The 68914-nt window shown below is 37.2% G+C and overlaps 8 protein-coding genes and 4 pseudogenes across 15 annotated transcripts in view; 10 read left to right on the top strand and 2 right to left on the bottom strand.

Moving 5' to 3' along the window:
* The window catches only part of LOC132178838 (LEAF RUST 10 DISEASE-RESISTANCE LOCUS RECEPTOR-LIKE PROTEIN KINASE-like 1.1), a 17220-nt gene extending 14022 nt beyond the window's left edge, over positions 1-3198 (top strand). For 4 of the 5 annotated variants that reach the window (XM_059591405.2, XM_059591413.2, XM_088514009.1 and 1 more), the window contains exons 2-4: positions 1046-1078; positions 1472-1729; positions 1889-3198. In XM_059591405.2, the coding sequence (XP_059447388.2) occupies positions 1046-1078; positions 1472-1729; positions 1889-2856 (1259 nt within the window). In that variant the 3' untranslated portion in view covers positions 2857-3198. Of the gene's footprint in view, positions 683-1045; positions 1079-1471; positions 1730-1888 lie in introns of all 5 variants that reach the window. The other variant, XM_059591421.2, reaches the window with a different exon arrangement.
* Positions 3199-6809: 3611 nt separating this feature from the next.
* Positions 6810-47185, bottom strand: LOC132185029 (nicotinamide adenine dinucleotide transporter 2, mitochondrial). 2 transcript variants are annotated; one of them, XM_088514011.1, is made up of 9 exons: positions 46648-47185; positions 46437-46520; positions 45779-45885; positions 45089-45140; positions 8941-9053; positions 7884-7978; positions 7559-7647; positions 7361-7455; positions 6810-7241 (listed from the first exon to the last, which is right to left on the bottom strand). In XM_088514011.1, the coding sequence occupies exons 1-9, from the start codon at positions 46739-46741 to the stop codon at positions 7005-7007; spliced, it is 966 nt and encodes a 321-aa protein (XP_088370137.1). In that variant the 5' UTR covers positions 46742-47185; the 3' UTR covers positions 6810-7004. The 2 variants fall into 2 exon arrangements, with proteins under 2 accessions (XP_088370137.1, XP_059454831.1); XM_059598848.2 differs by lacking the exons at positions 6810-7241; positions 7361-7455; positions 7559-7647; positions 7884-7978; positions 8941-9053 and adding exons at positions 42582-43121; positions 43241-43335; positions 43439-43527; positions 43764-43858; positions 44806-44918 and having other exon boundaries at positions 46648-47182.
* Positions 11200-14587, top strand: LOC132167539 (LEAF RUST 10 DISEASE-RESISTANCE LOCUS RECEPTOR-LIKE PROTEIN KINASE-like 1.1; annotated as a pseudogene). Its single transcript, XR_015911603.1, has 4 exons — positions 11200-11996; positions 12378-12410; positions 12888-13139; positions 13298-14587. The product of XR_015911603.1 is annotated as an LEAF RUST 10 DISEASE-RESISTANCE LOCUS RECEPTOR-LIKE PROTEIN KINASE-like 1.1 (transcript).
* LOC132167541 (uncharacterized) lies at positions 16528-17309 on the top strand. Its single transcript, XM_059578545.2, has one exon. It carries the CDS (start codon positions 16701-16703, stop codon positions 17121-17123), a length of 423 nt encoding a protein of 140 aa, XP_059434528.1. The 5' UTR covers positions 16528-16700; the 3' UTR covers positions 17124-17309.
* On the bottom strand, positions 18601-19961 carry LOC132173923 (nicotinamide adenine dinucleotide transporter 2, mitochondrial-like). The gene is made up of 5 exons (XM_088513397.1): positions 19929-19961; positions 19744-19838; positions 19420-19507; positions 19221-19316; positions 18601-19101 (listed from the first exon to the last, which is right to left on the bottom strand). The coding sequence occupies exons 1-5, from the start codon at positions 19959-19961 to the stop codon at positions 18895-18897; spliced, it is 519 nt and encodes a 172-aa protein (XP_088369523.1). The 3' UTR covers positions 18601-18894.
* On the top strand, positions 20676-23760 carry LOC132173123 (LEAF RUST 10 DISEASE-RESISTANCE LOCUS RECEPTOR-LIKE PROTEIN KINASE-like 2.5). Its single transcript, XM_088513398.1, has 3 exons — positions 20676-21478; positions 21841-21872; positions 22607-23760. The coding sequence occupies exons 1-3, from the start codon at positions 20799-20801 to the stop codon at positions 23758-23760; spliced, it is 1866 nt and encodes a 621-aa protein (XP_088369524.1). The 5' UTR covers positions 20676-20798.
* Positions 24754-30922, top strand: LOC148587749 (cytochrome b561 and DOMON domain-containing protein At3g25290-like; annotated as a pseudogene).
* Positions 30997-37245, top strand: LOC132173846 (LEAF RUST 10 DISEASE-RESISTANCE LOCUS RECEPTOR-LIKE PROTEIN KINASE-like 1.1). The gene is made up of 4 exons (XM_088514010.1): positions 30997-31028; positions 35124-35159; positions 35633-35887; positions 36046-37245. The coding sequence occupies exons 1-4, from the start codon at positions 31010-31012 to the stop codon at positions 36906-36908; spliced, it is 1173 nt and encodes a 390-aa protein (XP_088370136.1). The 5' UTR covers positions 30997-31009; the 3' UTR covers positions 36909-37245.
* LOC132172671 (PR5-like receptor kinase pseudogene) lies at positions 31288-32380 on the top strand (annotated as a pseudogene).
* Positions 47186-49795: 2610 nt separating the features above from the next.
* LOC132185002 (cytochrome P450 98A2-like) lies at positions 49796-54485 on the top strand (annotated as a pseudogene).
* Positions 54486-60722: 6237 nt separating this feature from the next.
* LOC132185012 (Protein phosphatase 2C family protein) lies at positions 60723-66180 on the top strand. 2 transcript variants are annotated; one of them, XM_059598832.2, is made up of 10 exons: positions 60723-61143; positions 61292-61360; positions 61729-62194; positions 62590-62761; positions 62877-63030; positions 63106-63169; positions 63325-63432; positions 63558-63683; positions 63838-64067; positions 65774-66180. In XM_059598832.2, exons 3-10 carry the CDS (start codon positions 61976-61978, stop codon positions 65991-65993), a joined length of 1293 nt encoding a protein of 430 aa, XP_059454815.2. In that variant the 5' UTR covers positions 60723-61143; positions 61292-61360; positions 61729-61975; the 3' UTR covers positions 65994-66180. The 2 variants fall into 2 exon arrangements, with proteins under 2 accessions (XP_059454815.2, XP_059454820.2); XM_059598837.2 differs by having other exon boundaries at positions 61983-62194.
* Positions 66181-67196: 1016 nt separating this feature from the next.
* LOC132184997 (LEAF RUST 10 DISEASE-RESISTANCE LOCUS RECEPTOR-LIKE PROTEIN KINASE-like 2.1) overlaps positions 67197-68914 on the top strand; it is a 3823-nt gene continuing 2105 nt past the window's right edge. Inside the window, exon 1 of the mRNA XM_059598808.2 lies at positions 67197-68054. Within this exon, the coding sequence (XP_059454791.2) occupies positions 67265-68054 (790 nt within the window). The 5' untranslated portion in view covers positions 67197-67264. The remainder of the gene's footprint in view (positions 68055-68914) is intronic.

Below are 68914 nucleotides of genomic sequence, written 5' to 3' on the forward strand. Positions count from 1 at the left end.
CACTTCGTGCCGCTTCACTCGGCTCAAGAAGAAGCGGGATACTCATACACCCAAAGGTGTCCAGAGTTTCACTGTGGAAATCTGCGCCCCCGCCCCCTTGGCTTTCCATTCGCGAGTATGTCAAAACCAGAATGCGGTGTTTTCACAATAGAGTGTGGGACCCAGTATTCGACGATCCAACTGGAGGACGGTCGAAGACCATATCATGTTCAAAGAATCGATCAGGATAACACCATACATATCAAAGACGAATGGCTTGGGGAGCAGCTGCTGTACCCGCACCCTGCTTCTGTTGAATGCGAATCCTTACATAATCTGACTATTACCAGCTCTTCGTTCGTCTCTTTTGACTTTTTCCCCAAGCAGACCTTTTTTAAATGCAATCGCACTCTTTCTCCCCCAACAAATTTTAAAAGATTTAGTTGCGATGACCATCATATCTACTATAATGGTTCAAGCGATAGTTCTTCCACTTCTCTCTCTGGATGTTCAATTATTCAGCTCCCAAAGAATCCGAACGCAAATCTTGTGGCAGTTGATAGCCTGTTTGGACTTTTAGCCGTTGAGTTCGACCTTAAACCGCATGTCTCTGATGCATGTTACAAATGTTATCAAAGAGGAGGTCATTGTAAGCCCAAGCCCGACGACAAGGGGGAACTTGATTGTCTGGTTCCGGAGAAAGGTATAAACATAGGAATATATAACACAACAATATTTGGGGGGACGCATATACATTCATGAAAATGCATACAAATTTCTTTTTCCTTTTACGTTGTATTTATTCCTAACACATGTGCTGCTACTATTTCTGTTCCATACCATAATCTACTCCTATAAAGCGATAGCTTTAGCTGATTTGGATGGGTGTCAAAGTTAGATTATGAGTCATAGTAATAACTTTGTTGCAATGAAACCCATATGAGATACATACATTTCTTTCTTACTAACCCTGTTAGGGATTGATCAAATGCTGCTAATTTAGCTACTTCACTTCAATCTGCATTGTTTAAACTAACATCTTTTATGTTTGTATCTTCTGTTGCAGATAGTAGCAAAAAGAATCTCAAGATAGCATTAGGTCAGATACCTCTTCAATCAAATCTCTTGTTGAAAATTGATATTTACTTGTGACTGGACAGCCTATGGGATTCAAATTATTCCATATTAAAGTAAAATTATGTTACTAATCACATCTAAGTATTTTCCTCTTCACTGCGTATGGCTAGTTATCAAAGCTTTAGAGCACTAATGTTGTTATTTTCATGCCACTGCAACTTCTCCATCTGCCATGGAAACAGTTAATCATTAGGATACTATCACCAGACTTGTAAAGAAGAACTCAAATTTTCATACTTCTGTCTTGCATGCATAAGTTCTATTGTGACCTTCAATAGAAAATTTTCAGTCTCATGAATTTCCTCCATTGCTGCTTGTCAGTTGACACTTAACTCCTTCCTTTACTCTGCTTTAGGTGTCATATGTCCAGTCATCTTCTTCATAATGATATGCGTTTTATTTATTATCCGGCATCATTACAAGAAAAAATATGCTTCTTCAAACATGCTGGCAAAGAGTGCTAATTCTGATCCATCCTCAAGATCAGACCTGGAAGGGGGGAGTCTCTACTATGGAGTCCCTATTTACTCCTACAGCGAACTTGAAGAAGCGACCAATAATTTTGATACTGAAAAAGAACTTGGAGATGGAGGATTTGGAATTGTCTACTATGGTAAGATGATAAACACGATATTGCTTCACTTTCATCCTCACCTAAATTACAGTTTAAATTTTCTAAGCAAAAGCGCAAAAAAGAATAACAATATAAAATTAAAGAAAGAAATAGAGACTTGGCATGCATCTTGTTACATGAGCTAATTCTCTTAACTAGGCAAACTCCGTGATGGGCGAGAAGTTGCTGTCAAGCGCCTATACGAGCACAACTACAGACGAGTAGCACAGTTCATGAATGAAGTTGAAATCCTCACCCGCTTGCGCCACAAAAATCTAGTCTCCCTTTATGGCTGCACCTCACACCGCAGCCGTCAACTTCTTCTTGTGTATGAATATATTCCCAATGGCACTGTTGCCGACCATATTCATGGAGAACGAGCGACGCCAGGTTCACTCACATGGTCTACTCGTATGAGCATTGCTATAGAAACTGCTACTGCATTGGCTTACCTCCATGCTTCTGAAATCATACATCGCGATGTGAAGACTAACAACATTCTCCTCGACAACAATTTTTGCGTCAAAGTTGCAGATTTCGGGCTTTCTCGGCTGTTCCCCAATGATGTCAGCCATGTCTCAACAGCTCCTCAGGGAACTCCAGGCTATGTTGACCCAGAATATCATCAATGTTATCAGCTTACTGCTAAGAGTGATGTTTACAGCTTTGGGGTTGTTCTAATCGAGCTCATATCATCTCTGCCAGCGGTTGATATAGCTAGGCATAGGCATGAGATTAACTTGGCTAACCTGGCCATAAGCAAGATTGAAAAATCCGCATTCCATGAGTTGATAGACCCACATCTTGGATTTGAGTCGGATAAAGAAGTTGAAAGGATGACCATTTTGGTGGCACAGTTGGCTTTTCATTGCATACAACAGGACAAGGAAACGAGACCTAGCATGGATGAGGTCTTGGAGGCTTTGAAGCAGATTCAAAGTGGTAATGATGCGCTGGAGGATCAAGAGAAGGGATTTGATGATGAAGTGATCGTGAATGTAAAGCCACCAATTTCGCCGGAATCTGATGAGGTTGGGTTGTTGAAGACTAAACAGCTGCCACCTTCACCAATTTCTGTGAACACTAATTGGACTAGTAGGTCTACTACACCTAATATCAGTAGCTAAATTTCTTCTCCATGCTGCTATGCTTTCGAGTAGGGATAAGAATATGTTTAACACTCCATCAGACGCAAATGAGTGTGCTTTGAAATTTCATTTTCTTCTCATCTACTCGTTCTGTGTTGTTCATGGAAGGCATATATTGTTGATAGGTTAAAGTTTTGTGGGAATGTACATAATATGAATGGAGTTATTAGTATCATTCATATATATATATATATATAGCAGAGATTTCGGATAATTTGTTTCACTGCTTTTTTGCACTCTACCATGTATCAAATAAGTAGTGGATTGTATGCATCATGTGTAAATACTTTACTTGTTTAGTGTTTGTTGTAATGTCCAAGTGAGCCAGTCAATGATTGGAGCTTAAAGAAACATATCTACGATTCAACAAAATCTTCAAATTTTGTCTTATCGTATTTAAACATGTTACCCATCCATCAATCTGTTCCATATCTGCTCTGGAAGCGAATTTCTTAACAACCTTATAAACAGGTTCGTCAATCAAAATCCGAAACTGTTCGCGAGTACTGCTTTCAGGTATCTCAGAAAGGTATTGCAATCATTACATTGTTGTAATGCCACCGGATTTCTTGGCGGATTTGGCTTGGAATTGCAAGCAAAAATTGACCCAACTCTGTTTTGAGAGCGCTGGATTCCACCAGAAAATTGTATAAACGATTGTGGGTTAGTTGGGAATCGGGAGGAATGGATTGAATGCCTCTTTTTCACGACCCAAACAAATAGAATTTTACTTGAAAAATGCACCCTTCAAGTTCAACCATTGAAAGCCCAGTCCTTGCTTTGAAATTGCCAAAAAAAGAAAACAAAAACCTATCACGAATCAATGAAAAAGTTGATAACCCATTCCCAACGTTAAGCATATGCATATCCCTTTCTCCCTCTTATACTCTTCTATTAGGATCAATAGTGGGAAGGATCCCCCTATATAACCCTTCCCTATGTTTGTATTTGCTTAGAAAAAAAAAAGCAATCAAACCCCTCAAAATCCTCACTAACTCTTCCCACCAAGAACTTCGGACTACTATATATTAAGCTGAAGTAGCATAATTGTTCTTAGAGTTATAATTACGCTATTCTTAAAGTTAAGTAATAATAGTAATGTCTCATAGATTTCGCACAAAAAAAGCAAAAAAACAGATGAAAAGCAGCGGTGTCAAGTGTTACACAAAATTTCCAGCCGTCGATCTCATCCTACGTATGCAAACCGAGATACAAACACTAAATTCAATCTCGATCGTCCGTTTTCTCTCCCCAAAAGTAATTTGACAAGTGGCAAAAACATCTCGGCCGATTGAGATTGTATAGAAACTTCAAAATTTTCGATTTTCAACTCGGACTGTTGAGCCTCCTTTGATCTAAAGCCTACAAGCTTTATCATGCTCAACTCATTATTACTGAGAAAAACACACTCAACTTAGAATTGTACTCCTTTGTTTTTTTCCCGCGTGTTACATTTAACTTAGTATTTCATTCCATTTCTCCAATGATAAGCCTCATGCATGTGCATCCTCTTCTTTTCCTTTCTAGTTAAAAAAATCCTGTGGAGTCTGTGGTGATGGCCGAAACATAATATTCCATCTTCTTCATCCAACAATCTTCAGGAATCTCAATTATTAACTACTTAGCCGGCCGGCAACAAAATTGTATAGCAGTACAAGTGTGACTTTGTGACCCTATAAAATATGCCATTACTCATCTTCACCTCCCTTGACCTTCATAAACCTTACTTTAAAAAAAAAAAAAAAAAAAAAAAAAATTATGGCATAATTTGGATGGTTGGAATGAAGGTCAATAATGACTTTTGAGTGCTTAGTTGGGACAAGTGATTGAGTGTCCTAGAATTTTTTTAAAATTTGAGATTCTCAAATTTATAAATTTCAATCGTCCATCTCATTTAGATGTCTAAAATAAGTCATGTTTCAACATTTAATAAGAAAGCTACTAAACCTATGTTTCCTTGAAAGTAACTTTCTCATTAAATACTGAAATATAACTTATTTTAAACGCTTAAATGAAATAAACGATTGACAATTAAGAATTTTAAAACCTCAAATTTAAAAAGAATTTTATACCTTTTCCATCCGAGCAGTCGAGAATGCCTCTTTTTTGGAACCCATACAAATGGAATTTTACTTGGAAAATGAACTCTTCAACCATCGACCGCCCAGTCCAAGCTTCGAAATTGCTGAAAAAAGAAAAGAAAAACAAAACGAAAACCAATCAGGGATTCAAGGGAAAAAGATGATAACCCATTCCTAACAATCACATCCTTTTCTCGCTCACTCCCCCACCATCATTTATTAATCCATATGAGTTTGTTGTAATTTTTATATTATTCAAGGGGCATAAATGGTGCAAAATTGATCGAACTATTTCTAATTACTCTTCAAAGGATTGTCTGCAACGTTTCTAGTTCTGCGGAAAGCTCTTCTTCTTCTTCTTCTTTTTTTTTGCTTAGATTTGTGTGTGTGTTGTTGTCCTGTTTCGTCTTCCTTTAGGGACAAAAGGTGGAGCAGCAGCCGTGGAAAGTGAAAGTTGTTTGGACTACGTACTACGATTGTGGCTCGTGGGAGACCAGAGAATCCTCTTCCTCCCTAAAAGCTTCAACCCTCCACCTCGTAAAGAGGGAAACAAAGATACGGCATCGGCATGCTCACGCAAATCCAAATTAATCTTGCACTAGCACGTACTATTGTGTATAACTTGTTCATCAAATTTTAGCTCATCAAACTCAACAAATTTGTTTGAGCACTATAACATCTAATTTTTTTTTTTAACTAAAATGACTAGCGATTGTTAAATTACCACTTTTTTCAAAGAAAAATGTTAGGAGTATTAAATTTTTTCTAAGAGAAGCGTACCTAACTGGTATATATGTAACTTATTCATTGAAGAGAAATAAAACAATTAATTAAAATAAATGTAACGGGTACCAATGAATAAGCTACACATTAATTTGATAAGCCTCGATTTCTTGGTAAAAAATTTGATACTCATAGCATTTCTCTTTTCCAAAAGCTTAAGCTGATAAGAATAAGTAATCATTTAATCTTTACTTTAACTCTTTTACTCATATGTGGGCTCAAACTCCTTTTTAATAAGTGATGTCCAACACATAAAATATTTAGTATAAATGGAGGTAATTTGACGGAGTCAAGGTTCATTCTCAAAACTTTTGACTTTGATACTTTGTTAAATCACCACCTATCCTAAAAACTTAAATTAATGTACATATACTTCGACTAACTTTTGGTGCAGGGTTAACTAGTCCAAAGAAATTGCCCTAATCCTCCTCCCAACTATGGAAATATACCATCATCTTTATTTATGGGAGGTCATTTTTCAAGGACTGAGTTGCCTATACGATGTAGGTTGTGTTATGCGAGCTCCGGCTAGTTTTTTCTTTTTTTTTTCTTTAAATCTCAATTCCGCTTGACTCGTTTGAAGCCAACTTTTCGGATCTATTGATTGGAGGTTCACTTCGAACCTAACGAATCACATTAAAGGGAATCTCCGGGGGTAAAATTGATTTGCCAGCCCTGATCATATTGGGATCTTTTGACCGTCAATTCACTGCTGACGTATTGAGGTGACATCTCAATTTCCACAGTGACAGAAAAGAAATTTCAACGGCTCAGATAAGAAATGATTTGAATGGCTTTTAATACTTTAAGCCACTTTCCAGTCCGACTTATTACCTTTACCCGAGTGAATTGAAAATATCAGGAAAGGGGGGATTAGAGGTATGTCATATTTCGGTACAAATTCATCAACTTTTTTTCTTCCATCATTCATCAAACCAAAAACACCCTCTAAAAAGCATTAACAAACGAAAATGTTTTAAAAAATTGAAGTGGTTTTTACATGCATACCTACAACACATTCAATTTAGAATTTTTAAGGCCTAGCAAGTTTATTTTTGTGTAATTTCTCTCCCTTTTTCAGCAGGACAAATTCAAGCTAATTGAGCATCTTTATTCTTGCAAAAAATTTCCCTAACGATACAGAGGACAAAAAATTAGTCAATCACTGTCTTGCTGTTAGCCGGTCTAGGTTAATTGGGTTTTATGATTTGCCGCAAATAGGTTGTCATGCTCTCCCCCAGTGCATCCGTTTTGGTGGTGGGTCTATGAATGCTTCTTGTCGGGAGGTATAACCTGCTCCAAGAACCTATGAATCATTTCATAACTGGTAAACGTAATAACAGCAGACGGAGTGGTTCTCAACAGATTAGTTGCACAACCACGGTAAAAACCAGGAAGGCCTTCCTTTTGGAACACCTTCTTAACGCAATCGATAACCCCGGTGTATCGGACTTCAGTATTTCTTGCCTGCCCTTGCTCTTGCAACCGGGAACGCACTACCTGATTGTTTGGATTTCAATACAACAGAAACAGAGCGTGAGAGAACTGGAAATGAAGAGTTTCTTGGGCAATTGGCCATACACTGCAGTTTAGCAAAAGAAGAGTCCAGCCAAATGTACCTCGTGTGGGTAAGTCATCACGGAGGCAAACACTTTTGCCACTGAAGAGGCAATAGCAACGCTCCGAGGACTCAACTTATCAACTGTTGTGTTACCTGACAATTTCAAATTTATATGATCAGCACCAACTAAATGTAGGAAAACACACAAGATTCCGGTATATGCAACCAGTCAAAGAAATAAACAAACCATCAGTACCTCTTTTTGCCATATAACTCTTGATCGTTTCATATGCAGGAAATTGAATTGCAACATGACTTATCCCAGCCAATGAAGGAAGAATGCCACTGTATCAAACCACAATATTATCATCACAACTTAAAAAACAGGGCATGACGATTTTGCTTTGTCAAATTAGCAGAATGGGTCTCAACCATTCCAATCAACTATTACTTATAACCAGCTGAAGTAAAGACTAGATAGCTGCTTGACTCGCCAAACATACTATGTTTTAAAGATTGCGAACCAGATACTAGATATGTCCAAATTTACATACTACATATTAAATTAAGGATGGACTTACCTATACAATCCCCGAATGCCTTCCTCGTGTGCAATTCTTGTCAAAGCAGAAAGCATGCTTTTGTAAGGAACCACGTCCTGCCTCATTCCCTGTGTCTGCATGAAAATGAAAAACAAATGAACATCCAGAACTACAACCACAATGACATGAAACAAAATGTGAAATGCAAGAAACCATGGGTATTACTAGCCATATCATGGCAATAGATTGAAACATCATTTTATCAAAGACAAAACATTTCCTGAACCAGGTTTTCAAGCACAGAATCATCAGGTAATATCTAAGATTTTAAGACCACTACTAAAACAATATTCTTAAAGGACAATGTTATCACCCATTTTGAGACCCCTAGGTCTTAGCTTTGGTGGAAAAAGGGCAGGACAGAGTCGCATAGGTCACAGATGGAATTCTTACCGTCCAATAGAAACAATGCTAACATCCACTTTAATCAGCCACAATTCAATAAATATGCAAAAAGAAAAATATCCATGGAAAAATTGATTTTGGGAACAGAAGGGGGTGATTTAGGGGATGAGAATATTAAATAATAGGTAACAGAAAGGAACCAAATTAAGGCAAAGGGATCACTAGCAAATCAACAAATAAACTCTGTTGCCCGTCCTACCATTTCATGCTTAATCAGCCCTTCATTCCATTATCGCAGGTTGTAAATTAAAAGGATTATAGCCAACACAATCTTGAGGGAAAAGAGAGAGAGAGAGAGAGAGAGAGAGAGAGAAAGGATCAACCATTGCAATTTGCAAGCATATCTTGAGCCAAAAAATAAGTTGGCAATGCAAACATTAAGAAAAGTGGGCGACGGTGAAATGAATCTTGCAAATTTGGCTTCGATTTTACAAATCCAATAATTATTAGTCCATCTATCAATCACCACAGGCCTCAGATGCCTATGATCCTCTATTCAAAAAGATATTGAATGACAATTCCTAGCAGCCCTCCACAGAATCTTGAGCAGGCCAATTCTGAAGAAAAAGATACTGTATTTTTATATATTTGGAGGGACTTACAAACATAAGCACGCCCAAGCCCAACTTACTTGTAGTCTGGTCTTAACAACCCACAGTGGATTTGTTAAAAGGGCAGTGGCAGCTCGAGCACTCGCAGCAGCTATCATATGTGCACCAATCGTGAGTTCATTCCCGCTATTCCCTATTAAAAGGGAAATGAAAAACACTATGCCGACTCTAAAAACTTGTTTATCACAATTTATGCAGAATTAATACTATGAAGCAATAAACAATTCAATCACCCAAAATATATAAAGTAATAAAGAGGTAGACACAGATATTTTGGTTATGAAAATGAAACCTTTTAGAAACTGATTTAAAAGTAAAACCTCTCCGAAGCAGCCAAATTCAGAAAATCACTATCAAAAGATTATCCAGAGATTACGGACACTCGGGACACTTGCAACCCTTTGCAAGACTTTAGTTCTGTAAGATCGAGAAGCCTACAACTCGTCTACTTGCTCACAATCTTCTTCAACGTGATTCACCTTTACCGGACACTTCCGATAGACTTCTTAACTATAAATTTATCAAAGGAATAACTAAAACTCTAAGAGATTCAATTTAACGCTCACTACATATGATCTCTCTTAGTACAACCTCTAACAAACTCTCTAGGGGCGAAAATTCGTGACTTTCTCTTCTATAATGATGTATATATATCAGTAAATCAAACCTTAGACCTGGGCTCACTAAAAACACGTTTTTTGGGCATAATAGGTACGGGGTGTCTGGACAGGTTAATGGGCTATCCGGACAGGGCTTTGCGGTGCAAAAATAGAGTTTCTAGAAAGCCTGTCCGGACAGCCTAGCACCGTGTCCGAACATGGCCTGCAGTGGGGAGAAAACAACATTCTAGAAATGCTGTCTAGTCTTGATCAACAGCTCTGATCGATATGCGTTTGTGGTCCGATTGAGCTTAAATTTTGCAGGGACGTTCATAACACATGAATGTACATTATGAACGGTAAAGATTGGATTCTGAGCATTCTATGTCAATATTTGAGCCCGTAAACAGTAGTCTCTGTATTTTTGGAATTGAATTAAGTCAACACAAGAACTAATAGGAAACAATGAATTGAAAAAGAAATCAACCAAACAACCCATTAAAATTCAAGTCTTCTTAACTCAAAAGTTGATCTAATGGTTTGTAGACATTGCCACATCAAACCAATTGTATGCAAGTAGAGGATGGAAGTTGAGTATCTAGCATTACCTCTTTTCTTCAAATAACGTTGTGAGTGGGGCCTCTTGTCCTAACAACTTGCTTGAGCATAGGTTTTAGAAATAATGATATAAGGAGGACTAGAATTCTTCAAATTGTGATGCGACTTTTAAAATTACCATTGAATTTGATATGGTCACTATTGAATTTCGATCTATTGGTAATTTTAAAAGACACTTCACATTTGGTAGAAGTCTAAAAGGATTATATTCCTCCTAATCCCTTGTTTTAAGGACATAGTTGACTTGTCAAATTATGACTAATGTTGATTAATGGATATAATTCTTGTTTTCTTAACATGGCGCCCATGAATACTTGAAGGTTTGTTCTGTCTCACATAGTAAATAGAAAAGCATGTAGTAGGAAGCATATGTTTTTCAAATGTTAGGAATACATGCCATATACGTGACAGTTTTAGATTGAGTTGTCCATTCCTCGTATTATAATTGAAATTGTTGCATTATTAAACCAGTTGTCTGTTTTATTTAGAGAGAGCACCCAGAAAATAAAAGAATGGCAAGTATTACTTCACCATCATTGTGTTCCGGTGTTCCCTGCTTGTCAATACGTTCTGTTTACCCCGTCTCCTACTGAAAAGCTGATTGTTTGATTAACGTAAATCAACTTGGTACCCACCACCATGTTACGACTTTTCAAAGACGCCAATGCTTTTCGTCTTTAAACTGCTTTCTGCTTTCCTTTCCACGCCACCCGAAACTTTTCCCAATGATTGTGGACCATATAACAATTTCTTTTGTTCTATTACTTGAAAGACGCGTTATACAATTATCACCACCATAGTCTAATCTTCTTTACCTTTATTCAAAGGTTCACACGAGAATTAGAGAGGCAATACATGGGTGATCACTCATGATAGATCTTTTTCGTTTTGGTTTTGAAGAGTCAAGGAGTCAAGTCTTTGTAATGCGGGTCAATAAGGAAGATGGGTAGGAAAATCCCTCTCCTCAGTACCATCTTCGGCTGTGGTATTAAAAATTTCCGAAAGCACAGGCCAATTATCACTTGCTATAATCTCAGCCTTGTATTAATTACAAGTCTTCTCTATCCAATTTCCAAGTCAACTACCGTGTTAAACTGATTAACTAAATGTTATATAGTGAAGAAACAAGGAAAGACGTTATTTCAATTTAGAGCAACAAGTTGTTGGTGGTGTTCTTTGTTTTCTCCGGTACTGAATTGAGATTTTCGGGATGGCTTCTGTCTTTCTGTTCGTTTTCTTTGTTCTCTCACACTTCGTGCTGCTTCTTTCGGCTCAAAAAGAAGAAGGGGGATTCGCCCAAAGATGTCCAGAGTTTCACTGTGGATATCTGAACGTGACTGGCTTTCCATTCACCAATATGTCAAACCCAGAATGCGGTGTTAACATAGTAGACTGTCAGGGTCCGTATCCAATGATCAAGCTGAAGGACGGTGGAAGACCATATGAATTTCTAGGCACCTTTCCGAATAACTCCACCATACGTATGTTTGACAAAGAGCTTCGGCATCGTAGATACGAATCCTTAACCAATTTGAGTTTTCCCAATTCTTCGCTCATCTCTTTTGAAATCGCCACACCTATTCTGACCTTTTTTAAATGCAAAAAAAGCGATCCCTATATTCATCCCCCTCCAAATTTTAAAACAGAGAGTTGCAGTGATGAGTATAATATCTTCTATAATGATTCAAGCGTTGGTGTTCCCAGTTCTCTTTCTAGATGTTCAATTATTCAGCTCCCAAAGAATCCGAATCCAGTTGATGATACCCTGTTTGCACTTATAACAGCTGAGTTCGACCTCCGAGTGAATGTCACTGAAAAATGTAAGCCCAACGAGCTTCATTGTGATGTTGCAAAGAAAGGTATAAAAATAGGAATAACACAGTAATATTTGGGGATACATTAATCATGAAAATGCATACAAATTTCTTTTTATTTTTCTTTTTACGTTTTATTTATTCCTAATACATGTGCTGCTAGTATGTCTGTTCCATGCTATAAGCCACTCCTATAAAGCGATAGCTTTAGCTGATTTGGATAAGTGTCAATTTTTGATTATGAGTAATAGTAATAATTAACTATGTTGCAATGAAACCCATATGAGATACATATATATGAGCGGGTTTTGACATTGCTTTTTTACTAACCCTGTTAAGGGATTCAAAGGCTGCCAATTTAGCTGCTTCACTTCATTCCTCATTTTTTTAAACTAACATCTTTTATGTTCGTCTCTTCTGTTGCAGAGAGTCACACAACGCAACTGGCGATAGGATTAGGTGAGATACCTCTTCAATCAAATTTCTTGTTGAAAATTGTTATTCACTTGTGATTGGACAGCCTATGGGAGTAAAATTATTCCATATTAAAGTAGTATTATGTTATTCATCACATCTAAGTTGCTAGTTCCAAGCCTTTTTTATTTTCTCCTCCACTGCGTGTGGCTAGTTGTCAAAGCTTTAGCTTTAGAGCACTAAATTTGTAATTTTCATGCAACGGCAAATTTTGCCGTCTGCCATCTAATGGGTCCTTTTGTCCAAGGCTATATCCTAGATGATGGCCAGGTTCAAATGCCAAAAGTGAATGATTAGGATACTATCACAACACTTGTAAAGAAGTAGTCAATTTTTCAAACTTGTGTCTTTCATGCGTAAGTTCTATTGTGTAACCTTCACTAGAAAATTTTTCGATCTCATGAATTTCCTCCATTGCTTCTTGTCAGTTGACACTTAACTCCTTCCTTTACTCTGCTTTAGGTGTCGGATGTCCAGCCATCATAATAATTTGCGCTTTCTTTATTATGCGGCATTATTATAAGACAAAATATGCTTCTTCAAACATGCTGGCAAAGAATGCTAATTCTGATCCATCCTCAAGATCAGACCTGGAAGGGGGGAGTCTCTACTTTGGAGTCCCTGTTTACTCCTACAGCGACCTTGAAGAAGCGACCAATAATTTTGATACTGAAAAAGAACTTGGAGATGGAGGCTTTGGAATTGTCTACTATGGTAAGATGATTAACACAATATTACTTCACTTTCATCCTCACCTAAATTATAGTTTAAACTTTCTAAGCAAAAGCGCAAAAAAAATAACAACATAAAATTAAAGAAAGAAACAGAGACTTGGCATGCATCTTGATACATGGGCTAATTCTCTTAATTAGGCAAACTCCGTGATGGGCGGGAAGTTGCAGTCAAGCGCCTATACGAGCACAACTACAGACAAGTAGCACAGTTCATGAATGAAGTTGAAATCCTCACCCGCTTGCGCCACAAAAATCTAGTCTCCTTTTATGGCTGCACCTCATACCGTTGCCGTCAACTTCTTCTTGTATATGAATATATTCCCAATGGCACTGTTGCCGACCATATTCATGGAGAACGAGCGACGCCGGGTTCACTCACATGGCCTACTCGTATGAGCATTGCCATAGAAACTGCTTCTGCATTGGCTTACCTCCATGCTTCTGAAATCATACATCGTGATGTGAAGACTAACAACATTCTCCTCGACAACAATTTTTGCGTCAAAGTTGCAGATTTCGGGCTTTCTCGGCTGTTCTCCAATGATATCAGCCATGTCTCAACAGCTCCTCAGGGAACTCCAGGCTATCTTGACCCAGAATATCGTCAATGTTATCAGCTTACTACTAAAAGTGATGTTTACAGCTTTGGGGTTGTTCTAATCGAGCTCATATCATCTCTGCCAGCTGTTGATCTAGCTAGGCATAGGCATGAAATTAACTTGGCTAACTTGGCCATAAACAAGATTGAAAATTCTGCATTCCATGAGTTGATCGACCCACATCTTGGATTTGAGTCGGATAAAGAAGTTGAAAGGATGACCATTTTGGTGGCACAGTTGGCTTTTCATTGCATACAACGGGACAAGGAAACGAGACCTAGCATGGATGAGGTCTTGGAGGCTTTGAAGCAGATTCAAAGTGGTAATGATGCGCCGGAGGATCAAAAGAAGGGATTTGATGATGATGTGATCGTGAATGTAAAGCCACCAATTTCGCCGGAATCTGATGAGGTTGGGTTGTTGAAGACTAAACAGCTGCCACCTTCACCAATTTCTGTGAACACTAATTGGCCTAGGATGTCTACTACACCTAATATCAGTAGCTAAATTCTTCTCCATGCTGCTACGCTTTCGAGTAGGGATAAAAATATGTTTAACACTCCTTCAGACGCAAATGAGTGTGCTTTGAAATTTCATTTTCTTCTCATCTACTCGTTCTGTGTTGTTCATGGAAGGCATATATCGTTGATAGGTTAAAGTTTTGGGGGAATATACATAATATGAATGGAGTTATTAGTATCATTCATATATATATAGCAGAGATTTCGGATAATTTGTTTCACTGCTTTTTTGCACTCTACCATGTATCAAATAAGTTGTGGATTGTATGCATCGATGTGTAAATACTTTACTTGTTTAGTGTTTGTTGTAATGTCCAAGTGAGCCATTCAATGATTGGAGCTTAAAGAAACTTATCTACGATTCAACAAAATCTTCAAATTTTGTCTTATCGTATTTAAACATGTTGCTCACCCATCAATCTGTTCCATATCTGCTCTGGAAGCGAATTTCTTAACAACCTTATAAACAGATTCGTCGATCAAAATCTGAAACTGTTCGCGAGTACTGCGTTCAGGTATCTCAGAAAGGTATTGCAATCCATCCATTGTTGTAACGCCACCGGATTTCTTGGCGGATTTCGCTTGGAATTGCAATCAGAAATTGACCCTACTCTGTTTTGAGAGCGCTGGATTCCACCAGAAAATTGTATAAACGATTGTGGGTTAGTTGGGAATCGGGAGGAATGGATTGAATGCCTCTTTTCACGACCCAAACAAATAGAATTTTACTTGCAAAATGCACCCTTCAAGTTCAACCATTGAAAGCCCAGTCCTTGCTTTGAAATTGCCAAAAAAAGAAAACAAAAACCCATCACTGAATCTATGAAAAAGTTGATAACCCATTCCCAACGTTAAGCATATGCATATCCCTTTCTCCCTCTTATACTCTTCTATTAGGATCAATAGTGGGAAGGATCCCCCTATATAACCCTTCCCTATGTTTGTATTTGCTTAGAAAAAAAAAAAGCAATCAAACCCCTCAAAATCCTCACTAACTCTTCCCACCAAGAACTTCGGACTACTATATATTAAGCTGAAGTAGCATAATTGTTCTTAGAGTTATAATTACGCTATTCTTAAAGTTAAGTAATAATAGTAATGTCTCATAGATTTCGCACAAAAAAAGCAAAAAAACAGATGAAAAGTAGCGGTGTCAAGTGTTACACAAAATTTCCAGCCGTCGATCTCATCCTACGTATGCAAACCGAGATACAAACACTAAATTCAATCTTGATCGTCCGTTTTCTCTCCCCAAAAGTAATTTGACAAGTGGCAAAAACATCTCGGCCGATCGAGATTGTATAGAAACTTCAAAATTTTCGATTTTCAACTCGGACTGTTGAGCCTCCTTTGATCTAAAGCCTACAAGCTTTATCATGCTCAACTCATTATTACTGAGAAAAACACACTCAACTTAGAATTGTACTCCTTTGTTTTTTTCCCGCGTGTTACATTTAACTTAGTATTTCATTCCATTTCTCCAATGATAAGCCTCATGCATGTGCATCCTCTTCTTTTCCTTTCTAGTTAAAAAAATCCTGTGGAGTCTGTGGTGATGGCCAAAACATAATATTCCATCTTCTTCATCCAACCATCTTCAGGAATCGCAATTATTAACTACTTAGCCGGCCGGCAACAAAATTGTATAGCATTACAAGTGTGACTTTGTGACCCTATAAAATATGCCATTACTCATCTTCAGGTCCCTTGACCTTCATAAACCTTATTTAAAAAAAAAACAATAAAATAAAAAATTATGGCATAATTTGGGTGGTTAGAAAGAAGGTCAATAATGACTTTTGGGTGCTTAGTTGGGACAAGTGAGTGGAATTGAGATCTCCTAAAATTCCTTTTAAATTTGAGATTTTTAAATTTATAAATTTCAATCATCCATTTCATTTAGCGTTTAAAATAAGTCATGTTTCAATATTTAATAAGGAAGTTACTAAACTTATGTTTCCTGGGTACGTAACTTTCTCATTAAATACTAAAATATGATTTATTTTAAACGTTTAAATGAGATAAACGACTAACAATTATAAATTTGAGAATTTCAAACTTTTTTTAAAAAAATTCTATACTTTACCGATCCGAAGCGAGCGAGTAGTAGTGGAGAATGCCTCTTTTTCGGAACCCATACAAATGGAATTTTACTTGGAAAATGCACCCTTCAACCATCGACCGCCCAGTCCAAGCTTCGAAATTGCTGAAAAAAAGAAAAGAAAAAGAAACGAAAACCAATCAGTGATTCAAGGGAAAAAGATGATAACCCATTCCCAACAATCACATCCTTTTCTCACTCACTCCCCCACCATCATTTATTAACCACCTCCAAATTTCAAACCCCACTGAAATTCAAGAAACCCAGGAGGAGAAAACGGGCGAGAGAGAGAGAGCAAAGAACCAGCTGGGCATATATACATGGCAACGCTTCAGAAGTTCAAGCTGCTGGCGACCCAGTGCGGCGTGGCGCCGAGCCCCACGCGAAGCCCGAGGACGAGCCCTGTTGTCCAATTCCGTCGCCGCAAGACCACTCTCCGAATGCTGCTCGGCCGCCGATCACCTCGCATGGCTCACCCACTAATCCCTCCTATTTGTTCTCCGCAAAAGAAGGAGGACAAGGATTTGGTGGCGGCGCAGGGACACAAAACTCTCAAGGACCTCTTCGGGTCTTCGCCGCCGTTCGGAGACACGAAAGAGACGAGTGTCGGTTCGATTGTGAGCGGCGGTTTGAACGTTTGGAAAGCCGGAACGGCGTCTCCGAGGCCGGCCTGGACGGGTTTCCGGCACAGGGCGCTGTTGAGAAAGGCTTGGCGCCCCGTGCTGGTTACTATTCCGGAGTAATAATCATCTGGGCATTTACTTAAATTTATTTCCTGTAATAAATTCGTGAACATAATATGTTATGTTCCGATGGAGCATAATGCGACTCCCATGAAATTGTCTCAAAAATTTTTGTTAATCAGTCCGATGTATTTGTGTTATTGCCATTTGCCATGCAACTTGGGTGAGTTTGTTGTAATTTTTATTTTATTCAAGGGGCATAAATGGTGCAAAATTGATCGAACTATTTCTAATTACTCTTCAAAGGATTGTCTGCAACGTTTCTAGTCCTGCGGAAAGCTTTTCTTCTTCTTCTTCTTCTTCTTTTTGCTTAGATTTGTGTGTGTGTTCTTGTCCTGTTTCGTCTTCTTTTAGGGACAAAAGGTGGAGCAGCAGCCGTGGAAAGTGAAAGTTGTTTGGACTACGTACTACGACTGTGGCTCGTGGGAGACCAGAGAATCCTCTTCCTCCCAAAAAGCTTCAACCCTCCCACCTCGTAAAGAGGGAAACAAAGATACGGCATGCTCACGCAAATCCAAATTAATCTTGCACTAGTACGTACTATTGTGTATAACTTGTTCATCAAATTTTAGCTCAATTTTATTTAAATATATATATATATATATATTTTTTTTTAACTACTAAAAAAATAGGTATATCTCATTCTCTATTTTAGTTATACGTAATTATCTTATTTTATTTTATTCTTTCAACAATCATAATTTTTAAAATGTGAGAGAATGATCTAATTAAGAAATAATCTTCTTTGATTTTGTTGGGTGTACCATGCTCAACAAATTCGTTTGAGCATGATCTAATTAAGAAATAATCTTCTTTGATTTTGTTAGGTTTTCTTTTTTTAAATATTTATTTTCTTTAAATCTCAGTTCCACTTGACTCGTTTGAAGCAGACTTTTTGGACCAGTTGATTGGATTTTGGAGGTTCACTTTGAACGTCACGAATCAAATTAAAGGGAATCTCCGGGGGTAAAATTGATTTGCTAGCTCTGATCTTACTGGGGGATCTTTTGACCGTCACTTCACCACTGCCGTATTGAGATGACATCTCAATTTCCACAGTGAGTGACAGAAGAGAAATTTCAACGGCTCAGATAAGAAATGATTTGAATGGCTTTTAATACTTTAAGCCACTTTCCAGTCCAACTTATTACCTTTACCCGAGTGAATTGAAAATATCAGGAAAAGGAGGGATTAGAGGTATGTCATACTTGGGCACAAATTCATCGACTTTTTTTTTTTTTTCTTTCTTTTTTTCTTCAATCATTCATTGAACACAAATGATCAGAGCATTGTTTATTAAATCATTCCCCTTCTCAATTTTGTTTTCTGTTTTCAAAACAAAAATACTCAAAATGAAAACACAAAACACTCAACTATTTTCACATTTATATTACATCAGAACACTTTTTCAAACAAAAAAACACCATCTACAAAGCATTAACAATCGAAAATGTTTTAAAAAAAAATTGAAGTGGTTTTTACGTACATACCTACGCATTCGGTTTAGAATTTTAAGGCCTAACAAGTTTATTTTTGTGTAATTTCTCTCCCTTTTTCAGCAGGGCAAATTCAAGCTAATTGAGCATCTTTATTCTTGCAAAAAATTTCCCTAACGGTACAGAGGACAAAAAATTAGTCAATCACTGTCTTGCTGTTAGCCGGTCTAAGTTAATTGGGTTTTATGATTTGCCGCAAATAGGTTGTCATGCTCTCCCCCAGTGCATCCGTTTTGGTGGTGGGTCTATGAATGGTTCTTGTCGGGAGGTATAACCTACTCCAAGAACCTATGAATCATTTCATAACTGGTAAACGTAATAACAGCAGACGGAGTGGTTCTCAACAGATTAGTTGCACAACCACGGTAAAAACCAGGAAGGCCTTCCTTTTGGAACACCTTCTTAACACAATCGATAACCCCGGTGTATCGGACTTCAGTATTTCTGGCCTGCCCTCGCTCTTGCAACCGGGAACGCACTACCTGATTATTTGGATTTCAATACAACAGAAACAGAGCGTGAGAGAACTGGAAATGAAGAATTTCTTCGGCAATTGGCCATACACTGCAGTTTAGCAAAAGATGAGTCCAGCCAAATGTACCTCGTGTGGGTAAGTCATCACGGAGGCAAACACTTTTGCCACTGAAGAGGCAATAGCAACGCTCCCAGGACTCAACTTATCAACTGTTGTGTTACCGGACAATTTCAAATTTAAATGATCAGCACCAACTAAATGTAGGAAAACACACAAGATTCCGGTATATGCAACCAGTCAAAGAAATAAACAAACCATCAGTACCCCTTTTTGCCATATAACTCTTGATCGTTTCATATGCAGGAAATTGAATTGCAACATGACTTATCCCAGCCAATGAAGGAAGAATGCCACTGTATCAAACCACAATATTATCATCACAACTTAAAAAACAGGGCATGAAGATTTTGCTTTGTCAAATTAGCAGAATGGGTCTCAACCATTCCAATCAACTATTACTTATAACCAGCTGAAGTAAAGACTAGATAGCTGCTTGACTCGCCAAACATACTATGTTTTAAAGATTGCGAACCAGATACTAGATATGTCCAAATTTACATACTACATATTAAATTAAGGATGAACTTACCTATACAATCCCCGAATGCCTTTCTCGTGTGCAATTCTTGTCAAAGCAGAAAGCATGCTTTTGTAAGGAACCACGTCCTGCCTCATTCCCTGTGTCTGCAAGAAAATGAAAAACAAATGAACATCCAGAACAACACCACAATGACATGAAACAAAATGTGAAATGCAAGAAACCATGGGTATTACTAGCCGTATCATGGCAAAAGATTGAAACATCATTTTATCAAAGACAAAACATTTCCTGAACCAGGTTTTCAAGCACAGAATCATCAGGTAATATCTAAGATTTTAAGATCACTATTAAAACAGTATTCTTAAAGGACAATGTTATCACCCATTTTGAGACCCCTAGGTCTTAGCTTTGGTGGAAAAAGGTCTGGACAGAGTAAGCATAGGTCACAGGTGGAATTCTTACCGACCAATAAAAACAATGCTAACATCCACTTTAATCAGCCACAATTCAATAAATATGCAAAAAGAAAAATATCCATGGAAAAATTGATTTTGGGAACAAAAGGGGGTGATTTAGGGGATGAGAGTATTAAATAATAGGTAACAGAAAGGAACCAAATTAAGGCAAAGGGATCACTAGCAAATCAACAAATAAAACATGGGTGTGACTCATGAGAGATCTTTTTCGTTTTGGTTTTAGTCATCATCAAGATTGGACGATTGAAACCAGCCGCATTGATTTTCATCAAATTTTTTGGATGTTCAGAGGCTTTGAAGAGTCAAGGAGTCAAGTCTTCGTAAATGCGGGTCCATGAGGAAGATGGGTAGGAAAATCCCTCACCTGATCAGTTCAATTAATCTTCGGCTGTGGTATTAAGAAATTTCCGAAAGCACAGGCCAATTATTATCACATGGGTACCCCCGACTTGCTCTATTCTCATATTGCAAGTCTTCCATATCCAATTTCCAAGTCAACTAGCGTGTTAAACTCAGAAACTAAATGTTATTTAGTCAAGAAACAAGGAAAGACATTATTTCAATTTAGAGCAACAAGTTATTGGTGGTGTTCTTCGTTTTCTCCGATACTGAATTGAGATTTTCGGGATGGCTTCTGTCTTTCTGTTCGTTTTCTTTGTTCTCTCACACTTCATGCTGCTTCTTTCGGCTCAAGAAGAAGAAGAAGGGGGATTCGCCCAAAGATGTCCAGAGTTTCACTGTCGATATCCGAACGTGACTGGCTTTCCATTCACCAATATGTCAAACCCAGAATGCGGTGTTAACATAGTAGATTGTCAGGGTCCGTATCCAATGATCAAACTGGACGGTGGAAGACCATATGAATTTCTAGGCACCTCTCTGAATAACTCCACCATACGTATGTTTGACAAAGAGCTTTGGGATCATAGATGCGAATCCTTAACCAATTTGAGTTTTCCCAATTCTTCGTTCATCTCTTTTGAAATCGCCACACCCATTCAGACCTTTTTTAAATGCAAAAAAAGCGATCCCTATATTCTTCCCCCTTCAAATTTTAAAAATACGAGCTGCAGTGATGAGTATCAGATCTACTATAGCAGTTCAAGCGATAGTGTTCCCAAGTCTCTTTTTGGATGTTCAATTATTCAGCTTCCAAAGAATCCGAGTCCAGTTGATGATACCCTGTTTGGACTTATAACAGCTACGTTCGACCTCCGAGTGAGTGTCTCTGAAGAATGTAAGCCCAACGACGAGGGGAAACTTTATTGTGGCGTTGCAAAGAAAGGTATAAAAATAGGAATAACACAGTAATATTTGGGGATACATTAATCATGAAAATGCATACAAATTTCTTTTTATTTTTCTTTTTACGTTTTATTTATTCCTAATACATGTGCTGCTAGTATGTCTGTTCCATGCCATAATCCACTCCTATAAAGCGATAGCTTTAGCTGATTTGGATGAGTGTCAATTTTAGATTATGAGTAATAGTAATAATTAACTCTGTTGCAATGAAACCCATATCAGATACATATATATGAGCGGGTTTTGACATTTCTTTCTTACTAACCCTGTTAAGGGATTCAAAGGCTGCCAATTTTGCTGCTTCACTTCATTCCTCATTGTTTAAACTAACATCTTTTATGTTTGTCTCTTCTGTTGCAGAGAGTCGCATAAAGAAGATACTGGCAATAGGATTAGGTGAGATACCTCTTCAATCAAATTTCTTGTTGAAAATTGCCATTAGCTTGTGATTGGACAGCATATGGGAATAAAATTATTCCATATTAATTAAAGTAATATTTATGTTAACCATCACATCTAAGTTGCTAGTTGCAAGCCATTTTTATTTTCCCCTCCACTGCGCATGGCTAGTTGTCAAAGCTTTAGAGCACTAATTTTGTTAGTTTCATGCAGATGGCAAATTTTCCATCTGCCATCTAATAGGATTAGGTGTGTAACATTTTTCTTCTTGTTGATATTAGTTGTCACGTTCATATTCTTTGTCGATATTATTCCATCTGGTGGTGATCTATTGTTATCTTCAACACATAATTTCTTCCGAGGGTGTGGCTAATTATGAAATCTTTTGTAATGATATAAGGTTCTCCAAACAGTTTTCGTAATGACTCCACTTTCTCCATTTTAATCGTTCTAAGGATGTATTATATCCATTGGAAGACTTCTAAACTTGTTATCAAATTCTATTCAAACTTCCGTGTTGCATTTTTCTTAATTCTAGACCTGTAATACACAATTTTTCATACCTCATGATTTTCCTCCTAGTCTCCTTCTCTGGCAATCAATACTTCTTCATGTCTTCTCTGGTGTCACTACAAGAAAATATTTGGAATCACACTCTCAAGGGGTAGTTTGAGTTAATTAGTCTCGTTTATGCGCCACATAACTTATTAATGTCTATTCTTTGATTACAGCCACTTTATTTGCTGGAATTGGAGTTGTGATGGTTCTAATCTACTGCGTGATCAAGAGAAAGTGCTCATCCAATCAAATTATTTATTTTTGGAAAAAGAAAAGTCTAAATCATAAGACTGTCCAAGACTTTCTAAGAAATCATGGACCTCTTACTATTAAAAGATACAGTTATTCAGATATCAAGAAAATGACCAACTTCTTTAAAGACCAATTAGGGGAAGGGGGCTTTGGTGGTGTCTACCAGGGAAAATTAAAAGATGGATGCCTTGTGGCAGTGAAGGTTTTGAAGGAATCTAGAGGTAATGGAGAGGAATTCATTAACGAGGTTGCAAGCATTAGTAGGACCTCTCATGTCAACATTGTCTCTCTTATGGGCTTTTGCTTTGAGGGCTCTAAAAGAGCTCTCATCTATGAGTTTATGCCCAACGGATCTCTAGAGAAGTTTATATATAACAAAAGTCTTTCAAAGTCTACTCGACGATTGGAATGGGAGACATTATACAACATTGCAATTGGCATTGCTCGAGGATTAGAGTACTTACATAGAGGTTGCAGCACAAGGATCTTACATTTCGATATAAAACCTCACAATATTCTTTTGGATGAGAACTTCAGCCCAAAGATTTCTGATTTTGGCCTTGCAAAAATATGCGCAAGAGAAGAGAGTATCATATCAATGTTGGGTGCTAGAGGAACTGCAGGATATATAGCTCCAGAAATATTTTGTAGAAATATTGGAGGGGTCTCTCACAAGGCAGATGTTTATAGCTACGGAATGATGGTTTTTGAAATTGTTGGAGGAAAAAGGAATATAGATGTCGAAATTGATCGTACCAGTGAAATATTTTTTCCGCATTGGATTTACAAGCGTCTTGAACAAAATGAAGATTTAGGACTGCAGAGCCTTATGAATGAAGAGGATTACAAAAGTGCAAGGAAGATGATAATAGTGAGTTTGTGGTGTATACAGACTGACCCTTTAAGCCGGCCACCAATGAGCAAAGTTGTGAATATGTTAGAAGGGAGTCTTGAATCCTTACAAGTACCACCCAAGCCTTACTTGTCTTCGCCATCACGATCACCGGAAGATTCTTCAACAATGGTGTCAATACAGTGTGATTCTATAATGCCTTCAAATGCATCTTTTCTTTAAAAGGAAATTTTAATGTTAAGAGTAGTAACTAGCATCTTTTGTGAACTGCATCAATGATTGGCTTGTTGATGCGAATTACAATTAAAGACATTACCATTTTTGATCGTCTTCCTGAATCTATAATGTTGTGAGTCCTGGTAAATATGTAACTACATACCCATTATAAATTATGTTTGTATAATAATTTAAAACTAAGAGGAAAGGCCCACTACACATTACACAATCTCAGAGGCACTTCAAAGTAACCAGACTCTTTTTACTTCGTGAGACAAACACCGCAATTGACTTTTGAAGCTTAGTTGAAGTAAATAGAAGCTCATTATAATTTGTAACCATTTTGCAAATTGATCTGAAAGTTCATAATACTAGATAATTAAATTTAATTAAAAAAATGCTTGAATATTATAATTTTTATTACAAGTTCATATTACTGAATATTAAAATCTTATATTATTTAAATGAATTAAGGGGGGGGGGGGGGGGGGGGTGTGAAAGGTTTTAAAGACTATTGATTTTTATTTAAAAGATATTATTTGGGCTGACGTACCCAATAAAGGAGGAGGGATTTTGTCATTTATGTACCCCCTCTTCCATGCACCAAGAGTAGCAACAAAAAGTAAATGTTTTTTTTTTTTTAATTATTATTATTAATAATATTTTCTCAAATAGAAGGGTTTATTTTCACTTAGCATTGCCGTCTTGATGCGATTTCTTCTGTTTATATTGATCAATTTATCATAAACTATGATTTTGAGCTCTCAATGGGCAAGAACAACACAAACCAAAAAAAAAATCAGCACATCAGTAAATTGGAACTTCGGCTACACGAACTCAAAATTTCTTCAGAAATATCACAATCATAACAACTGGCATGAATACGTTAAATTGTTAATTAAACAATTAAATGTTCTTTCTATCAACTTCAACTTACGAGATAATATCCGGTGATTTTCGAGAGAACAAAGGGCATGGCAAATGTAATTAATTAGTTACATGATTTACTGTGGAAGCCTTGAGGATCCTTATTGTATATATATATACTCCACCTCCAAAACCAAAATAATTCCGGGAATTGGATCTCTTTCTGTTACATTCAACACAATTGGTAGGCCTTGTTGTACATGTGGAGCGGTGGTGGGGATCTTAGCAGTGGCTCTGCTGGTCGCACCGGGTGAGTCTCTGAACTGTAATTGGCAGAAGTTCACAAACAAGGAGGTGGAGGCTTACCCCAACTGTGCCAAACGCCCGCATCTGAGCGCGTGCCTTCACTGGAGCTACAACGCGTCCAATTCGTCTCTGTCGATGGCCTTCGTGGCTCCGCCGGCCAAGCCCCAGGGCTGGGTGGCGTGGGCCATCAACCCCAGTGGGACCGGCATGAGTGGGTCCCAAGCGCTGCTGGCCTTCCAATCCAACGGCCTCATGACCATCCAGACCTACAACATCCGCTCCTACATTTTAAGCGAGTCGAGTACGAAGCTGGTTTACGAGGCGTGGGACATTAGCACCGAGGACTCCAACAGGACCATCAAGATCTTCGGGAAATGGAAGCTGTTGGGTGGTCCCTCTTTATGTGGGGACCAACCCACGTGGCAGCAACACTAAGGGTTTTAAAACCCTTTGTGTACTATATATATACATCTCTTTCTTTCAGAGAAAGAGAACGAGAGAAGAAAGAAAGAGGCGTGCGGCGCAGGGAGGAAAAGAAAAAGAAAAAGAAGAACATCCGTCAGAGATTGGAAGGTCGTTTGTGGTTCGATCTTGATGCAATTTTAGAGTGTTGCTCCTGACGACGAGTGCTACGTATTGACTGGTGTCGATCGTTGGAATTCCTCTCCAATCGTTTGGTTGCTAATACCTACTTGGTGAGATCTTTCTTTATTCTTGTTGGAATCCACTTTAGGGTGATGAATTTATGTTTAATCCAAGAATGTATGTATTCTTGATGTGGTGATAACCTCTAGATATTTCTCTAGGGAAGACAAATTGTAAACCCATTATTGTTGATAGTGGAAGATTTAACTGGACTAGGTCCCGTGGTTTTTACCTTCGCATTGGAGGGTTTTCCACGTAAAAATCTTGGTGTCTTGTTTGTGGGTGTGCTTGATTATTATTTTGCTATTGTATTACTATTTAATTTGCACAAAGAGGGGTAGATTAATTCCGCTGAGCATCTGCAATTGGTGTTCACCCCTAACAAAGTGGTATCAGAGCTTTTGGTTCATTGTTTGTGTGGAGTTCTTGTGTGAATTAAATGGAAGAGTCATCTAATAGCATGGTTAAACTCACAGCTTCCAATTATTCAATTTGGAAGACTAGGATGGAAGATATTTTGTATTGCAAAGAATTGTTTGACCCCATTGAGTTGAAAGGTGTCAAACCAGCTGCTGCAACCAACGATGATTGGAAGAAATTGAATAGGAAAGCCGTTGGATATATTAGGCAGTGGGTTGATCAAAGTGTCTTTCATCACGTAGCCAAAGAAGTTGATGCATATGGTCTTTGGCAGAAGTTAGAGAGTCTTTATGAACGAAAGACTGCTCAAAACAAAGCCTTTGTGATAAGAAGGCTTGTGAATTTGAAGTACAAAGATGGGCATAGTGTTACGGAGCATCTGAGTAATTTTCAGGGAATGTTGAACGAGTTGTCTACTATGAAACTTGCACTAGATGATGAGGTGCAAGCATTACTTGTGTTGAGTTCTTTGCCAGACAGTTGGGAAACCTTGGTGGTGTCACTCAGTAATTCGGCTCCCAATGGTGTGATAACTATGGGTATGGTAAAAGACAGCATGTTCAATGAAGAGGCAAGAAGGAAAGAGCAAGGTATTTCTTCTCATTCAGAGGCACTTGTTATAGAAAGGCGGGGGAGAAGTAAAAGCAGAAAACCTCACAGGTATGACAGTCGTGACAAGTCAAGAGGAAAGTCCTATTCAAAAATGGACATAAAATGTTTTCACTGTGGCAAGCCTGGGCATATAAGAAGAGATTGCAGAAAGTTTAAGAGGGAACAGTTGAAAGGAAAAGACGAAGAACGTCAAGAAGAAAAAGACACTGCAGCAGTTGCATCTGATGGTGATGTGGTATTTGCTTTTGATGAAGCTTATGCTAATCTCGCATGTGATGAATCTACGTGGGTAGTTGATACAGCAGCATCTTTTCATATTACTCCACATAAAGATTTCTTCTCTTCCTACACCAGTGGCGATTTTGGTTGGGTTAGGATGGGAAATGAAGCAAAGTGTAAAGTTGTGGGCATGGGAGATATACAGCTAGAAACCAGCATTGGGTGCAAATTGATTCTCAAGGATGTCAGGCATGTTCCTGAAATGCGCTTCAACTTGATTTCTATTGGGAAACTTGATGATGAAGGCTACCACAATTACCTTGGAGGTGGACAGTGGAAACTGAGCAAGGGTTCTCTTATCTTAGCCAGGGGAAAGAAGACCAACACTCTCTACAAGACAGCTGCAAGACTAGTCAAGGGAGATGCGATTGTTGTTGAGAATGAAAACTCCACTGAGCTATGGCACAAAAGGCTTGGTCACATGAGTGAGAAGGGACTTCAGATTCTCGCCAAGGAACAGCTCCTGCCTAATAATAAAGGTACGTCACTAACGCCCTGTACTCATTGTCTTGTTGGAAAACAAAGAAGAGTTTCATTTCAAAAATCTTCTTCATCAAGAAAGTCTAATATTCTTGATTTAGTTCACACTGATGTCTGCACTATGAACACTAAAACTCTAGGTGGTGCACTTTATTATGTAACTTTTATTGATGACCACTCTAGAAAGGTATGGGTGTTTGCTTTGAAAACCAAAGATCAGGTATTGGGTGTGTTCAAAGTCTTTCATATGAAGGTTGAAAGAGAAACTGGAAGGCAGTTAAAATGCGTCCGTGCAGACAATGGTGGTGAATACAGAGGACCGTTTGAAGAGTATTGCAAAAGCCATGGGATCAGGCTTGAGAAAACTGTACCCAAAACTCCGCAGCATAATGGAGTAGCAGAGAGAATGAACAGAACCATCTGTGAGAGAATCAGGTGTATGCTCTCTCATGCAAAATTGCCTAAACATTTTTGGGGTGAGGCAATGAGGACAGCAGTTGACTTGATAAATCTTTCTCCTTCAGTTCCTTTGGATGGTGACATTCCTCAAAGGGTTTGGACAGGGAAAGATGTTTCTTTTGAGCACTTGAGAGTGTTTGGCTGCAGGGCATTCGTCCATATTCCTAGAGATGAGAGATCAAAGCTTGATAGCAAAGTCAAGCAATGTATCTTCATGGGTTATGGGCATGAGGAGTTTGGTTACAGACTGTGGGATCCAGTTAATAAGAAAATCATACGAAGCAGAGATGTCGTATTCTTTGAAGATCAAACCATTGAAGACTTGGATCAGAAAAAGGCAGAGTCTCTGAGTGAATACCGTGTTGATTTGGATCCAGTTATTCCTCCTTGTGTGATGCATGATGAACACATGGGAGATGTACAAGAAGAACAGGTTGATACAGTTGGTGAAAATGGTGAGCCTACAATTGATAATGTGGAGTCAGAAGAGCATCTAGAGCAAGCTTCTTCAGAACCAGCCGCTGAGATTCAGTTGAGAAGATTTACCAGAAACCGACAGCCTTCCAGAACGTACTCGGTCAATGAGTATGTGTTACTTTCTGATGGGGGAGAGCCAGAAAGTTATCAAGAGGTTATGCTACATGACCAGAAAAATCAATGGTTAGAAGCCATGCAAGACGAGATGAAATCCTTGCATGAGAATCACACATATGATTTGGTGGAACTGCCTAAGGGCAAGAGAGCACTCAAGAACAAATGGGTGTTCAGATGCAAGATTGAACCAAACAGATCACAGCCAAGGTACAAGGCGCGACTAGTTGTAAAGGGGTTCGGTCAAAAGAAGGGCATTGATTTTGATGAAATTTTCTCACCCGTGGTAAAGATGTCTTCTATCAGAATTATTTTGAGTTTGGCTGCCAAAATGAATTTGGAGATCGAACAGCTTGATGTGAAGACTGCTTTCCTTCATGGTGACTTGGAGGAGGAAATTTATATGGAGCAACCAGAGGGGTTCACAGCTAAAGGCAAAGAACACTTAGTGTGTCGGTTGAAAAAGAGCTTGTACGGACTCAAGCAGGCACCGAGACAGTGGTATAAGAAGTTTGATTCTTTTATGGTTGATCATGGGTATGAGAGAACTACAGCAGATCATTGTGTGTTTGTGAAGAAATTCTCTGATGGAGAATTTATTATCCTCTTGCTGTATGTGGACGACATGTTGATTGTTTGTCGTGACACTAGTAAAATTGACAGACTGAAGAAAGAATTGAGTAAGTCCTTTGCTATGAAGGACTTGGGACCCGCAAAGCATATCCTTGGTATGAAGATCTCTCGTGATAGGAAGAAAGGAAAATTGTGGCTATCACAAGAGAGTTATATCGAGAAGGTATTGGACAGATTCAACATGAGCAAGGCAAAACCGGTGAGCTCTACACTTGCAGGTCATTTGAAGTTGAGTTCAAAGCAAAGTCCTACAAGTGAGAAAGAAAAGGATGAAATGAAGAAAGTGCCCTACGCATCAGCCGTGGGTAGCTTGATGTACGCCATGGTGTGTACGAGGCCTGATATCGCTCATGCAGTTGGAGTTGTTAGTCGGTTCCTTTCTAATCCTGGCAAAGAACATTGGGCAGCTGTGAAATGGATTCTCAGGTATCTCAGAGGTACTTCGAGAGTATGTTTGTGCTTCGGCAGTGGTCAACAGGTGCTTGATGGGTTTACAGATGCAGATATGGCTGGGGATATTGATTCTAGAAAATCTACTTCAGGGTATCTGATTACTTATTCAGGGGGAGCAGTGTCATGGCAGTCCAGATTGCAGAAGTGTGTTGCTTTGTCTACCACAGAGGCAGAGTACATTGCTATCACTGAAGCGGCCAAAGAATTGTTATGGATGAAAAAGTTCTTACAAGAACTGGGTCTACAGCAAGAGAGGTATGTGCTTTACTGTGACAGTCAGAGTGCCATCCATCTCAGTAAGAATTCAACTTTCCATTCAAGATCGAAACATATTGATGTTAAGTGTCATTGGATTCGTGATGCACTGGAGGATAAGCTGTTACAGATTGAGAAAATCCATACTGATGATAATGGGTCAGATATGATGACTAAATCGTTGCCTATGCAAAAGCTTGAAATTTGCAGAAGCGCGGCGGGCTTGGTGGAGCCCCCCACATAATCGGGAGGGGGAGATTTGTTGGGTGGTCCCTCTTTATGTGGGGACCAACCCACGTGGCAGCAACACTAAGGGTTTTAAAACCCTTTGTGTACTATATATATACATCTCTTTCTTTCAGAGAAAGAGAACGAGAGAAGAAAGAAAGAGGCGTGCGGCGCAGGGAGGAAAAGAAAAAGAAAAAGAAGAACATCCGTCAGAGATTGGAAGGTCGTTTGTGGTTCGATCTTGATGCAATTTTAGAGTGTTGCTCCTGACGACGAGTGCTACGTATTGACTGGTGTCGATCGTTGGAATTCCTCTCCAATCGTTTGGTTGCTAATACCTACTTGGTGAGATCTTTCTTTATTCTTGTTGGAATCCACTTTAGGGTGATGAATTTATGTTTAATCCAAGAATGCATGTATTCTTGATGTGGTGATAACCTCTAGATATTTCTCTAGGGAAGACAAATTGTAAACCCATTATTGTTGATAGTGGAAGATTTAACTGGACTAGGTCCCGTGGTTTTTACCTTCGTATTGGAGGGTTTTCCACGTAAAAATCTTGGTGTCTTGTTTGTGGGTGTGCTTGATTATTATTTTGCTATTGTGTTACTATTTAATTTGCACAAAGAGGGGTAGATTAATTCCGCTGAGCATCTGCAATTGGTGTTCACCCCTAACAGAAGCTGCCGGCGAACACGGAGAAGGTAAACCAGGTTTTGCAGGTGGGTTGGGCAGTGAGCACACAAGGCTACCCGATGCTACACGACTTTCAGGAAGAGAATTTGATGGCCAAAGGGACCCTGCAGTTGGTCCCCAAGAGGCTACGGCTATCACCCCTGCTTCTGCACCCTCTGGCTCTGCTATTTCACCTGCTAGCGGGGCTTCAACAGTTATAGGGGGGTTCGATGTGGGTCTGTTTAGTGATTCACCAAAAAATTAATATATATTCCAAATACACGTTTTATTATTTCTACCAAAACTAATATTTTTGGCTACTTTTGATGCAGGGAGTCAGAGATTCAAAGTGATGTTAGTAGCAATAACAGGTAATATTTACATCTTTAAGCAAATTTCTTGTGGACCTATAATAGACAATTTTTCATGGTTCACTATTTTCCTTCTCTGGCAATCAAAACTTGTTCATTTCTTCTCTGGTGTCACTGCAAGAAAATGTTTTGGATCACACTTTCAATTTGTTCGATTTAGGGTGCATTTGACATTGCAATTTCATAAATAAAAAGTGTTGTTTACTCACCACATAACTCTTCGTAATATCTATTCCTTGATTAATACAGCCACTTTGCTGGAGTTGGACTCGTGATGGTTGTAATACGCTTCATTTATTCTTTGAAGAACGAAAGTTTAACCCATCAAACTATCCAAGCCTTTCTAAGGAATCAAGTATCTCTTACTATTAGAAGATACAGTTATTCAGATATCAAGAAAATGATCAACTTCTTTATAGATAAATTAGGTGAAGGGGGTTATAGAAGTGTCTACAAGGGAAAGTTAAAAGATGAATGTCTTGTGGTAGTGAAGGTTTTGAAAGAATCAAGGGGTAACAGAGATGAATTCATTAACAAGATTGCAAGCATTAGTAGGACATCCCATGTCAACATTGTCTCTCTTATAGGCTTTTGCTTTGAAGGCTCTAAAAGAGCTCTCGTCTATGAGTTTATGCCTAACAGATCTCTCGACAAGTTCATATATAACGAAAGTCCCTCGAATGTTGATCGTCGATTGAAATGGGACACATTATACAACATTGTACTTGGCATTGCTAGAGGATTAGAGTACTTACATAGAGGTTGCAACACAAGAATCTTGCATTTTGACATAAAGCCTCACAATATTCTTTTGCATGAGACTTGCTGCCCAAAGATTTCTGATTTTAGTCTTACAAAAATATGTCCTTGAGAAAAGAGTATCATAAGAATGTTGGGTGTGAAAGGAATTGCAGGATATATAGCTCCAGAAGTATTTTGTAGAAGTTTTGGAGAGGTCTCTCACAAGTTAGATGTTTATTGTTACGGAATGATGGTCTTTGAAATGGTTGAGGGAAGAAGGAATATAGATGCTGAGATTGATGATACCAGTGAAATATTTTTTCCACATTGAACTTACAAGCGTCTTGAACAAGATGAAGATCTAGAACTGCAAGGCCTTCTGAATGAAGATGCATGATCACGAAAGTGTAAGAAAGATGATAATAGTTAGTTTATGGTACATACAGACTGACCCTTCAAGCCAGCCACCAATGAGTAAAGTAGTGAATTTATTGGAAGGGAGTCTCGAATCCCTGCAAGTACCGCCAAAGCTTTTCTTATCTTCGCTAACGAGATCGCCAGAAGATTCTTCAACATCGCTTTCACTACAATATGATTCTATAATGCCCTAAAGTGCATCATTTTCTTTTAAAGGAAATTTTAATGTTGAGTAGTAATTAGCATCTTTTCTAAAGTCCATCGAGGATTAGCTTGTGGATTCGTATTACAGGTAAAGACTTTACCAACTTTGATTGCCTAAACTATGGGATGATATCTGCCTTGATGGCTTCCATCATGAATAATGAATTTATAATGCTGTGAGTCCTGGTAAATATGTAGCAGAATTTTTATGTAACTACCCATTAATTTTAAATTATGTTTGTATAATAATTATGGCGTAATGGCGTTGCAAAGAAAGGCATAAACATAGGAAGAATAACACAACAATATTTGGGGGACACATATACATTCATGAAAATGCATACAAATTTCTTTTTCCTTTTATGTTGTATTTATGCCTAATACATGTGCTGCTACTTTTTCTGTTCCTTGCCACTCCCAAGCTGACTTGGATTAATGTCAAATCTAGATTATGAGTAATAGTAATAACTTTGTTGCAATGAAACCCATACCAAACACATGTGAGCTAGTCTTGATATTTCTTTTTTACTAACCCTGTTAGGGATTGATGGGAATCATTTCTCTTTTAAAAGCCACGTCTCCTAGGGATAAAAGTCATTCGGAAACAAGTTCTAGAAAACACCAAGAAGTGTGGATTTGAAGTCCAATAACTTTCAATCCCTTTTTTTATTTTTTTATTATTATTATTTTTTAATGTTTTTTTTCTGAATCAAAGGTTTCTTTCAAGTTTGTGAGATGGATATAGTGTGATACAATCTCAAATGACGCAAAAGAAGATCGTGGACAAGGATGGCATGCGGGCAAGTCAAGTTACTAAGTTAGGTCAGCTTGGGTCAATCTGGGTTCAGGGGCTAAAAACCATAACCCAAAACCAAGCCCTTTCTAATCGATCCGTCTCAATTGGGCTTTACCTCGAAAAGAACCCATTCACAAATGAGTAGGCTTGTGTTGACCATTTATATAGAGGCCCTGTAAAATGGCTACCCAACCCATGTTAATTCCTTGATTCTTCCTTTCCCTTTTGCTTCAAATCCATTGGAGTCTAGCAGAACGGAGAAAGGCCATGAACTAGAAAATTTCTGCATGCTTTCCTTTCCACGCCACCCCAAACTTTTCCGAAGATTTGTGGACCATATATGAGACTTTTTTTGTTTTATTACTAGAAAGACGCGTTATACAATTATCAGTACCATGGTCTAATCTTCTTCACCTTTTTTCAATGTTCACACTAGAATTAGAGAGATAAAACATGGGTGTGACTCATGAGAGATCTTTTTCGTTTTGGTTTTAGTCATCATCAAGATTGGACGATTGAAACCAGCCGCATTGATTTTCATCAAATTTTTTGGATGTTCAGAGGCTTTGAAGAGTCAAGGAGTCAAGTCTTCGTAAATGCGGGTCCATGAGGAAGATGGGTAGGAAAATCCCTCACCTGATCAGTTCAATTAATCTTCGGCTGTGGTATTAAGAAATTTCCGAAAGCACAGGCCAATTATTATCACATGGGTACCCCCGACTTGCTCTATTCTCATATTGCAAGTCTTCCATATCCAATTTCCAAGTCAACTAGCGTGTTAAACTCAGAAACTAAATGTTATTTAGTCAAGAAACAAGGAAAGACATTATTTCAATTTAGAGCAACAAGTTATTGGTGGTGTTCTTCGTTTTCTCCGATACTGAATTGAGATTTTCGGGATGGCTTCTGTCTTTCTGTTCGTTTTCTTTGTTCTCTCACACTTCGTGCTGCTTCTTTCGGCTCAAGAAGAAGAAGAAGGGGGATTCGCCCGAAGATGTCCAGAGTTTCAATGTCGATATCCGAACATGGCTGGCTTTCCATTCACCAATATGTCAAAACCAGAATGCCGTGCTAACATAGATTGTCAGGGTCCGTATCCAATGATCAAACTGAAGGACGGTGGAAGATCATATGAATTTCTAGGCACCTTTCCGAATAACTCCACCATACGTATGTTTGACAAAGAGCTTTGGGATCATAGATGCGAATCCTTAACCAATTTGAGTTTTCCCAATTCTTCGTTCATCTCTTTTGAAATCGCCACACCCATTCAGACCTTTTTTAAATGCAAAAAAAGCGATCCCTATATTCTTCCCCCTTCAAATTTTAAAAATACGAGCTGCAGTGATGAGTATAATATCTACTATAGTAATTCAAGCGTTGGTGTTCCCAATTCTCTTTCTAGATGTTCAATTATTCAGCTCCCAAAGAATCCGAGTCCAGTTGATGATACCCTGTTTGAACTTATAACAGCTAAGATCGACCTCCGAGTGCATGTCTCTGAAGAATGTAAGCCCAACGACGAGGGGAAACTTTATTGTGGCGTTGCAAAGAGAGGTATAAAAATAGGAATAACACAGTAATATTTGGGGATACATTAATCATGAAAATGCATACAAATTTCTTTTTATTTTTCTTTTTACGTTTTATTTATTCCTAATACATGTGCTGCTAGTATGTCTGTTCCATGCCATAATCCACTCCTATAAAGCGATAGCTTTAGCTGATTTGGATGAGTGTCGATTTTAGATTATGAGTAATAGTAATAATTAACTCTGTTGCAATGAAACCCATATGAGATACATATATATGAGCGGGATTTGACATTTCTTTCTTACTAACCCTGTTAAGGGATTCAAAGGCCGCCAATTTTGCTGCTTCACTTCATTCCTCATTGTTTAAACTAACATCTTTTATGTTTGTCTCTTCTGTTGCAGAGAGTCACATAAAGAAGATACTGGCAATAGGATTAGGTGAGATACCTCTTCAATCAAATTTCTTGTTGAAAATTGCCATTCGCTTGTGATTGGACAGCATATGGGAATAAAATTATTCCATATTAATTAAAGTAATATTTATGTTAACCATCACATCTAAGTTGCTAGTTGCAAGCCATTTTTATTTTCCCCTCCACTGCGCATGGCTAGTTATCAAAGCGAGCACTAATTTTGTTATTTTCATGCAACGGCAAATTTTCCATCTGCCATCTAATGGCTCCTTTTTGTCCAAGGCTATAATCCTAGATGATGGCCAGGTTCAAATGCCAAAAGTGAATGATTAGGATACTATCACAACACTTGTAAAGAAGTAGTCAATTTTTCAAACTTCTGTCTTGCATGCATAAGTTCTATTGTGTGACCTTCAATAGAAAATTTTTCAGTCTGATGGATTTCCTCCATTGCTGCTTGTCAGTTGACGCTTAATTCCTTCCTTTACTCTGCTTTAGGTGTCGGATGTCCAGCCATCCTCATAATAATTTGCGTTTTCTTCATTAGCCGGCATCATTACAAGAAAAAATATGCTTCTTCAAACATGCTGGCAAAGAATGCTAATTCTGATCCATCCTCAAGATCCGACCTGGAAGGGGGGAGTCGCTACTATGGAGTCCCTGTTTACTCCTACAACGAACTTGAAGAAGCAACCAATAATTTTGATACTGAAAAAGAACTTGGAGATGGAGGCTTTGGAATTGTCTACTATGGTAAGATGATAAACACAATATTACTTCACTTTCATCCTCACATAAATTATAGTTTAAACTTTCTAAGCAAAAGCGCAAAAAAAATAACAACATAAAATAAAAGAAAGAAACAGAGACTTGACATGCATCTTGATACATGGGCTAATTCTCTTAATTAGGCAAACTCCATGACGGGCGGGAAGTTGCAGTCAAGCGCCTATACGAGCACAACTACAGACGAGTAGCACAATTCATGAATGAAGTTGAAATCCTCACCCGCTTGCGCCACAAAAATCTAGTCTCCCTTTATGGCTGCACCTCACACCGCAGCCGTCAACTTCTTCTTGTATATGAATATATTCCCAATGGCACTGTTGCCGACCATATTCATGGAGAACGAGCGACGCCAGGTTCACTCGCATGGCCTACTCGTATGAGCATTGCCATAGAAACTGCTAATGCATTGGCTTACCTCCATGCTTCCGAAATCATACATCGCGATGTGAAGACTAACAACATTCTCCTCGATAATAATTTTTGCGTCAAAGTTGCAGATTTCGGGCTTTCTCGGCTGTTCCCCAATGATATCAGCCATGTCTCAACAGCTCCTCAGGGAACTCCAGGCTATCTTGACCCAGAATATGATCAATGTTATCAGGTTACTACTAAAAGTGACGTTTACAGCTTTGGGGTTGTTCTAATCGAGCTTATATCATCTCTGCCAGCTGTTGATCTAGCTAGGCATAGGCATGAAATTAACTTGGCTAACTTGGCCATAAACAAGATTGAAAAATCCGCATTCCATGAGTTGATAGACCCACATCTTGGATTTGAGTCGGATAAAGAAGTTGAAAGGATGACCATTTTGGTGGCACAGTTGGCTTTTCATTGCATACAACTGGACAAGGAAACGAGACCTAGCATGGATGAGGTCTTGGAGGCTTTGAAGCAGATTCAAAGTGGTAATGATGCGCTGGAGGATCAAGAGAAGGGATTTGATGATGATGTGAACGTGAATGTAAAGCCACCAATTTCACCTTAATCTGATGAGGTTGGATTGTTGAAGACTAAACAGCTGCCACCTTCACCAATTTCTGTGAACACTAATTGGACTAGTAGGTCTACTACACCTTATATCAGTAGCTAAATTTCTTCTCCATGCTGCTATGCTTTCGAGTAGGGATAAGAATATGTTTAACACTCCTTCAGACGCAAATGAGTGTGCTTTGAAATTTCATTTTCTTCTCATCTACTCGTTCTGTGTTGTTCATGGAAGGCATATATCGTTGATAGGTTAAAGTTTTGGGGGAATATTGTACATAATATGAATGGAGTTATTAGTATCATTCATATATATATATAGCAGAGATTTCGGATTATTTTTTCCACTGCCTTTTTGCACTCTACCATGTATCAAATAAGTAGTGGATTGTATGCATTGATGTGTAAATACTTACTTGTTTAGTGTTTGTTGTAATGTCCAAGTGAGCCATTCAATGATTGGAGCTTAAAGAAACATATCTACGATTCAACAAAATCTTCAAATTTTGTCTTATCGTATTTAAACATGTTGCCCATCCATCAATCTGTTCCATATCTGCTCTGGAAGCTAATTTCTTAACCTTATAAACAGGTTCGTCGATCAAAATCTGAAACTGTTCGCGAGTACTGCGTTCAGGTATCTCAGCAAGGTATTGCAATCCTTCCATTGTTGTAATGCCACCGGATTACCTACTCTGTTTTGAGAGCGCTGAATTCCACCAGAAAATTGTATAAACGATTGTGGGTTAGTTGGGAATCGGGAGGAGTGCATTGAATGCCTCTTTTTCAAGACCCAAACAAATAGAATTTTTCTTGAAAAAGGCATCCTTCAACAATTGAAAGCCCAGTCCTTGCTTTGAAATTGCCAAAAAAAGAAAACAAAAACCCATCACTGAATCAATGAAAAAGCTGATAACCCATTCCCATCGTTAAGCATGTCCCTTTCTCCCTCTTATAAGCAATCAAACCCCCCAAAATCCTCACTCACTCTTCCCACCAAGAACTTCGGACTACTATTAAGCTGAAGTAGCATAAATGTTCTTGGAGTTATAATTATGCTATTCTTAAAGTTAAGTAATAATAGTAATGTCTCATGGATTTTGCACAAAAAAGCACAAAATTTTTGGCCGTCGATCTCATCCTGCGTGTGCAGACTGAGATACGTGGAGATGCTTTTTCAATTAATCAAGAACACCAAATTCAATCATGATCGTCTATTTTCTCTCCCAAAATTTCCTTCGACAAGTGGCAAAAACATCTCGGTCTTTCGAGATTGTATAGAAACTTCAAAAATTTCGATTTTCAACTTGGATTGTTGAGCCTTCTTTGATCTAAAGCTTACAAGCTTTATCGTGCTCAACTTATTATTACTGAGAAACACACTCAACTTATAATTTTACTCCTTCGCTTTTGTCCCGCGTGTTACATTTAACTCAGCATTTCATTCCATTTCTCCAACGATAAGCCTCATGCATGTGCATCCTCTTCTTTTCCTTTCTAGTTAAAAAATCCTGTGGAGTCTCTGGTGATGGCCAAAACATAATATTCGATCTTCTTCATCCAACAATCTTCAGGAATCTCAATTATTAACTACTTAGCCGGCCGGCAACGAAATTGTATTGCATTACAAGTGTGACTTTGTGACCCTATAAAATATGCCATTACTCATCTTCAGCTCCCTTGACCTTCATAAAACTTTTTTTTAAAAAAAAATAAAATAAAAAATTATGGCATAATTTGGATGGTTGGAATGAAGGTCAATGATGACTTTTAAGTGCTTAGTTGGGACAAGTGAGTGGGATTAAGATCTCCTAGATTTCTCTTTAAATTTGAGATTTTTAAATTTATAAATTTTAATCGTCCATCTCATCTAAGCGTCTAAAATAAGTCATGTTTCAGCATTTAATAAGGAAGCTATTAAACCTACGTTTTCTTGAGGGTAACTTTCTCATTAAATGCCGAAATATGGCTTATTTTAAACGCTTAAATGAGATAGACGACTAACAATTATGAATTTAAGAATATCAAATTTAAAAAGAATTCTATACGTTCTCAGATCCGAAGCGAGCAAGTAGTGGAGAATGCCTCTTTTTCGGAACCCAAACAAATGGAATTTTACTTGGAAAATTCCATTTTGTTGGGTGTACCATGCGCAACAAATTTGTTTGAGCACTATAACAGCTATTTTTTTTTTTTTTTTTTTAAGCTAAAATGACTAGCCATTGTTAAATTACCACTTTTCCCAAAGAGAAATGTTAGAGGTATTAAATTTTTTACTAAGAGAAGATTACCTAACTGGTATATATATGTAACTCATTCATTGAAGAGAAACAAAACAATTAATTAAAATAAATGTAACGGGTACTAATGAATAAGCTATACATCAATTTGGTAAGCCTCGATCTCTTGATAAAAAATTTGATACTCATAACATTTCTCTTTTCCAAAAGCTTAAGCTGATAAGAAGAAGTAATCACTTAATCATTACTTTAACTATTCCCCTTACATATGAGCTCAAACTCTCTTTTAATAAGTGAGGTTTTAACACATGAAATATTTAATTTAAATGAAGGTAATTTGACAGAGTCAAGGATCAATCCCAAAACCTTTAGGTCTGATACTTTGTTAAATCATCACTTATCCTAAAAGTTTAAATTAATGTCCATATACTTTGACTAACTTTTGGTGCAGGGCTATTGCAAAGAAATTGCCCTCCTCCCAAGTATGAAAATATACCATCTTCTTTAGAGAATTATTTCTATAGGGTCTTGGCACAAACCAAAGTCTTTGTACCCTCCAATAAGAAGGTAACACATCAGCGTGGAACACTATAATAAAAATATAGTGTTCCACTTAATCTTTTGTCTAGAATACTTAAAACAAAACACCTTCTAAAATAGTGGTGGCAAAACGGGTAATCGGGTAGACCCGATTAGGACCCGCTAAGACCCGCGACTCGATTACCCAAGACACGAACACGACCCGTTTAGCTAATCGGGTTAACGGGTCTGACACGATTATGACACGGAAATTACCCGAGTAACCCGACACGACCCGTTTAACATAATCGGGTAAGATCGGGTAGACACAACTCATGCGCTAAACACATAACCCGACCCGGCTCGTGCGCTAAACATGTAACCCAACCTGACCCGACCCAACCCGTTTAAAAATACTAATTTGAATTGGAAGTTCCAGCCGATTGAGAGAATCGGGATATACAGCCGAGAGGGAGAGAGGGAGAATCGGGAGATACAGCCGAAAGGGAGAGAGAGAGAGAGAGGAGAGACAGTCCGTGACTGAGGTGACTCCGGTTGCCAGTTTGGGTGGGGGGGGGGGGGGTGGCGGCTGCTGTGCTGGGGACCTAGGGTAGTGCGGCGCCGTAGTGGGGGACTCTAGTGTTTTAGTGTTTAGGGTTAGACTGGTTAGTCGACTGTGGGTACCTCGGTTTACACTTACTGACTTCAAGTTTTTTTTTTTTTTTTTTTTTTTTAATGGGTAACGCCAGACACGAATTTAATCGGATCTACCCAATTAAGACCCGAACCCGATAAGCCCAAACCCAATACCTGCTAACTTTGTGTCGTGTTCGTGTCGGGTTCGCGTCGTGTCAAAATTGCCGGCCTTATTCTAGAATAACTTTTTCATATTTTTCTTCAAAACCACCCTAGCCACCAACCTACCGCCGGAGACGACACCGAGTACGCTAATTTTGCTCTCATTCTTCCTGCAAAGGAATATTAAAGGCTAAGAATGAACTCACACCCAGATTTATTTATTTTCATTATTTATTCACACTGTCTTGGCAAAAAGGAAAGGGAAGGGAAGGGAGAAGGAAACAAAAAAAAAAAAAAAACTTAGAAACAAGAGTTGATCATATGCATATTCACAAATCTCTCCAGCCACATGTTTCTCTCGCCCTCCTTTCCTTTTCTTTCTCTTTTTCTTGCCCAAAACTACAAGAGAAATGAATATATTAATATAGTTCTTTTTTTCTTTTTCTTTTTTGGTTATAGGAATATCTCTTGCAAATAACACAGCTTTGCGCATAAAAATCCCCCTACTGATCGGAAAAATTAATCATAACTTCAATCTCCGACTTTCTCTATCGTCTCCAGTGTCGTTGCTGGCATTGTCTCCTGCGGCAGGTTGGTGGTTGGGATGGTTTCGGAGAAAAATATGAAAAGGTTATTCTAGAAGGTATTTTGCTTTAGTTATTTTAGAAAAAAGATTAGGTGGAACACCATATTTTTGTTATAGTGTTCCACGCTGATATGTCGCATTCTTATTAGAGGGCACAAAGACCTTAATTTATACCAAGACCCTATAAAAATTATTCTCTCCTCTTCATTTATGGGAGGTCATTTTTCAAGGACTGAGTTGCCTACACGACGTAGCTTGTGTTATGCGAGCTCCGGCTAGTTAGTTTTTTTAAAAAAAATATTTATTTTCTTTAAATCTCAGTTCCGCTTGACTCGTTTGAAGTCGACTTTTCAGACCTGTTAGCTATGTTTGCCCCCAGCCAGGGCCGGTACTGTAGCTGGAACGACACTGTTCCAGCTACAATACCAGCTGATTATTGCCCCCCTTCAAGTCAAAAAATCAGCCCAAATTTCAAAAACAATTCTTTTTTTATTCACTTCCCAACCAACCGATAATTCCAACTATAGTTTTTTTTTTCTTTTTTTTTCTTTTTTTTTTTTAAAGAAAATGAAAAATATTATATATATATATATATATATATATATATATATATATCGAAGAACTGATCGGGGTGGCTCTTGGCCAAAATGGGGTGGCCGAACCACCCCATTTTTGGCCATGGGGGTGGCGGCCGTATGGGGTGGCCAAAACCACCCCCAGCCCCTTGGGGGTGGTCCGGCCACCCCCAAATGCACCCGGTCCCCCTTTTTTTTTTTTTTTTTTTTTTTTTTCGGGCCAAGGGGGTGGCCGGACCACCCCCTTGGCCATGGGGGTGGTTCGACCACCTTCAGATCGGTTAGGGGGTGGCTGGAACCACCCTATTTTTCTCCTCCTTTTTTCTTTTTATTTTTTTTAATATTTTACTTAAAAAAAAAATTAAGTAAAAAGTCAATTTTTGCTGTTGGCACTGTAGCTAGAACAGTACCGTTCCAACTACAGTGCCGGCCCCGGCTGTTCGCAAACATAGCTGTTGATTGGAGGTTCACTTCGTACCTAACGAATCAAATTAAAGGGAATCTCCGGGGGTAAAATTGATTTGCTAGCTTTGATCCTACTGGGAAATCTTTTGACCGTCACTTCACTGCTGCCGTATTGAGGTGACATCTCAATTTCTACAGTGACAGAAAAGAAATTTCAACGGCTCAGATAAGAAATGATTTGAATGGCTTTTAATACTTTAAGCCACTTTCCAGTCCAACTTATTACCTTTACTCGAGTGAATTGAAAATATCAGGAAAAGGAGGGATTAGAGGTATGTCATAATTGGGCACAAATTCATCAACTTTTTTTTTTCTTCCATCATTCATTGAACACAACTGATCAGCATTGTTTATTAAATCATTCCCCTTCTCAATTTTGTTTTCTGTTTTCAAAACAAAAATACTCAAAATTAAAACACGAAATACCCAACTATTTTCACATTTATGTTACATTACAACACTTTTTCAAATAAAGAATACTCTAAAAAGCATTAACAATCAAAAATGTTTTTAAAAAAATTTAAGTGGTTTTTACGTACATACCTACGCATTCGGTTTAGAATTTTTAGGCCTAACAAGTTTATTTTTATGTAATTTCACTCCCTTTTTCAGCAGGGCAAATTCAAGCTAATTGAGCATCTTTATTCTTGCAAAAAATTTCCCTAACGGTACAGAGGACAAAAAATTAGTCAATCACTGTCTTGCTGTTAGCCGGTCTAAGTTAAATGGGTTTTATGATTTGCCGCAAATGGGTTGTCATGCTCTCCCCCAGTGCATCCGTTTTGGTGGTGGGTCTATGAATGCTTCTTGTCGGGAGGTATAACCTGCTCCAAGAACCTATGAATCATTTCATAACTGGTAAACGTAATAACAGCAGACGGAGTGGTTCTCAACAGATTAGTTGCACAACCACGGTAAAAACCAGGAAGGCCTTCCTTTTGGAACACCTTCTTAACGCAATCGATAACCCCGGTGTATCGGACTTCAGTATTTCTGGCCTGCCCTTGCTCTTGCAACCGGGAACGCACTACCTGATTATTTGGATTTCAATAGAACAGAAACAGAGCGTGAGAGAACTGGAAATGAAGAGGTTCTTGGGCAATTGGCCATACACTGCAGTTTAGTAAAAGAAGAGTCCAGCCAAATGTACCTCGTGTGGGTAAGTCATCACGGAGGCAAACACTTTTGCCACTGAAGAGGCAATAGCAACGCTCCCAGGACTCAACTTATCAACTGTTGTGTTACCTGACAATTTCAAATTTATATGATCAGCACCAACTAAATGTAGGAAAACACACAAGATTCCGGTATATGCAACCAGTCAAAGAAATAAACAAACCATCAGTACCCCTTTTTGCCATATAACTCTTGATCGTTTCATATGCAGGAAATTGAATTGCAACATGACTTATCCCAGCCAATGAAGGAAGAATGCCACTGTATCAAACCACAATATTATCATCACAACTTAAAAAACAGGGCATGAAGATTTTGCTTTGTCAAATTAGCAGAATGGGTCTCAACCATTCCAATCAACTATTACTTATAACCAGCTGAAGTAAAGACTAGATAGCTGCTTGACTTGCCAAACATACTATGTTTTAAAGATTGCGAACCAGATACTAGATATGTCCAAATTTACATACTACATATTAAATTAAGGATGAACTTACCTATACAATCCCCGAATGCCTTCCTCGTGTGCAATTCTTGTCAAAGCAGAAAGCATGCTTTTGTAAGGAACCACGTCCTGCCTCATTCCCTGTGTCTGCAAGAAAATGAAAAACAAATGAACATCCAGAACAACACCACAATGACATGAAACAAAATGTGAAATACAAGAAACCATGGGTATTACTAGCCATATAATGCAATAGATTGAAACATCATTTTATCAAAGACAAAACATTTCCTGAACCAGGTTTTCAAGCACAGAATCATCAGGTAATATCTAAGATTTTAAGATCACTATTAAAACAGTATTCTTAAAGGACAATGTTATCACCCATTTTGAGACCCCTAGGTCTTAGCTTTGGTGGAAAAAGGGCAGGACAGAGGAGCATAGGTCACAGGTGGAATTCTTACCGACCAATAAAAACAATGCTAACATCCACTTTAATCAGCCACAATTCAATAAATATGAAAAAAGAAAAATATCCATGGAAAAATTGATTTTGGGAACAAAAGGGGGTGATTTAGGGGATGAGAGTATTAAATAATAGGTAACAGAAAGGAACCAAATTAAGGCAAAGGGATCACTAGCAAATCAACAAATAAACTCTGTTGCCCGTCCTACCATTTCATGCTTAATCAGCCCTTCATTCCATTATCGCAGGTTGTAAATTACAAGGATTATTGCTAACATAATCTTTAGGGAAAAGAGAGAGAGAAAGAGAGAGAGAAAGGATCAACCATTGCAATTTGCAAGCATATCTTGAGCGAAAAAATAAGTTGGCAATGCAAACACTAAGAAAAGTGGGCAACAGTGAAATGAATCTTGCAAATTTGGCTTTGATTTTACTAATCCAATAATTATTAGTTCCATCTATCAACCACCACAGGCCTCAGATGCCTATGTTCCACTATTCAAAAAGATATTGAATGACAATTCCTAGCAGCCCTCCACAGAATCTTGACCAGGCCAATTCTGAAGAAACAGATACTGTATTTTTATATATTTGGAGGGACTTACAAACATAAGCACGCCCAACTTACTTGTAGTCTGGTCTTAACAACCCACAGTGGATTTGTTAAAAGGGCAGTGGCAGCTCCAGCACTCGCAGCAGCTATCATATGTGCACCAATCGTGAGTTCATTCCCGCTATTCCCTTTTAAAGGGAAACAATGAATTGAAAAAGAAATCAACCAAACAACCCATTAAAATTCAAGTCTTCTTAACTCAGAAATGTTTATAACTACTTGATTGACAATTTGTCTCAAAAGAAATCAAGAACATGAACACATATTTGTCAAGTAAAGGACACCATAAAACACGAACCATGTGAATGGTGTAGGCGTTTTTTTTGATGCTCATAAACTGTGAAGTAGACCTACATACAAAATGAGCACTTTGTCACTTGGAAAAATAGGAGAAGTACATAGGATGAAACTTTAAGGTGTTAGCTACATGAAGAACTATATATGAAAGTTTACTATCAGTTTATGAAAAATATATATACTCGCAGTATTTGGGTTCAACTAGCCAAGAACCAACAGGATGATTTGTAAAGTGGCAGCTAATTTCAGGGTATTCCCTTTTTAACCTGATATGTGTAATTAAAAAACAGGGTAGGAGAATTTTTCAATCAAAGAGCCACGTCCACGAGGCAGCTTAAGAAATTTGTTGGTAAGATTGGTACACACTTTACAGCCAGGACAAAATTGAAGAGCCTGATTTTGATTCTTTTTTTTCTTTTTTTTGGAGGGGGGGGGGGGTGTTGGTAGAAGTTTTTTACAACCTGATACATAATATAGTAATTAGATAAAGAAGAGGCAAGTTTGGGGTAAAATAGACTCTTGAAACCACATCTTGAGTCTTGCTTCATAGTACTGCTCTCATTTTTATCTCAAATGATAACATCATATGCACCCCAAAGCATTACTCATAAGGGAGACTTGACAAAATATCTCATAAAAAGGCTTCCAATCATATATTTTCTGGAAAGAAGGCAAGCAAAGTAGTACTCACTGCCCAGTTCGGAAGTAGTGCTACTAAAGTCGGTGAAAGGCCACGATACATTCCCTTGAAACCTTCAGTCCTTAATATGTCCTTTAGGCTTGTGATAATGACACTACCTGAGTGGAGACCAAAAAGGAAAGTGTGAATAACCGTCACAGATCAATTAGAATAGCAAGTATCAGAATTCCTCCTATCAAAGAATAAACAAATTATACAAATCTCTCTTCAAAGTGGTAGCCATTTAGTAAATCTTCATCTAGATCAAGTTTTGGTTTGAACTTTGTCTAAAAATTAAAAGATTGAGCTGCACATAGAATCGTGCGTTAAGCTCATGTAGCTAGTACAACTAGTGAGAAGCATGGCTTGGTATCAGAGCCTCGGACTACAGTACACTACATTGCATTGAGTAATCTCTAATATGGCAATTAAAACATACAAATTCTGTAAATTCGAAATTCTAGATTTTCAGAACATCACAAATGTGTGTTAACACATTGAGCACGTACTTTCTACCACTTGTTTTTATTCATCCAAATATATTTCTTAACAGGAAAACGCTAACCACATTGCTAGTTTGCTAACTGCATATAAACTGACAAATCCAGAGCTCCCTCAGACAGACAATTCAACGAAAATAGTCAAATAGGTAGAGATTGCATTAGCATACCTCTGTGAGCAGGAGGATGGCCATGGACCTGTAACCTCGTCTTGATCACATCCAATGGGCACAAAAATGTCGCCGCTATCGCGCCTGGAAACGCAAAAACGAACCAACAATAATGACAATAATCAAAATGTTAATTAAAACCAAAAGTAACCAAATTAGAAACCCTAGGGGAATTGAAGTGGAAAACTGAAGAGAAAGTGAAAAAGCCAACCAGCGGCGGCACCGGCACCGCCGGTGCAGATGACATCTCTGGTGGTCGGACCGCCAGGACCACCACCATTAGAAGGCTTGCTAGCGCCAGTCATGTTGAAAGCCCCTCTCCTCTAGGCTACAATTCCCACGGTTCCGATTAAAGCTAAGCAAATTCGCATGGTAAGATGCGCGTATTTATAGTTATGGTTTTCCTCTTCTCACATTTGACCAAAACCCCCACGCCAATCTGAAAGAGGAGAGAAAAAAAGAGGGAAATAAACAGGGAAGGTTGGGGTTATCGTCTTTGAAGGGGTTTAGGCGGTCAGAGTCGGATTCTTGAGAACGTGTGCGGGGATTCGTTTGAACGGGAACTTTTCTGGAATTTTAAAATAATTCGTTCACATTTATTATTAAATTAAATTGAAATTTACCAGAATTGTTAATAAGATTATACTAAAAATACGTATAAAAATTCAAAATAATTGATAAAGAGATATAATAATAAAGATAAACTTGGTGGCTATTAGAATTCTGAAGGGATCAAAGCTCCTATTCTAACTTCCAGCTTCGCTGAAAAGTAGTTTTTGATTTTATGAGGATAATTTTAAATAAATAAATAAAATATACGTGCAAGTTGTAGTATTGGTATAAAGTACGATCAACAGTTATGTACTGTACACAGACGCAGCTTTTGCTTTGCTGGTGTGGCCCCATGTGATCAAGAGAGGGTGTCATGTCGTGGGTCTGTCCAAAACAGTGGGGAAGGGTTTCCCTTCTAGGGGTAAAAAGTAGTACCAATATGGTTTTGCTGTTGATTTCTGAGGCGCATATATGGACTATGCAGGTTAATGTACTGTAACTTTCTTTTTTCCTATTCAAAATATCTTTGTTCTACATGTGTTGAGTATTGAGTTATTATTTGAGTTAATAACTTTTTTGGCACTTAAGTTTGGAGGTTTTTAATTTTTTTTTTTTTTTAAGTTTTAAAATATGACAAAATTAGTACTTCAAATTTTGAAAATGATCGAATCACTACATTTAGTTTGAAAAATTCTATAGGGGTGGTCGGCCACCTCCTAGTTTGACATTAGGAGTGGCCGAACCACCTCCATAGAATTTTTCAAACTAGAGGTGAGGATTCAATTTTTTTCAAAATCTGAGGTATTAGTTTTTTCATGTTTTAAAACCTAAGAGAAAAAGTAAAAAACCTCAAAATTCAAGTATAAAAAAAGTTATTAACTCTTATTATTTTTATTTTTTTAAAAGAAATATTCATTTTTGACTAAAACGGTAAAAAATAAATTTAAACTAATGCCCTTTGTTTCATAAAACCTGGTACTCAGATGGAATTGCCCTTTGAGGACGTAAAAGAATGCGGATTGTTGAACAAATTGTTCTTAATATGATTTCTAGGCTGTGGGCCAAGATTTATTTAAATAATATGAAGCCGAGAATGGTAAATATATCTTCTACCCAATTCGTACTCATCCTAAATTCGAATATCAAAATGTTTTAAGGACTGGGGTTTGAAGTTTGAAGTGGATATTACTTTTAGGTCAAAGTTCAGAAGTCAACGATACAGTAAGGGAACGAATAAATAAATTGTTGAAAATTGGGCTTCTTTCAAGCTTAGCCCCATTAGCTAGGATAGACCAGGCCCAATCGTGATATCATCTATAGTATGGGCCTTATGGCCACGCTCTACTTAGCCCAATATTAGGTGAACTAAAGTGCTTCTTACCATTTTTTTTTTTTTCAGAAAAATAATAATAATTTTGGTTTTTTTTTTAGATTTTTTTTAAAAAAAATTTTTAGAATGTTTATAATTTATGAAAGATATTTTTGTTATTGGGGCATTGATATCTTTTGATAGTTTATGAGGACATTAACATAATTAGCTTAGTAATTTGAGGGGAGATGGAAAATAGTGCAATACTTTGAGGGAAACATGTAAATTATTTTTATTTTTATTTTTATTTTTTTGTAAAGCCAAAATTCATGATTTGCCTCACGTCCCAAGCAAAAATCTAATGCTTCTACCGCTATTGTTTGGTAGGGTAATTTTGTTATTTTTTTTAAATTAAAAAATAAGAAAAAAGTTGGCCCAAAATTGACTCTAAATTAGGGCTGTATCATTCCTCTGATTTTATAGACGGGGACATGGCCATGTGCACATTTGGCAAAATAGCCGTTAATATTGTTTTGAAACATTAATGAATGTTGTAAAAATAAGGGAAATGGAAAGGAAAAGAAAAAATAGGGAGATTAACATCTTGAAGAGTTTTTTTCGTAAGACTATAATATATAACAAGTGTAAGACAGATTCGACCAAGATAATCGATGTTATCTTTTAAAATAATGTCACATGCTCAACTTTTATTTTACTGATGTCACAGTATTCATCAACTCTTAAATCAGTGTTTTTTTAAAGAAGAAGAAAAAAAAATTTAAAAGCTAATGGGTCAATCCAATAAAATAAAAATTGAGTATTTATAATTATATCTTTTACTCGTTAAGTTATACTGTGATGTTTTAATTTTAATTTGCTCTATCTATATGTGATGCTTAGGGCTCTTCATTGAATCATTTTGCTATTTATTATTGCCTTATGCGGCCCTTAGAAAAGCTCACCTCGTTTATGATTCTTTTAAGATTATGAATGAAACCATTGCCTTTATGTTTGTGTTTATTTGTACTACATTTGTTATTAGAATGTCCACTCCGTTATTGTTGTACGATTTCATGTAACCTACTTCCTTTATTTGAATGATTATTTTGCGGTGTAAATTATGGTCGTTTAATAGAAATGATGCCGGCAATAAGTCTTTCTATTATTATTATTATTATTATTATTATTATTTGGGCGGTGGAAGATGATTTCCTTCGGATACATTTCCCTAGGATAATTTGCTGCAGATAATGTGCTGCAGCCTGCAATTCTGCCAATTCATTTGTGATTCCACAGAAGCCCCTGCGCTAACATTTTTCTCTTTCTTTTAAATAATTAGTTACTTTTTTCAAAAAATTCCATGCTTCAGGCTTAAGTTACTGGTATGATCATGTGATTCATATGCTCAATGTCCATTCACCAACTCTTTCTCTCATTATATATGTCAACCTCTCTCAAACCATTTCGTTTGCTTAAGCCTAATTAAGAAAATAAGCCAATGCCTTTCTCCTTATTTTCTCCAATGTCTCTCCCTTTAATACCCATTTCACTTATCGTCCTCCTCCATGCATACAAGCTCTACCAATGGCTAAGATTCAAGCTCCCACCGGGGCCTCACCCGTGGCCGATCGTCGCAATCTCTTCGACATAAAGCCGGTGAGGTTCCGGTGCTTTGCCGAGTGGGCACACACATACGGCCCCATTATATCGGTGTGGTTTGGCTCCACGTTGAACGTGATCGTGTCGAACTCGGAGTTGGCTAAGGAAGTACTTAAGAAACATGACCAAAAATTGGCCAATAGGCATAGAAGTAGGTCGGCTGCTAAGTTTAGCAGGGATGGCAAAGACCTTATATGGGCAGATTATGGACCTCACTATGTGAAGGTCAGGAAGGTTTGCACCCTTGAGCTTTTCTCGCCAAAAAGGCTCGAGGCTCTTAGACCCATTAGGGAAGATGAGGTCACAGCCATGCATGGTTGAATCCATTTTCAACGACTGCACCAATCCTGGTATGCCTTTTTTCTTCTTCTTTATTTTTTTATTTTTTTATTTTTATTTTTTATTTTTTCAAATGCTGTTGTTATAGCTATATATATCTACTTCTTTAGATCGATAGGAGATGAAAAAAATAACATTTCTCTACATGTAAACTATTAATGTTGACTTTCTTTTTCTTTGTTCTTGATTATTTCCTTTTAATTTTTTGACTCGTCCTTTAGTCCTTATAAATCTGTTATTATTATTATTACTACATGGAGATACGTGCTTAATTACGTGTGTTTGATAGATTGAGATACCCTAAAATTCCATTTAAATTTGAGATTTTCAAATTTATAAATATCAGTCGTTCATCTCATTTAAGCGTTAAAAATAAATCATGTTTTAACATTTAATGAGGAAACATGACTTATTAAATTTCTTGGGAATGGATTGAAAAATATCCAGTTCATGTCTCCTAGAGTCATTTTTATGACTAGAAACAAAATGACAAAGTCATAAAAATCACTTCAAGCTTATTTTGTATTTTTGTTTTGTATGGATTGTTAGTTTCTAGTTTGTTTTGTATTTTTAGTTTCTAGATATTTGGGTTGAGGATGTTTTTTATTTAGTTTCTAGTTTCTAGTTGTTTTTTATTTTTGTTTTGTATTTGAATAGATCGAGTAGACTAGATTTAGGACATGGGTAGCCCAAATACAAAACAAAAATAAAAAACAACTAAAAACTAAAAATCTGACCGTAAGAGTTAAGCCCCTACACCAATATACTACATCCTCAACCCGAAGGCCAGGACAATCAAAAAACAAAAACCCCACAAGCAGCAACGGAGGAGCACAGCATCATAGATAGCCCTTTGGAAGATACGTCTTGGCCGAAGAAGACGATCAGATCTAAGGTTGAAGAGACTAGATCTGAATTTAGATCTAGATCTAGATCAACAAACTATATCTAAAGCAACCTTCAAAAAACGAAGACTAGTGGAGTCTACAGAGAAGACACTGAGCATTGCTACCGTGAAAGAGGAGGAGGAAAAATCTAGATCTAGATTTTTTTTGTTCTTGAAGTTCTTCTTGGTGTTGTCTAGAAGAAAATAGAAAGATAAATTCTAGAGAGAAGGCGTAACCTCTCTCGCTTAGGATCGGATAAGAAATTAATAATAAAGTGATAGTTTGAAGAAATGTGTGTACTTGCGCACCCTAAAGAATTCTATATGTCGTTCAATGGTTCATCTGCCTCTTGATAGAAATCTACTTGGACCAAAAAAAAAGAAGAAGTATGTAATGTGAAACAAAGAGCAAGAAGTAAACTACATAATATATTCTATTATTCTATTAAATAATAGAGGTAAAACAATTTGGGTACAACAAGATTGTTTGGTAATTTCAACAAGTCCTACAAGAAAGCAGGTAAATCTAATAGAAAATAAAGAATTTATTAAATCATTTTGAGGTGACGAAGAAAGGGCTTTGTCGTCGTTTAGTAGGTGGGAAATACAGGCAAAAAGATAGAAATACACTCTTTTAAAACAATAAAGTCATAAAGTATTGAAGATGAATTATCGAAAAAATAAAGTCATAATTTAGCTATCTTTAAAAAAAAAATAAATAGTTAAATTATTTGCAAAATATTCATAATCTATTTTATTGCGAAGTCTTATTTTAATAATTTTTTTTAACTGAAAATGCTTTTTGCGGTTGTCGCTCATACAGACCGACTAAAAAAATGATTAGAAGGCTTTTATAGATGTCGGATCAAATGAAAGGGTTTTCATTAGAGCCTTCAATTATTTGGCCTTATATTTTAAAGGGGTTATTTATAATTCTCGCATTAATTTGAATAGAAAAAATTAAATGAAAAGTTTTTTTTTTTTTTTTTTGCAGATAATTATGGGAAAAGTTTGTTGGTGAAGAAATATTTGGGAGCAGTGGCATTTAACAACATTACAAGACTGGCATTTGGGAAGCGGTTTGTGAACGCACAGGGCGAAATAGACGAGCAAGGGTTGGAATTCAAGGCAATCGTGGGCAATGGAGTGAAGCTTGGCGCATCCCTTGCCTTGGCGGAGCACATTTCATGGCTTCGTTGGATGTTTCCAGTAGAGGAAGACGCATTTGCCAAGCATGGGGCAAGGAGGGACCGACTCACTAGAGCTATCATGGAAGAGCACACCCAGGCACGCAACAACAGTAGTGGTGGTGCCAAGCACCATTTTGTTGATGCCTTGCTTACGTTGCAGGACAAATATGACCTCAGCGAGGACACCATCATTGGACTCCTTTGGGTACCTCGATTTTAGTATCAGCGCATAGATATAAATTTATATAAGACAATTATAATCCAATCGATTTAATTAAACTGATTAAACTCTTTAGCCTTAACTTGATAATTTTGTGTTGGGTTCGCGGGTTGTGTTAAAAATTGCCAACTCAATCAATTAAACGAATCAGACCCTTAAATCATAATCCGATAATTTCATATTTAGTTTGTGTTAAATTCCTGAGTCGTGTTAAAAATTACCAATCCTAATTGAATACTATGATTTGTGCAGGACATGATCACAGCAAGCATGGACACAACCGCAGTCTCAGTAGAATGGGCTATGGCCGAGCTAATAAAAAACCCAAGGGTGCAACACAAGGCTCAAGAGGAGCTAGATCGTGTTATTGGATTCGAACGCGTGATGACAGAAACCAATTTTATTGTCTTGCCCTACCTACAATTAGGGCTGTTAAGTGAGCGAAGCGTCTCGCGAGCAAGGTCGGGCTCGGCTCGCATAAGCTCGGCTCGTGCTCGACTCTAATATTAAATGAAGCACTTCACGAACACAAATCCTAGCTCGAATATTAAACGAAGCAAGCTCGGCTCGACTCGGCTAAGCTCGTGAACAGCTCGTATAAGCTCGAGTGTGTATATATATATATATATAAACTAAGTAATACATAATTAATTATAAATCTCATAATTATTAAAACCTTAAAATTGCATTTATATTTAAGCGTTAGAGAATGAAAAATTCTAGACCCTTCGTGATCAAAGAGAGAGAGAGCAATCATTAAAAAGACCTCGATTCAATTAGAGCATATCCAAACGAAAGGAAGAAGAATCAAGCAGAAACTATTGAGGGAGATTGCGAAAGGCATAAACTATTAAAGAATCAAACAGACCCAAACACTATCACTACCTGTCTGGTGAGTGAGAGTGAGAGAGTGGGAAATGAGAGTTTAAGTGGAAGATCCGTTGTGACTGGTGAGGTGGATTGGAGAGAAACGTTAAAAAAATATTTTTTTGTAGGGGGTGTTGTCCCAATGCAGTTTGAATGCAACATGTTAACTTGTCCCACATTGTTAAGAAAACATCAATCTTCAAGTTTGCTTATCTATAAAATGATGCATATCCTCTCTCTTTGAAACCAAATGCCTTGTTGTATTGACTCAGGCTCCATACTCGACTAGTCAGGCTAAGCAAATGCTCATATGCAAACTAACTTCTTAAGCCGTTTAAGAGTACTTGAAGTTAAAAAAAAATTAAAAACAAAAACATTAAATATAAGAGCCAGCTCGCGAGCTGGCTCGGCTCGACTTATTATTAGCTCGAGCTCGATTTTTTTGGCTCGCCCTTAAGTTCGACTCGAGCTCGAGCTCGACTAAAATTTAAACGAGCCAAGCCTAAACAAGGGAAGCTCGCTCAAGCTCGGCTCGTTTACACCCCTACCTACAATGTGTGGCCAAAGAGGCGTTAAGGTTGCACCCTCCAACCCCATTGATGCTCCCCCATCGAGCCAACGCCGATGTCAAAATTGGTGGCTATGACATCCCTAAGGGATCAAATGTTCACGTTAATGTTTGGGCCATAGCACGCGATTCTATAGCATGGAAGAACCAAACCGAATTTTTCCCCGAGCAGTCCTTGAGGAGGACATTGGTATGAAGGGCCATGATTTTCGGCTACTTCCATTTGGTGTGGGCCAGCGGGCGTGCCTTGGTGCACAACTTGGTATCAATTTAGTCACGTTCATACTTGGTCACCTGTTACACCATTTTGTTTGGACACCACCTAAAGGGATCAAGCCTGAAGAGGTTGACATGTCAAAAAATCCTAGATTGGTCACTTACATGAGAACTCCGGTGCAAACTGTGGCCAATCCGAGGTTACCATCGCACTTGTACAAGCGTGTGGCAGTGGAAATGTAACAAACACTGGATTTGTCAACCTACATGCGGAAGCCATGGCCAATTGGAGGTTGCCATTGCACTTGTACAAGCATGTGGCAGCGGACACGTAATTTTTAATATTTTTATTTATCTTCCTTGAGGTTTTCTATTATGAAGTTGTGATAAATTGTAATTCTGGTGAGATCATAAAAGAAAACTCAGAAGTCAACGGTACACAAAGGGAAAGAATAAATGGATTGTTATAAATTGGGTTCCTTTGAAGCTTATTAGCTTAGCCCCATTAGATTGGGTAGGACAGGCTCAGGCTACCAATTGGGACACCTTCTACTTATAGTATGCCCACACTCGACTTAGCCCAATTGATTTCGACTCTGTTGAGTCGTCTCACAAGCAATCCTCCCAAGTAAAAGCTTTCGTTTGTGTCTGCTTATAATAGAAATATTTGGCATTTGTCTTATTAAAGTGGGCTGGGCTCATCTTGTCGTTTGGCTGCAGGCTTACAAAACTTCGAGCTCAATTCCTGATCGGCTCGAGAATCTAGTCAATGCTAGATTTTAACGAGCTGAATTCGAACATACATCCAAAACTCCGCTCGAGCTCGAGTCGAGTTTGAGCTCGACGAATAATGTATTCAAGTTGAGTATTTTTAAGGAGTACGGTGGGAGGGGATATGGGTTGGTCCTCAAAAATTGCATTGGTTTTAATACCAAAATAAAAAATGTTACATAATCTTTCACTTTTATTAAGTGTTTACTCTTTAAGATGGTAATTGTCATGTCAGCTTTTCACTATAATGACATATGCTTAGAACCTGTTTGAGATTAGGTTAAGAGGGTAAAAATTATATTTTAAGGCCTAAAAAATTGTGCCAAACAAATTTTTTTGCATATTTGGTAGAAGAAATTCAAATGCACTTTTTTTTTTTTTTTTTCACTCTAAAAATGATCAAAAACACATTTTTGAGAAAATCTTAAAAATAAAGTTTTTTTAAGAAAAACATGTTTTTAACTTTAAAAGCTATATTTCTTAATTCAATCACAAACATGCTCTAAATCTGAATCAATAAAAGAACTACAACATAAATACTATAATTATTTTATAGCACCTAAGCTAAATCTGTATCTGCAATTATCCTGTTAGAAAATAAGTAGTTGAGAATATAAAAGTGAAAGTTCGTATATCATTTCTCATATGGAAATGGTTACTCTCGATGCTGCATCATCAACCCTGCCCCCTAAACTTTCTCAATTTGTCTAGGATTTCAGGGACATCAGACATGTAGCATCTACTAGAAGCAATGTTAGATTATCAAACTGCTACTTGTTGCTCATAAATCAGTCTCCAAGTTTGGTGAAACTACATGGCAAATAAACAACCACTCAATTACAGGAATGTCTTACAAAAGAATATTATTGTTTTCCATTTAAAAATAAATTGCATAGGAGCTCACGGAGTCCGAAAGTAGATCTTGTATTTCAGCATTGAATTGAGTAGCCATTGGAAGTAGCGTAACTACAAACTCCACTAAACTATAATCCCTTAAATTCTTTCAATTTAAGGGAATTCGACCCCAAAAGATTAAAAACAGAATTTTTTTTTTAAGAAGTTTGAAATTATGATACTTTACAAAAAAGAGAAAATGTTTTAAGGCCTGTAGTATTGGGATTCTCAATAATTGGCTGCTTAAATTATATTGCCTCGTATAGAATAGGATGCGGGTTCACTTACTTTGAGTAGGTGTTCCTACACCCTAGGATGTCCTATGCAAGTGAGTCCTACAACCCATTTTTGGTGGTATTGTTTGAATTACTTGCAATTCATTATCGATGGTCTTTATTCGATAGACTACCTTTAAAATTAAGATTGGGATCCCTTAAAATTAGGGTGCTTGAATTTCATTTTAAGAGATCAAGCAAAGTTGTGAGCTACCTTTACTTAAAGTGCAAGGCCTATCTGCTAGGAACAAGTAGGCTCCGCAACCCTATTTTTTAAGCTATCTAAATTTCAATAAAATTCAACCAGCTTAATTTCTAGAACTTCCTCATCCTTAAAATCATTCCAAATCTGCCTTCTTCTTGTTCACCCTTTCTGCTCTCAGTTGCTCTAATCTCCCATTATCAAATGATACAGTTAATAAATTTAAGAAAAAAATATTCTCCATCTATTTTTTAGTGTGAGAAGCTTTCATCCCTGTCTTAGCCCTAGCACGTACTGATATTTCTGCTTGGACTTATCGTTGGGAGCTCACACGCGCTTGATTTTGTGTTTCCTTATTTGGTTAGAAAAGAAAAGGAAAAATTAAAAACCTTACAGTGAACTATGTTTGGTACAATGCACCGACAGCTGTATCCCCCCTGCTGGAGCAGATAACTCCTCGAAGGGCGGGTGCTGCGTATGTTCATTGTTCATCAGGATTTGCTATCTCGGTTGCCTCTTGACTCTCGAGTCTTGAATATGTAGGGCCGAGAAGGGCCCATATCTCTCGTGCATTCATTTCATAGCATCGAACCCTGACCGTACGTGATGATTGATCCAAGACCACCTAACTTGGCTTCGGAATTCTCACAATACGACAGAAGGTAAACAAAACAAATTCTTTTTTTGAAAAAAATAATAAAAAAAGTTCGTTAAAGGCTGTGGTAAGATGATTATAACTACACGTTGGAGTATGTGCCCCTCTGTTATTTACATTAGATTCACTGGGATTCTCATATAGATATATATATATATATACTCACACTTTCAAAGGGTTTGCACATGCACTCTCTAACATATTCGGAAAACTAGAGAAACAGATAGTCGTTGGAGCCATTTCTTTTTTCCTAAACATAAAGAAGTCTAAGGTCTATATTCTTTTTTATTTCTCTATACTCGAGAAACATGTTTATTTTTTAATAACGTATAAGAAAAATATGTGTTTCTCACAAGTTAAAGCACCGTTATAAGATGAAGCAACACAAATTTTAGTCTCTGCAAAAAAGTCATTAGTCAAAGAGATGCATAACACGCAACCAGACTACAATAATACACAACTACAATGTCTCTGTCTGCAATTTATTATCCATCTGCCTAAGTGCAAACTAAGTCATTGTTGCAATATCTTCCTCCCCAAGTTGCCAATATGCTAGTATGATATATAGATATATAGCATAATCACTCATAAAACACTATTTTGTGCAATAAATTAGTTAGAGGCCCACTTTATATCGCATTGAAGGTTTTTTCAGTCTCTCCTCATAGATTTTGTTGACTTTTTCTCTTTATTTGCGAGAGCCTCGTTGCCAATCCGGTCATCCAAAAATTTGCATCGACATGACGGCACATTGCTTTTACTTTAGCTCTAGGTTGAAGAAGATCATTGATGTAGTAATTGAAACGGTTAGACTATTAATTAAATTATTAAATTAATTAGTTTTTATGGGTTTAAGTTTTTTTAATATAAATGATAAACATCTTGACTTCCAATATTATATATCTTTTGATTTGAGATCAATAATAATTTAACATGATGAGAGTGTGATCTACAAATAGGTTGATCTGTTGCTTACCCATGGAAGGTGCATGAACAATATTCATTTCATTTCATTTTGTATTGAAGTGTTTAAGGGCATATTCTTCCCCACTTCCCGTTTGGCTCTTGCCAAGCTCAGGCTACGTGTATAATTGCTTAATCGAGGCAAAAGTAACTAGTGTTTTGAGATTGTTAATATATATATATTCTCTCTGATCATCATGATGCAGCATGCATGGATCCATGAGATAATTTACATATTTTTATTTATAATTTTCAGGGCTACTATCCTACCCTATATATACATATAATTGTGGAGGAGTTTAGACACCATGTGATACTTTACTTTATCTCTTAATTAAATACTTAGCAATTATACTAGAGTACCTCAATGTTGATTTCGTAGATGTATTTTGCTCCATTTTCTTGGGTTTTTTTTTTTTTTGGTAAATTCCCTCTTTATCCTTAGGCTTGTATACATAGGAAAGGATAAGAGTATGACAAATTAAATTTTGTCCATTTCCTTTTGGAGATGCCAACTTGCTCACCAGATATGGATTTTTGGCATCATGCGACAAACTTGGAATCAAATCTCATTTTTACAATATTGTTTAACAAAACATAGGATTGAACTCCATTACTCCAAAAATTATAGTAGATAATCACTGCAATATGATCACCAATGCTCTTAATTAAACAAACAATATCTAAACCAAAATCAGTTAAAAATGAACATATTTTCTAATGAGCCACGTTAAATTATAACTTTTATTACAAGTCGCATAAATTAATGTGTGATAGTTCCGTGTCACTTTCATATTAACTATTAAATAATTAAATTTACATATTAAATTTTTTTCTTTATTTTTTCATCATTAAAATACTTATACATAAATTATAAGAGTAATTTTAGAAATTATTTTTGTGTTTTTCTTGCATCACTCTAAGAATGAAGTGAATTTCGTAAAGATCAGTGGTTTAGAATTTTGTAAAAGTTGAAAATTAAGAAATAATTTGATAAAATAATAATAATAATTTTTTTAAAGTACTCTATAATTGTTACCCTACAGGGGATGATGATCTCCAACGGCCCATGCAGTTGCCTGGCTGGCGACCACTGCCGGGCTGGCGGCCACCGCCTCCCAGCACCGCTTTATGTTTTTATTTTTTACGAAGTATTATAATGAACGAAGGAAATGCAAACCTCAGAGAAGTAATCGCAACCGCACAATTTGGTAGGGCCGATGATGGCATGGGTTTGGTTCTCCGTCAACAAAGACATTGACTGTGGCGCGGGGACCACCATAAATAAACAAAACAGTGGCGCAGAAAAAGTAAACTGTGCAACCGTACCCCCTCTGCAGCGCCTACACCCAACGTGTCCACATCATTGCCATCACAGAAACACATGCAAAGGCCGTTCCACGTGTCTCTTCTCCTCGAGCAAGAATCAAAAATGCACTCAATCAATACTAATATTATCTCCAAAATAACTCTTTCCGGCATTTAATAAATCTCCTTTAATTAATGTCTTCATGAATAGTAATTTTTGGCACACCGATGTACTTAAACAATAAATATGTTGATGTTAAAATATTATAAAATATTATTAAAATAATATTTGAACAATAAAAAAAATAAAATAACATTTTATCACCGGCGTGCTTACTGTTTAAGCACGCTAGTGTGCCAAAAATCACAGCTCATCTTTTCATATTAGTGACTTTTTATTTTTAAAGAGTGTTTTTAAGTGAATTCTTGTCAGAAAAATGATATATTCGTCGCACCATAATAACCCTAAACTTAAGGTGACATAAATAAATCAATAGCATTTGGATAAATTATTATTTAAAAGAAAAATTTAAAGATTATTAGCCCCATGCTACATTTGCATAATATATTTGTAGAATCTTTGTGAAATTTGAATAATTTAAGAAAAAGGTTGTAGGGCCACTTGTCCCTCTTGCATAGTCCCAAAAAAAAAAAAAAAAAATGGGGTTTATACTTTATAGCCCCTCTTTTTTAAAGCTGTTTAAAGTTTAAACATTATGTGTGGTGATAGAGGTTTGAATTTTTTATTAATTTAGTTTTTTAATGTGGGATAATTCAAAATTTGGTGTACGTTTAGAGGTTTGGTTTCATATTAATATAATAATCTTTTTTTTTTTTTTTTGAAGTGCATAATAATCTTATATTAAAACTGTTCTTATAAACAATTCATTAAATTATTTTTTGGAAAACTTCACTTTAACCCCTGAACTTCCACGTGATTTGACAAACATTTTTAAACTTTTAAATCTCTCACTTTGGACCAATGAACTTTCAATTTCTCTCAATGTAAACCTCTCAGTCAATTTTAGTTGTTAAAAATATCAAAATATTCATGATTTTGGCTTTCTTTTTTTTTTTTTCTTTTTTTTTTTTTTTTTTAAATAAAAAAGTTTTAGAATTAAGGGTAAAGTTGAAATTTTATACAAAAGTCAATGGTATAAACGTCATGTAACATTTAAAATTTGACGGATGGGAACGAATTGAGAGAAATTGAAAATTCAAAAGTTTAAAGTGAAAAATTTAAAAATTTGAAGAGTTTATCAAATTCGTAAAAGCTCAGGGAGCTAAACTAAAGTTTTCCCTTAATCTTTTCACTATAATTTTTTTTTTTTTTTTTGGGAGTTTATTCTGATGTAGTGCTTAAGTAGAAGCTATAAAGTGTTCGAGGCTTAGCCTTGTATTAGTATAACTGTATAATCATCCTATTCTTAGCTGTGCTTATAGTCATAGAGATTCTGCTGCTTAATTAAAAAACAATATTGAAATATTTTTCTCAGTGTAATTGTATTTGTCCTGGGAAAGTTTAGAAAGTGTGGCTTTTTTTTTTTGTCTGGGGAAGAAGAGGGGTTTGGTAAACCGACTTTGAGAAATGTGGGTTTGAGGACAGGACAGATTGATTTACAGTCAGCAAAAGCCACTTTCTGTGCTTTTTTTTCTTTCCTTCGTTGAATGAAAAGCTAGATCGGTACGCGAATTCTCCTGCCATTTCCTTTTTCCCGGGAAAAATTTGCCCAAGAATTGTTTGTTTGTTGGGTGTTTGGTGGAGGAAAATGTTGTGAAGCTGACCTCAGAAATTCAATGCCTTTTTTATTCTGTGTCTCTCTGTCTCTAAAGGTAATACTTTTTGTTTAATTGGAGCATTTGGGGGTGGGGGTCTTACAGTTCATTCCTTGTCATCAATACGCGTTGCGTCTCCCAGTTGATTTTCTTGTTGGTATAAAAGTTGTTTAATCTGCTTCTTCGTCTTGGTGTTGTTGCTTAGTGTCGCAGTCAGATCTGCGTTTGCCTTTGCTCGATACGCATTCGGACAGTCTCTCGCTAATTCTCTCGGGTAACTCTCTCTCTCTCTCTCTCTCTCTCTCTCTCTCTCTCTCTCTCTCTCTCTCTCTCTCGTTGTACACTGTTTGGTGGCTAAGAAAACTGCGAAGAGTAAAACAAAAGAAGGAATATAATTTTGTTCTTTTCTCTGGAAACCTGAGGATTCTTGTTTATGTTGGAATGTAAGCTTAAAACTTTCTTTATTGGTATCCAGGCACAGCATTAAGGTTTATTGTTGTTGAATGATCAAATGTGTCTATGCGTATGCACTTGCTTATTTATATTATGTATTTGTTCTTTGATGTGGATTTGTAGGTTGGTTTTTTTGTCTTTTGGATCTTAGATTAACATTGATCAGTGTTTTGTCAATTATGGATGCAGATCAGGTTTGAAATCTTGAGGCTGATTTGGAAAAGTTTGAATTTTTTGTGTTTGAATTGGTTTTCGCGTTAATTATACAAAGGGGGATACTGAGTTTGGATTCTTAGAGAGGTTATTGATTCCAAGCAATTTGCATTTTGGTTGAGTTGGACTATATATAATCATAAGGCCTTTAGGTATTAGAGTTTAATATGCTTTTGAGACGGACACAATAGCTTGAAGGTTTTGTGCCTAAGACTTTGTTTTCATGGAAGATATGGCGTCGGGGGAAGGGAGGCGCCATCGTCATAATCTTGTGCCACTTGCTGCACTGATCAGCAGAGAGATGAGGAGTGAGAAGATGGAGAAGCCCACTGTGAGATATGGAAATGCGGCACAGTCTAGGAAAGGGGAGGATTATTTCCTGATTAAGACTGATTGCCAGCGAGTCCTGGGGAATTCATCGTCAACATTCTCTGTATTTGCGGTAATACTCATCCTTTCCATTTTGCCATTTCACATTGACTGGTACCCTTTCGTTCAGCTGTGTTGTATGTCATTGAGCCATGATGTTTGCACTGATTTTATGACTTTTCGAGCTACATACTACAATTCAATGCTCTTCAATATAGAATGCTTCTCTCCTTTCTTAAGTTTTATTGTATTTTTCACAATTTGTAAGATGAATGTTTTTGGTAATTAATGCATTTCAACGTTCCATGGTTACTACTGGCAATCAGTGTTCAAGAATATATTTTCTTCCTTGTTTTCACATGTCCTGGTTGTCATTAGTCGTATTATTAAGCTGTGTGCACATATGAATTTTGCATAGGTATGGATTTATTTTCCAGCATGATGGTTATTGCTTTCTTTGATATTCAGATCTTTGATGGGCACAATGGAAATGCTGCTGCCATTTTTACAAGGGAGCATTTGTTGAATCATGTGTTGGGTGCTATCCCCCGTGGACTTAGTCGTGAGGAGTGGCTTCAAGCTTTACCTCGTGCATTGGTTGCTGGGTTTGTGAAGACTGACAAGGAATTCCAGAGCAGAGGTATGTAATTTGGCCTCCTTTTATTTCTTTTTCTTTTTTATTTGCAGTCTCGAGCCAGATTTGTTATGCGTGATGATGAACTAATTATTTCTTATCCCCATCTGATTATCTCCAGGAGAAACATCTGGAACCACAGCTACATTTGTAATAGTTGATGGATGGACTGTGACTGTTGCATCTGTTGGAGACTCCCGTTGTATTTTGGATACTCAGGGTGGCACTGTCTCCAACTTAACTGTTGATCATAGACTTGAAGAGAATGTTGAAGAGTGTGTATCTATTTGAAACCCGCATTTATTAATTTTTCCTGGATACACTTAGTAAGTGGTTCTTCGTGGTTGCAGGAGGGAACGTGTTACTGCAAGTGGAGGTGAAGTGGGGAGGCTTAGTATTTTTGGGGGTGCTGAGGTAAGATTCTTTTATTTTTTCTTTTCCTTTTCCAAAAAAAAAAAGGAATTTCCTTCACTCTCATTTGATGGCCTTAACGTTAAAGATGTTCCTCCCTCCAGTTATGTTTATTTGTTATTTTACATTGTGTAATATGTGATTTTTAATCATTGCAGATTGGTCCCCTCCGTTGTTGGCCCGGGGGTTTATGCCTTTCTAGGTCAATTGGAGACATGGATGTGGGAGAGTACATAGTGCCAATCCCATATGTCAAACAAGTGAAGGTATTGGTCTTTACTCATTTATCTCCAATTCTTTCACAGTTTCTTTTACTTATTTTATCAATGTGAAGTATATGCACTGTAGCCGTCTTCATCGTGAATTCTAACATTCCTCTTTTACATAAAAGCTATCAAAAGCAGGTGGGAGACTTATAATTGCTTCTGATGGTATCTGGGATGCCCTATCCTCGGAAATGGCTGCAAAATCTTGTCGTGGGTTGCCTGCTGAACTTGCTGCTAGACAAGTTGTGAAGGTGGTGTAAATTCATTACTTTGCTATATGTTCTGGCTAGTCCTGTTTGAATTACCATGCCCTTCTGGTCAATGGTTTAGCATAAACCAGGGCTAATGGTACTGTTATGCTAATCTAATGCTAATTTATATTGTACTTGATGGATTATTTTTTAGGAAGCATTAAGGACAAGGGGCTTGAAGGATGATACAACCTGCATAGTTGTTGACATAATTCCTCCTGATAATTCGGTACAGCCTTCAACTCCTAAAAAGCAGAACAGGCTGAGAGCTCTATTTTCCATGAAGAGGTCCCACAGTTCTGCTAATAAGCTATCAAAGAAGCTATCAGCTGTAGGTATAGTGGAAGAATTGTTTGAAGAAGGATCAGCAATGCTTGCCGAAAGGTCAGTCTGCTTATTTTGCAAAATATTGACTTTTGAATGATCTATTAAGCTTACAACTATGAATGGCTTGCTGATTTTCTTGCAGCCTCTTTCTTTTAGAAATTTGCTCTATTATATGTATGCTAGAATTGGTTAATGTAGGTTTTGTGTGTGAAAAGAAGAAATCTATATGCAACAATTTTCTAGCATAATGGAAAAGGTTAGGATGGAGAATAATGGAAGGGGGCAGACAGAGTTTTTACTTTATTATATCTTATTTATGAGGTTAAGTTTCATAAATCCATGATGATGAAATAGCATTGACCAACACATTACTGACCTTATTGACAATGCTCTTGGAGTCTATATGTGCACAATGCTTTTGTTGAGAAGATTGATATGTATGTGATCGATTCTTTAGGGGAAATACGTCAAATTTTGTTCTATTCATACAAAGAGTAGAAATGAGGTTTTGCAGTTTAAGTAGAAATCAGTTTTAAAAATATGTTTGGTTCATGACCTATGCTTATACAAGTTTTTAAATTTTGATATTGTTTTCTATGAGCCACCAATTAACCTTTCTGCTTCTGCTTTTATGCTGAATTGTGCTACCTCAAATTGAATTTTTCACTTGGTTGTGTTTACCATATTTGAAATTGCAAGCTAGCTTAGCTGGTAGTAGAATCCTGAAATTTGATCCCACCTTCACCAAGGGGTGGGGTGCCCCTAAAGAAAGATGTGGCCTTTCATAATCCCACAAAACCCTTTATGCCGTATGAGGTTCAGGTTAGCACATGATTAACACTGTTTGCATTGATATAGGCCTTGAAAACTCTTTTTTGCTTTATGCCCATGGTGGTGTGAACTCTTTAGAAGAGCCGTCATTTTTTTATTTTATTTTATTTTATTTATTTATTTTTTTAATTTTTTTTTTAAACTCATGCCCATGTGAAACTACCCTTAAGATATTCTGTATCTGAATGTAAGTTTAAAATGGATTAACCAATCCAAGAACCTCCGAAATCAAGTTGCTTAAGAAAGGAAATGTCCATTGTGGTCTCTTTTACCCATGAAACCATGACGCTGTGTAGGGTATTTGCTGGTATGGCCTAATTCTTTTGGTCTAAACCAACAATAACCTAACATGTTTTCTTTGTAACATGCAAATTGCTTTACATGGCCCTGTATCCTAAATTCAAACTATAATATCTTAGCGGATTTAGATGCTCAAGGACTTGAAACCCGTGCCCTGTTAATTCTTTTATTTTTATTTTTATTTTTAAATTTTTTGAACAGTGTTAATTCTTTTACTGCTTAATCGGATGTGGCGCCTTTATTTTGAAACAAAACTATCACCACGTTTTTAACATTTACAATGATATCATAATTTTGTTGAAACGTCCAGTTTCAAAGTGGGGAAGTATGATAGGTGACTTGGTTAAGTTAGGCCATGGGTTGGTGTCAAACCAAACCCACTTGTAGTAGAATCGGACCCAAAATTTGAATTCAGTGTGTACTTTGAGTAGAAAAAGATATCAAGAGCAATAATTTCAAACTTTAGGGTGATGCTAAATGAGAAATAATATCATTTGATTCGGTTGGCTTTTCAGTTGAGTGATTTATATTCATATATAGCTCAGTTTCTTATTATGTGAATTCTTATCTTATAAGAATGTTTTGTTTAATTATTGGGTTACTATCATAAATAATTATCATATGTTTTGCAGACTGGGAAATGATGAGACGACGACCCAATCGACATCTGGCATTTTCATGTGTGCTGTATGCCAAGTAGACCTTGCGCCAAGTGAGGGCATCTCCGTTCATGCTGGAGGCATCTTCTCCACCAGCTCAACGCCCTGGCAAGGACCTTTCCTTTGTGCTGATTGTCGTAACAAGAAAGACGCCATGGAAGGAAAACGCCCCAGTGGAGTTAAAGTGGCGTAGCTCCTATATTATTTTACCCTATTCTTTACCTTTTAATTCTTTTTTTTTTTTTTTTTTTGAAATCTCCATTTTCGTAGGCCAGCAATTGTTTGAATCTTACAACGATGTTGCATCAAATGTATATGTAATATCCGCAAATAATGTAAGATAGTTTTAGCATTCTATTAATAGAAAGTTTAAGGAGCAACTAGCCTATAACTTATTATGCCCGTACTAAAAGCCTATCACTTAACGTTGCTAATGTGTAGTGTCATTTTCCAATTGGACTAATAAATCAGGATAAATCCCATTGACTTGGGGTGAAGATCTATAATTACTATGAAATTATGCAAGATTTATCTTATGGGATTAACGTTATTATGAATGACCACTGTGGGCCCAATAATATTCCTTTCGTGTCTTTTTGATAGTTTTGTGGTGCTATAGTCCAATGTTTTATTCCCACAATGTTTTGCTTTTCTCTTATTGCTGGCTTTTCAATCATCTAAATCTAGGAGACCTTTTTGGCCGACTTTAGCAGTTAACGTGAATTGGTAGACTTTTGAAATCAGTCGCATGTTTTGTGTGGAAGTGAAATTAACAGTCCGTTGTTGGCTCGTTAAGTTAACTGTCGGGTTAAATTATTAATTAAATGATTAAATTTATTATTTCATATTAGTTTAAGATGTTTAGATTAGTTGTGATTTTTTTTTTTTTTTTTAAAGAGAAATTCATTCAAATTTCATTGGTGAATAATAAATAACATAAAAGCTCTTATAATTATAGAGCATAAAACTTTAAAATTCAAATGTTGAAGCTGAAAGATTACACGACATAGAGGTCAAAAACAAACAAATCTTACATTGAAATTCTATGCCGTCTACATCTGCTAACTCATGCCTAATATTTAGCTTATAGAACAAATCTGCTTAGTGCAGACTCAATCTGGGACTTAGTTGTGATTAAACATGTATCAAAGTAAATTTTTTAAACTTAAACATTGTTTTCAACTTTTATCAATTTAAATTTTTAGAATAAGTGGTGATTTGTTATAATAGAAGGCTGAAGATATTTGACGCATGATGCAAAACATTAAAAACATGGTCATGTATGAAATTGCTATGGAATTTGAACAGACTAATTAGTGCTATTGAAACTGTTTCAAAAGCACAAGAATCCAGTGGACGAGTAACTCCACTAATTTAATTTCCTCAATACCCCACCCGTTCCCCAGATTGTGATATTCTATCTTCTTTAATCTTTATTCTCCTCCACAGTTTGAAGATTCAGAAATGAAAGAGGCAAGCTTTGTATCACCCATTTCTCCAATGATAACCCACATGATCTGCATCCTCTTCTTTTCCTTCCTAGTCAGAAAATCCTGTGGTGTGGACGACCCACAGTTCCTAAGGTGCAGAGTTCCCCAAAACTGTGGTGATGGCCAAAACCTAACATTCCCCTTCTTCATCCAAGGTACCCAGCGGGAAAACTACTCTTGTGGCCACCCTGGATTCCCGATCTCTTGCAACATCAATGGCCAACCCACTTTCACCATAGTCGATAGCAACTACTCCATCCACAAAATTTTCTACAAAAACCAGACCATTCGCGTCTCAAACGCTATCTTTTCTAATTCAAACACCGATTGCATTCCTTTAATAAAAAACATATCCTTTCCTCTTGTCCGATTTGAGCTAGCACCAAAACAGAGGAATCTAGTTCTGCTTTATAATTTCAGCAACAACTCTTCGGCACTGCCCGGTGATTTACAGTTTTATGACGGTTGTTATGGGGAAAAGGTTCTGGCCCTGTCTGAAGACGACCCGAAGCTGGAGGACGTGTCAAACAAGTGCAAAACTCGGGTGGTAGCTCCCGTTGAAGCTGCTGCTTATGGGGGTGAGAATCACTATGAGATTAGAGGGGTCCTGGGAAATGGGTTTTGGCTGAAATGGAAGGCCAGCGACTGCAGTATTTGCGAGGATAGTGGAGGGATTTGTGGGTCCAAGCTCGACAACAACAGTAACGTCCGTTTCCAGTGCTTCTGCGCCGATAGACCTCACCATGTTCGCTGTAGTATCCCCGGTCAGTTTTCTCTCTCGATACTTTTCTCCCAAGCATCCGCAATGGCCTGATCTAAATGTGATTTAGTTAAATTTTGGTTAAAAATCATACAAATTTTCATTTATCAAGCTTTTTTTTTTTTTTTTTTTTTTTTTTAATATGTTCAAGTAAAGGGAGAAAAAAGAAAAAAAATAAGGATTCGAACTAGTGACTTTTCTCTTCATGAAGCGTAATTTCCGACCGATTGAGCTTATAATTCTTGTTCAGATTTATACTATATATTTGGAGAAACAATTTTCTTTCCTATCTCATTTTTTTTTTCACATATTTTTATATTTATTTTTCCTTTCTCCTCTCTTTTCTCCCTCATATGAGTGCTTTTGAGAATTAAAAAATAAAAAATAAAAATAACAAAAGTTATATTTAAATAGAATAAAGTGAGGTTTAAATAATTTATTGTGCGGTGCTTTTAAGAAGTTGCTAACTGGTCAAATAGGTTGTGTTCGGGTTTGTCTTTATTGGGTTGGCAGGTGAGTCCTTCCGAACCTGACTTGCCAACCCTACAACCGAATAACTATCACACAATTCTTTACTTTCTTTAAATATTATTTTTCAATGTACTTTTTTTTATGAGAATGGAGAGAAAATAATTAAAAAAGAGACTTCAAAGTGCTACAATGAAGTTCACTATGGAAGGTAAAATAACTTATAATAGCTATATTTAGCTATTATGATCTATATGCAGGTACTAGAAATGCTTTTAGATTAGATTTAAAGCAACTTGATCCGGCTTAGCATGTCCGCTTGTTCGTGGAGTGATAGGTTAGAAACGAATTGTTAGTGAAGTTGTAAAAGTCAATGTTCTATGTTATCCCATACGT

The sequence above is a fragment of the Corylus avellana genome, chromosome 2 (genome assembly GCF_965113065.1).
Source record: "Corylus avellana chromosome 2, dhCorAvel1.hap1.2, whole genome shotgun sequence".
NCBI classification, from domain to species: Eukaryota; Viridiplantae; Streptophyta; class Magnoliopsida; order Fagales; family Betulaceae; genus Corylus; species Corylus avellana.

What these genes read in the sequence shown, in the direction of transcription:
- LOC132167541 (XM_059578545.2), top strand. Translation starts at nt 16,701, where the DNA reads ATGGCAACGCTTCAGAAGTTCAAGCTGCTGGCGACCCAGTGCGGCGTG.
- LOC132173923 (XM_088513397.1), bottom strand. Translation starts at nt 19,961, where the DNA reads ATGATGTTTCAATCTTTTGCCATGATACGGCTA. An exon ending in GGCATTCGGGGATTGTATAG is followed by an intron (nt 19,508 to 19,743) that starts GTAAGTTCATCC and finishes GGTTTGATACAG; the next exon opens with TGGCATTCTTCCTTCATTGG. An exon ending in TGATGACTTACCCACACGAG is followed by an intron (nt 19,102 to 19,220) that starts GTACATTTGGCT and finishes CCAAATAATCAG; the next exon opens with GTAGTGCGTTCCCGGTTGCA.
- LOC132173123 (XM_088513398.1), top strand. Translation starts at nt 20,799, where the DNA reads ATGGCTTCTGTCTTTCTGTTCGTTTTCTTTGTTCTCTCACACTTCATG. An exon ending in ATAAAAATAGGAATAACACA is followed by an intron (nt 21,479 to 21,840) that starts GTAATATTTGGG and finishes TGTTGCAGAGAG; the next exon opens with TCGCATAAAGAAGATACTGG. An exon ending in GATACTGGCAATAGGATTAG is followed by an intron (nt 21,873 to 22,606) that starts GTGAGATACCTC and finishes CTTTGATTACAG; the next exon opens with CCACTTTATTTGCTGGAATT.
- LOC132173846 (XM_088514010.1), top strand. An exon ending in GATACTGGCAATAGGATTAG is followed by an intron (nt 35,160 to 35,632) that starts GTGAGATACCTC and finishes ACTCTGCTTTAG; the next exon opens with GTGTCGGATGTCCAGCCATC. An exon ending in CTTTGGAATTGTCTACTATG is followed by an intron (nt 35,888 to 36,045) that starts GTAAGATGATAA and finishes TCTCTTAATTAG; the next exon opens with GCAAACTCCATGACGGGCGG.
- LOC132185029 (XM_088514011.1), bottom strand. Translation starts at nt 46,741, where the DNA reads ATGACTGGCGCTAGCAAGCCTTCTAATGGTGGTGGTCCTGGCGGTCCG. An exon ending in CCATCCTCCTGCTCACAGAG is followed by an intron (nt 45,886 to 46,436) that starts GTATGCTAATGC and finishes GTCTCCACTCAG; the next exon opens with GTAGTGTCATTATCACAAGC. An exon ending in TTGTTAAGACCAGACTACAA is followed by an intron (nt 7,979 to 8,940) that starts GTAAGTTGGGCT and finishes ATTTTCATGCAG; the next exon opens with ACACAGGGAATGAGGCAGGA.
- LOC132185012 (XM_059598832.2), top strand. Translation starts at nt 61,976, where the DNA reads ATGGAAGATATGGCGTCGGGGGAAGGGAGGCGCCATCGTCATAATCTT. An exon ending in CATATGTCAAACAAGTGAAG is followed by an intron (nt 63,433 to 63,557) that starts GTATTGGTCTTT and finishes TTTACATAAAAG; the next exon opens with CTATCAAAAGCAGGTGGGAG. An exon ending in CTGCTAGACAAGTTGTGAAG is followed by an intron (nt 63,684 to 63,837) that starts GTGGTGTAAATT and finishes ATTATTTTTTAG; the next exon opens with GAAGCATTAAGGACAAGGGG.